The sequence below is a fragment of the Scyliorhinus canicula genome, chromosome 6 (genome assembly GCF_902713615.1).
Source record: "Scyliorhinus canicula chromosome 6, sScyCan1.1, whole genome shotgun sequence".
NCBI classification, from domain to species: Eukaryota; Metazoa; Chordata; class Chondrichthyes; order Carcharhiniformes; family Scyliorhinidae; genus Scyliorhinus; species Scyliorhinus canicula.
Window position 1 is genome coordinate 91456527 of NC_052151.1, and position 72089 is coordinate 91528615.

Below are 72089 nucleotides of genomic sequence, written 5' to 3' on the forward strand. Positions count from 1 at the left end.
TTTGACTTTGTCTATACATATGTTTCTGGAACATACCTCTTCATTCACCTGAGGAAGGAGCAGCGCTCCGAAAGCTGGTATTCTAAACAATCCTTTTGGACTTTAAGCTGGTGTTGGAAGACTTCAAGCCTGTTCATTGGTATGGCGCATTCTCCTCTCTGTCAGCTAGATATCAGATATTTTGCAGAGGATAAGAGGAGTATTGCTCTGTCCTCCGTGCAAGTTATCATCATTCTCCAGCAGCATCTGGCCAATTGCTTTAGCAGCCTGTTGAAAAGCAACCATCACAACTTAGTCTTGGGTCATCACCAAACCGAGAGTCAATGAGGGTGCCTCTGGCTCTGCGCCCTATGCGGCCACAGCTTTCTCCTCTCCTGCAGGTTGTACCTTGTCGCCCTCCTCGACATCCTCCTGATCCAAGATGTGGCGCTCCGCCATGTCCTCCTGATCCAACTGCTCTCTGTGCTGCAATGCCAGATTATGCAGAGTGCAGCAGACCACTATGATGTGGGACACCTTCTGGGGGCTGTATTGGAGAGCTCCCATCTTGAGCAATCCAATCAGCTGTCCGACCAGCGCACACATTGGTGCATGAGCCTTGTTATAAGAAATCTTAAAATGTGTTTGTAGCTTCCACACTGGTGTCATCAGCCACCTCCCTAGAGGATACCCTTTGTCATTGAGAAGCCACCCCTCCAGCCATTGCACTCCCTCAAAAATGGCTGGGGTCTGCTAGCGCTGCGAGTTGTAATCATCATCGACATTCCCTGGGAAGCAGGCAGACACCTTCATGTTGAGTATTGTGTGGTCACAGGTGATCTGCATATTGAGGGATTGGTATCCTTTGCGTTTCACAAAAGGTTCCCATACTATCATGGAAAGCGCAGAGCCATGTGGGTGCAGTCGATGACACCCTGCATCTGGGTCATGACTGCAATGTGGGCGAAGCCCATGGGGCTTGCATCCTGCCTTGCTTGGTCCCAGTCCAAATTGATGTACATATGCGCCCTTGAAAATATCGTTTCTGGGACCTCTCTTATGCACTTGTGTACTGCTGACTGGGAGATGCCGCATAGGTCACCCGTGAAGCCCTGAAATGAACTGGCATGGAAGTTCAGAGCAGCAGTAACTTTAAGGGCCACACGCAACAGATGACCACCCAGCCCATGTGGTGTCAACTCTTGCGACACCTGCTGACACGGGTGGTGCAGGTGACACAGTCTTCTCCGACATTGCACATCTGACATATGGAAGTAGGAAGTTCAATGCCAGGATACATTTGGCCAGTAGTGTCTCCTCTGAGGTTCTGCCAACTGTGGCCCAGCTACCTGAGGAGCAATGGGCCCTGCCTCTCCCTCCTCTGCAGGGCACTGTTCCTCACCACATGCAGCGGTTTGTCAATGTTACTGATGCTGGTTGATCACAATCAAAAGGATTGCCGCCTTGACTGCTGCCATGATTCTCTAGAAGCAAAATTTGAAAGGAAGAGAACATCAAAGTGAGCGATGAGGATTCCTGCCAATTACCTAACCCACAGTTCTCTCAGGATCTGGGACATCCACCCATCTTGTAAGATCTCTTATTCTACCTTCTAATAAGAGAATCGATAATCCGATTGATTTGAGGTGTCCAAAATACAACTTTATTGCTAATTATTCACTTAAATACTCCATAAGAACTAAATCAAAACCTAGAAACTAAATATCAAACAGAATATAAGTTGGTGAAATAAATGGCAAAGAAATGCATTAATCATTAAAGAATAAAGAAATAACTTTAAAATAAACAAATGAAATGATTCAAGAATTCGGGAAGGCAGGACCTCAGGAACGAATCCTTGACCATGAAGTCTTACTCTTAATGGAACCCTTATCTATGGTCTAGTCCCTCATTTACTCTCATCGGTTTCTAATTCTCAGCTGAGACCTCCTGGTTAGTTGAAATAGATGTCTGTTACTTGGAGGGCAATTTATTAATCAAACATTGGCCATTGCTTAAGATTGACTGGTATCAATCAGGAATAATTCAATGTCTCCGTATGTCACCTTACGAGAATGAGATTCTCACTCCACAGCTAGTCATCAACCTTGTTGTAACTAATTATTTGATGCATTCTTATAACTAAATACACTGGAATACAATGGTCTATTCATTTATATGGAACATTCGTCAAAACAATGTCTGAATTTCTGCAGACAGGACCCTATAGTTCAATAGTTTATTCATTATCGGAAACAATGACTGTCTTTTCACAGTCATAGCCTTTTGAATAAGTCCATTCTCTAGCTGTGCACCCAATCAGTACCAAATACATCAAATAAATCAATAACCTACCACATGTGCATCCCCCTCTGTGGGTGCCTTTCCACCGAGTCTCAGTCCCTCCCCTGTCACACAATAGACACTTCCACATGGCTGTCCCTCTCAACTCCATCTGAATGAAGTGCATCGACCCGTGAGAGCCTCATTGGCCCGTGTGCCACCCTTAGGGCGAGGAGTTAGGGCAATTGAATGCATTCAATAGACGTACGTTCTAACCTCTCGGGGGGAAAAGACTCTGCGCCCCGTCATCTCTTGAATGGACTGACTGATGAGAGACTTCCTTGCATTGGGTGCCACATCTGTGTCCCCTTTCTGTTATGCAGACTTAAGAATGAGCCTCAGATTCCGATGCTTGGCAGCTACACTTCCATAGAGTTAGAAAGTGGGCACCAATCAATGACACACTCATGCATTGCAATGCTGACTTTGTCGGCACAATTGGCTCATCAAGGAAGGGTCAAAGAGCCGATCAGGTAACTGGGGCGGGATTCTCCCAATGGGCGCTTATTCCGGGACCCATTTTGTGGCCCACAGGAGGCGAGGACAGCACTGGAGCGGCCTCCGCTGCTCCAGCTGCCGATCCCGGCCTGAACCCAGCGGCGCGGGGTCCACGCATGCGCAGTTGAGCCGGCGGCAACTAGTGCATGCGCAGTGGCCTTCTTTCCCGTGGCGGCCCCGACGCCAAATGGCTCAGGGCGACAGGAGCCAGTGCTATTGGAAAGGAGGCCGGGATGCAGAGAGGCCGGCCCGCCGATTGGTGGGCCCCAATAATGGGCCAGGCCACTACGGAGACCCCCCCCCCCCCGTGTTTGCACCCCCCCTCCTCCCCCACAGGCCACACCTGGACCCTTCAATGCCGAGGTCCCGCTGGCCCACAGCAGGTTAGAACAGCGCCAGCAGGACTCGACTTTTTGCTGAAGGCCGCTCGGCCCATCCGGCCCAAAGAATCAATGCACCAGCCCGGGCCGGCCCGGGCCGGAGAGTCGGCGCATAACCCGAACAGCGCCGGGCCGACCACGCTGACCATTGCGGAGAATTGCCGACCTGGCAAGGGGTCGGAGAATTCCACCCCCAGTTTCCCCTTGTGGCACACCTGATTCATACGAACATTGCAATTAGTATGTTAACTACACCCTTAGGCGGCACCGTTATTACCGCAGATCTCAAGGGCTCCGGATTAAACAAACCTTACAACTCGAAGAGCCAGCCACCCAGACACTAATCTCTGACAGTCTGGCCTCCATAACCAATTGGCCTGGAACTTCCATTCAGCTCATGCCCTTTGGCTTCACAGTGCTGCCTGAATGTGGGGGTTCATTCTGAATGCACACGTCTTACTCCCATGTGAGAGTCTTCAGGCTTCATGAGGCTGGAAAACACCCCTTCTCAGAGTGCCTGGCCTCTTATGGGATCCCATCAAAGGACCTCATAGGCATCCCCAGTGCTGACCGTATGGATTCAGCTGCTCCCACCCACTTTCCAGTTGCCACTCTGGAAGGGCAATCCCTTTGCGGTTATATCACCTCAAGCACAGCAATGAGGACACTGGAAGCGCTGTTTGTATCCCAGCTACCAGACCCCTTTAAAATGAGAGGTTCACTGGCATGAAGGGCCGCTAAGGCCAACGAGCAACCCTATCCCTGAGACGCCAGGATTGACATCCAACTCCCGGCCATAAGTTGAACTTAACTCGGTCCGCCGCATCCACTCCGCCTCCCCCTCTGTGACTGCCACATTGAATGGTAATGTCAATCTGAGTTTTCACCTCTGCTATCTCCTCAGGAGGTGAGGTCACCAGTGTAGCCATCTAGGATGGCCACTTACAAAGGATGCCAGGAAATATGGCTACCTGCAAAGAACGATGGGAATTATGGCCAGGTTTAGGACAGAGGCAAGCTGCAGCTTGTATCTTTGCAAACGGCAGCCCAGAAGTATGCAGGAATTCACACCTGCAAATGGGTCATTCAAGGTGATTAACGTAACAATGGGACCATCAGGTCCATCGCATCATCTTCCAGACGAGGCAGCACCAAGCTCCTGCTCAGAGTCCTCCCAGGATTGGCCACTGATGCCCACCCCAAAAATGATGTGGCAGCCCCTGATTAGATGTGATCAATCAGAGAGTGGAGCCCTGAGGAATTGATTGACAATGACCCAGAAACTGCCCTCAAAAGGGGCGGGGAAAACTCAAGCCAGTTAAAAGACAATGCAGCCATGATTTCTGTCTCTCTTGGTCCCGACCTACGCCTAAAGCCAAGTGCAACATTACGACCAGAAAACAAGTAAAAGACCAACGATCGCTACCAGACGGATGAGCCCAGCAGAAAAGAAGCCACTTTTTGTACCCAGCCATGCAAGATCCGAACAAAGGCCTTGTTCATCTGCAAAAAGCCGGTTGCCCTGAAGTTAAGTACAGGTTATTGTAGTTGTTAGGTGTAGTTTAACTTGTAGTGTTTTATGTTGCATGTTGAAGTAATCCTTGTGTGTAAATAAACTATCTTTGTGTGAATGCGTCTCTAATTCACTTGTCTCTCAGTCCGGAAGAAACAATCTCGAACACGTGCGTACTTCAGAATATTCTTTATTACAATCGGGGCCGCTCTCTAGGTATTCCAGGGAACCACCTCGGAGAGTGCCAAAGTATTGCTCAAAACATCCTTTTTTTATATGTATTATTAGGGGGCTGTCCCTTACATTCACTTGAGCTCGTCCCCATTGTAAAGCATAAATTTGTTATTGCCATAGTTCCAATACATGATTTTACAGACTTTGAGGTTATCTATTGACACATGAGTATGTAGCAGTCTTTGCTTAATTAGCAGGTGTTAGCTATAGTTGCAAGCGGCTCCCACATTGCATATTCTGTCATCCGGCCATGCTCCTTGTTTCTCAAGGCTATTCTGCTTATAGTCATGAGTCCCTTATCTCAACAAGTTCATTCTCCTTCAATGGCTTCAATAACAAGCTCCTCCACTTGTGATTTTCCACTAATGTATCCCATTCATTCTGGCTCTTTCTGGCTCTTAACCCTTGCTTCACATCCTCATTTGAACTTGAACTGACTAACTGTTTGTTTGGTCTTTGATCGATATCTGGTAAAGCCTTGTGGTGGTATCATTTGTTACCTGGCGACTCTGAAAAACAATATTATCCTTAATAACTGCGATATCTAGTTAATTTGGCACATTATTGGTGATGCTGGTGGGATAGTATTCCACTCATTAAAAACAGCATCATTATTAATTGGCAACATCACTCCGGTGCCGATTGGCAACACCACGTCCTGGTTTTCATATAGCTGTTGTAAACCGCGTCGACAAGATGTCACGCCAACAGCCAATGAATATTCAGTGAGTGGAGAAATCCCGGAAGGAGGGTTTGCTAATGATATTATAATGTATTAAAATGAGGCTCTGGAGCTTCTGTGGAGGATTTATCATTACGTTGCCGGTGAGGGGCCTGGAAAATCAGGAATCATGATCTCGCCGCAGAGAATCGCGCTTTCTGATTCTCGCCAAATTTCCTGCCCATGTCGTCATTCTCGTTGACTGCTGTAACGGGCTCAAAATGGCCCCAATGTGTTAAGTCTTTGTTTTCTAATTTCAGGACACAGCAATTTCTAAATTCCTTCATTTTGTGAGTAACCCTCCCACCATTTGAAGGTGTTGATTGGTCGGCATGTGGCGCAGTGGATAGCACTGGGACTACGGCGCTGAGGACCCGTGTTCAAATCCTGGCCCTGGGTCACTGTCCGTGTGGAGTTTGCACATTCTCCCCATGTCTGCATGGGTTTCACCCCCACAACCCAGAGATGTGCAGGTTAGGTGGGTTGGCCACACATGAATTGCCCCTGAACTGAAAAAAAAAATAATTGGGGACAATAAATTTAAAAAAATACATTTTTAAAATTGAAGATGTTTGTTAAGTTCTCTAATTAGTGGCAGGTTAGCAATGGAGCAGGAATACCAAACACCCACACATGTCTGCTGAATATCCCCTGCAATTTCCTCCTGAAGTCATTATTTCCTGTGCAAGGCAGATAGGGAGCTGTGACATTGCTCCCACTAGGATTGTTTCAGAGGAAGGTTGAAAACTCTTTTACTCAGGCAACCATTAAAAAGCTGCAGTCAGCTAAAGGAGGTGACATATTTTCTGGTCGCAGAGACTGCCAGATGTCTCACGGAGCAACACCCTCAGGAGGGTGGGATCTATCAGGAGCAGCAGCAGGAAGAACTAGCAAATTTACTGATTCATCTGAGGAGGTGCCATTGGTTGAATTCAGGAATAGAGGAAAGAGATGTTTTCTAGCTTCTGTAATGTCTGGCCACCTGCTGCTCAGCAGACACAGTGACATGGAGGCTGGGAGCAGGTGCAGATAGAGGGGGCAATGTGCAAACCTGCTACCTCTACAGATAGCAAAATGTTCACGTCAGCATAAATGTTTGATCTGTCTGGTTGAGGCATTTTTCAAAAATAATAAACACACACCCATTGGCAAAAGATCATAGAATCATAGAATCCCTACAGTGCAGTAGAAGGCCAATTGGCCCATTGAGTCTGCACCAACCCTTCAAATGAGCACTCTACCCATATCCACTCACCGAACCACCCCTCCCTACTCCCGTAACCCATAACCTACCCTGGACATCCCTGGACGATAAGGACAATTTAGCATGGCCAATCCACCTAACCCGTACATCTTTGGACTGTGGGAGGAAACAGGAGCACCTGGAGGAAACTCACACAGACACGGGGAGGAAGTGCAAAATCCACACAAACGGTGACCCGAGCCAGAATTAAATCCAGGCCCCTAGTGCTGTGAGGCAGCAGTGCTAACCACTGTGCCACCCTGCCGCCCATGATCGCAACTCCAATTCTCCTTTTTCCTCCTTTCGCAATGCTCTCCCCTGCACTGCAAAAACTTTGCAGGAGTCTGAAAATCAGGTGTGAAGAGGCTGAAGCACGTCATGGTCAGGCAAAAGCATCAATTGGGATCAGTTCAAGATGCTCTGTTTGCCTCATTGACAAAGTAATCCATCAGACATTTCATCGAACTGACAATGTAAGTAGAAATAGCCGCGGATTAGGTGAATCCGGAAGCATCACCTACTGCTGATCCCCTTCAGTTTCAGCTCTCTGTACTAATGTAGTAGCTAGGGGCTGGTTTAGCTCACCAGGCTAAATCGCTGGCTTTTAAAGCAGGCCAGCAGCATGGTTCGATTCCCGTACCAGCCACCCCGGACAGGTGCCGGAATGTGGCGACTAGGGGCTTTTCACAGTAACTTCATTGAAGCCTACTCGTGACAATAAGCGATTTTCATTCATTAATGTGGCTCTTGGACTCCAGGCTTCAGTATTTTACATGCTGTAGATATGCTCTACTTTCATCCGTCTGAGTGGTGCTAAATCATCACGGAGCAATTTACTGCTCTCACCCCACCATGTGTACATGACCAGAATCACATAGTAAGTGTTGCCTGTTGCAAAGCCACCAATTAGAAAGAAGCCCATGTAGGCCTCCCAATTTGTTCGATTTAACTGCTATGACAACATGAGTGCTGACAGAAATCTGTGTCTTTGCAGATCAGAGAATTTGTTCACATACCCCAAATTCTGGGGTGAATTTTGCTCTGGGACTCGGATTTGGCCTGCTGGTATTAAAGTAGTGGAAGCCTGTCTCCGCTTAGCTGGCTCGCCCCAGAGCCATATCACAACTGTTGGGCTATCAATTGGCTTGAGGCGGGTCTTCCAACTCCACCTACGAGTAAGCCCTGCCTCCGATAGCAGCCAGCCATTTGATTGGCTACTCCCAGCAGTACCACCAGAAGCATTGGCTATTGTTGGGACTGCAGCTAGTCCCTGAAGTAAGCAAACTCTGATGGAGCTGGACTTGAAGGTCAGTCAGGGCTCTCTCCAGGGCCAGGCTGACAGGTCCTGGCAAGTGAAGTAGGGGGTGGGGTGGACAGGGCAGGTAGTGAGGGGGAATGCAGAGGAGGAGAATTGGGGTCGTTCTAATTGGGACAGGAAATTCTTGCCTAACCATGGTTTGTCAGATTTTTCTTGCCGGACTGAACACTTGGTGCCGGTCTACGACCCCCGTAGATAAATTCCCAGCGACAGCAGCTGGGAACCCTGAAGAACAAAGAACATAAGAACACAAGAACTAGCAGCAGGAGTAGGCCATCTGGCCCCTCGGGCCTGCTCCGCCATTCAATGAGATCATGGCTGATCTTTTGTGGACTCAGCTCCACTTTCCGGCCTGAACACCATAACCCTTAATCCCTTTATTCTTCAAAAAACAAACTATTTCTATCTTAAAAACATTTAATGAAGGAGCTTCTACTACTGCACTGGGCAAGGAATTCCATAGATTCATAACCCTTTGGAGGAAGAAGTTTCTCCTCAACTCAGTCCTAAATCTACTTTCCCTTATTTTGAGGCTATGCCCCCTAGTTCTGCTTTCACCCGCCAGTGGAAACAACCTGCCTACATCTATCCTATCTACTCCCTTCATAATTTTATATGTTTCTGTAAGATCTCCCCTCATCCTTCTAAATTCCAAAGAGTACAGTCCCAGTCTACTCAACCTCTCTTCGTAATCCAACCCCTTCAGCTCTGGGATTAACCTAGTGAATCTCCTCTGCACACCCTCCAGCGCCAGTACGTCCTTTCTCAGGTAAGGAGACCAAAACTGAATACAATACTCCAGGTGTGGCCTCACTAACTCCTTATACAATTGCAGCATAACCTCCCAAGTCTTAAACTCCATCCCTCTAGCAATGAAGGACAAAATTCCATTTGCCTTCTTAATCACCTGTTGCACCTGTAAACCAACTTTTTAGGACTCATGCACTTTCACACCCAGGTCTCTCTGCACAGCAGCATGTTTTAACATTTTATCATTTAAATAATAATCCCTTTTGCTGTTATTCCTACGAAAATTATAACCTCACATTTGTCAACATTGTATTCCACCTGCCAGACCCTAGCCCATTCACTTAACCTATCCAAATCCACCTGCAGACTTACAGAATCCGCTGCACTTTTTGCTTTACCACTCATCTTAGTGTCGTCTGCAAACTTGGACACATTGCACTTTGTCCCCAACTCCAAATCATCTATGTAAATGGTGAACAATTGTGGGCCCAACACTGATACCTGAGAGACACTACAAGCTACTGATTGCCAACCAGAGAAACACCCATTAATCCCCACTCTTTGCTTTCTAATAATTAACCAGTTCTCTATCAATGCTACTACTTTACCCTTAATGCCAGGAATATTTATCTTACACAGCAACCTTTTGTGTGGCACCTTGTCAAAGGCTTTCTGGAAATCCAGATATACCACATCCATTGGCTCTCCATTATCTACCGCACTGGTAATGTCCCCATAAAATTCCACTAAATTAGTTAGGCATGACTTGCCCTTTATGAACCCATGCTGCGTCTGCCCAATGGGATGATTTCCATACAGATGCCTCGCTATTTCTTCCTTGATGATAGATTCAAGCATCTTCCCTACTAACGAAGTTAAGCTCACTGCCCTATAATTACCTGCTTTCTGCCTATCTCCTTTTTTAAACAGTGGTGTCACGTTTGCCAATTTCCAATCCACTGGGACCACCCCAGAGTCCAGTGAATTTTGGTAAATTATCACTAGTGCATTTGCAATTTCCCTAGCCATCTCTTTTAGCACTCTGGGATGCATTCCATCAGGGCCAGGAGACTTATCCACCTTTAGCCCGATTAGCTTGCCCATCACTACCTCCTTAGTGATAGCAATCATCTCAAGGTCCTCACCTGTCATAGCCTCATTTCTATCAGTCACTGGCATGTTATTTGTGTCTTCCACTGTGAAGACCGACCCAAAAGACCTGTTCAGTTCCTCAGCCATTTCCTCATCTCCCATTATTAAAACTCCCTTCTCATCCTCTAAAGGACCAATATTTACCTTAGCCACTCTTTTTTGTTTTATATATTTGTAGAAACTTTTACTATCTGAGCAAGTTTACTCTCATAATCTATCTTACTCTTTATAGCTTTTTTAGTAGCTTTCTGTTGCCTCCTAAAGATTTCCCAGTCCTCTAGTCTCCCACTAATTTTTGCCACTTTGTATGCTTTTTCCTTCAATTTGATACTCTCCCTTATTTCCTTAGATATCCACGGTCGATTTTCCCTCTTTCTACCGTCCTTCCATTTTGTTGGTATAAACCTTTGCTGAGCACTGTGAAAAATCGCTTGGAAGGTTCTCCACTGTTCCTCAACTGTTTCATCATAAAGTCTTTGCTCCCACTCTACCTTAGCTAGCTCTTCTCTCATCCCATTGCAATCTCCTTTGTTTAAGCACAAAACACTAGTGTTTGATTTTACCTTCTCACCCTCCACCATATTGTGATCGCTCCTTCCGAGAGGATTCCGAGATGATCCCTAACTATGAGATCATTAATGAGCATTGATGAGCACAGGAAAAGGCCCTTCGCCCATCCAAGTCTGCGCCGACTATGGTACCTGCCTAAACTAAAATTGTTTGCACTTACAGAGTCCGTGTCCTTCCATTCCCACCCTATTCATATATTTGCCTGGATGTCCCTTAAATGCCACTATCGTACCTGCTCCCTCCAGCTCCCCAGGCAGTATGTTCCATATATTTCCCACTCAGTATAAAAAACGTGCCTGCCACATCTGTTCTAAACTTTTCTCCACGCGCTTTAAACCTATGTCCCCTAGTACTTGACTCTCCTACCATCGGAAAGAGCATCTGACTATCCACTCTGTATCTTGCCATTCATAATCCTGTAGACCTCTATCAGGTCACCTCTCAACCTTCGTCATTCCAATGAGAACAGACCGAGTTTAACTAACGTCTCCTCATAACTAATGCCCTACATAGCAGGCAACATCCTAGAAAACTGCTTCTGTACCCTCTCCAAAGCATCCACATCCTTCTGGTAGTGTGGCGACCAGAATTGTACACAATATTCAAAATGAGGCCTAACTAAGTTCCTGTACAGCTGCAACTACCTTGTCAATTTTTATATTCAATTCCCGACCGATGAAGGCCAGCATGTCCTATGCCTTCTTGACCACCTTATCCACATGCGTTGCCACATTCAGTGATCGGTGGACATGCACGCCCAGACCTCTCTGCCTGTCAGTACTCGCAAGAGTTCTACCATTTATTGTGTAATTCCTACATACATTGGACCTTCCAAAGTGCATTACCTCACACTTGCCCGGATTAAACTCCATCTGTTATTTCTCTGCCCAAGACTCCAACCAATTTATATCCTGCTGTATCCTCTGACGATCCTCTCCACTATCCGAAACTCCACTAATTTTTGTGTCATCTAACCCACTGGTAAATTGCATCGGGAGGGGACTAGTAAATGGTGGATATGCCATGGCACCCAATTCTATGGCCACTCCTGCATGCCATCCCACACTGGAGGGTGAAAGGATTCTGGCCTCTGTGTTGGACGGTTGAGTAATTCTTTACTTTCTGGTTAACTCAAGTAAAATATTTTACTTTGTATCTTTATCATTTTTTTGCTTTCTGTATTTGATTAATCAGCTGTGGTTAGCCTATGAAACGACTTGTTGCCTTTTTACCCTATATGTGAACCACAAACTGTTTCTTATATTGACCAAATGACAAAATAAATAGTATGTTAACTCAGAAACACAGTTTATTAATAACACAAGACTTGTATCTCCATGCAATAATACATGCGGCTCTATACTAAACTACACCTAACAACTAAGATAACCTTTACTTAACTTTGAGTGACCGGCATTGTGTGAGATAAGGCCTTTATCCGGGACCACATGGTCGGTTGGAAGTTATTGGGTTTGTTTCAGCTGGACTCGTCCTTCAGGAATGGTCACGGGTTCTTGAACTTGGTTGTTCTGCTACAGTTGGTTGAGCACAGGCCAGTCCCAAAAGTGACCAATCTCTAGTGCAAAGGGCTTTTTATCCTTCGTCTCTTTGGTGCCCTTTTGGGCAGTCCTTACTCCAGGTCCAATGGATTGATAGGGTTTTGATCACCCTCATTTTTCTTAGCCAATTATGGGGCAGATACCTCGATGACTGGGCGGGTCCTAGTTATCACTGTCCCAGGCACGTAGGCCTTCCAAATAAGGGGGGGGGGGGGGGGGGGGTGGCGCCGGTTAGTCTGCTATCATTGATGGTCCTTAATGTGAATGCTCTTGTCTTGGGGAAAATGGTAATTGATTCTTAATGGATGCAAGTTTCAGTCAAGTCTGGTTTCTTTGCACAATGCACAGAGGTTGTGTACCTGTCTGTGTCCCAAATTGACCACAATTCCCATGGTCCTTTGCAGGTGGCCATTTTACATGGCCACAGACTGTGCTTCAAAAAAGTTTGGGATGTCTTGAAATCATGAAAAGTGAAATATTACTTCCCATTCCTTCTCACAAGGATTACTTTGTTGGTATATTTGGGGAAACATATTGATAACTGCTTACCAAATTGATTGCTCTGGACAACAAGGCAGCATTTGACTCAGTGTGGCTTTGAGAAAAACTGAAGTCAATGGCAATTGACTGGTTTGTAATAACACAAAGGAAGATGGCTGTGATTGTTGAAAGTCAATCATCTCAGTTCCAGGGTATCACCGCAAGAGTTCCACAACATAGTGTCCTTGGCCCATACATCTTCACCTCTTCTCTCCATCATAAAGTCAGGGGGAGGGATTTTCACTCATGATTGCACAGTATTCAGTACCATTCATGGCTCCTCAGACATAGAAGCAGTCAATATCTAATTATGTAGCAAGATCCAGACTAACATTCAAGCTTGAGTGATAAGTAGCAAGTGGGATTTAAGCCATACACGTGCCGACAATGATGATCTCCAAGAGAGAATCTACACAATGTGCCACATCAACTCCTTCGACAGCGCCTTCTGAACCTGCAACCTTTACCAACTAGAGGAACAAGGACAGCAGATACATAGGAACACCATCACAATTTCCTCTGCAAACCACATAGCATCCTGACTCGGAAGTATATCGTTGTTCTTTCATTGTCTCTGCATCACAATCCTGTCACTCCCTAATGGCACTGTAGGTGTACCTGTAACAGATGGCCTGCAGTAGTTCAAGAAGGTTCATCACCACCATATGCTCAAGGGCAATTAGATATGGGCAACACTGCTGGATTCATATACCAAGAAAGAATTTTTTTAAAGTTTTGGCTTCAAACTTCCTGGGAAGTTTCAGTATAACCTGGATATAAGTGTGCTGGCGCATCTCTGGCACTGTGCGAGAAAGTAGCGACAGAGTAAAATCACCAGCAGAGCAACACAAGACCTCGGAGATTCCTGATCTGCTCCTACGCTGCTGGCATTACTTTAACAATTATGAAGCAGAAATCCTGTTTACAGCCACATCAGAAACTGCACCTAGTTGCAACATTAATCTCAAAAGGTAATTTTGAAAACCATGCTGGATGCTGTCGTGTTGACATATGGTGAAGGTGTGCAAATCAATCTTTGTCACTGGACATTGCAAGGGAACCAGTGCCTTTCTGGTTATGTTGAAATAACAGGTTAAACCAGATGTAATTTCCTCCCCAGAACACCTGCTGGAAAGATGCCAGGCATCCCGATTGGCCGTCATTGGGTGTTCAAACGCAGACTTAACAGAAACTAAATATATGCATTTATATGGCACCTTTCACAAACCTGTCCCAAAGTACTTTACAGCCAATGAAGTAGCTTTGAAGCATGGTCACTATTATAATGTGGGAACCACGGGAACCAATTAGTGCATAGCAAACAGCAATTTAATAATGACACGGTAACCAGCTTTTGTGATTTTGATTAAGGGACAAATATTGTTCTGGATACCAGGGATAACTCCCCTACACTGCTGCAAAAAAATGCCATGTGATATTTTACATCCTGCGAGGATGTAATTATTTTAATGCCTCAGCAAAAGGATAGCATCTCCAACAATCCAGCATTCCCTACCCACTGCACTGGAGTCGCGGTCATGATTTTTGTACTCAAATCCTGGAGTGGGAATGTGCAACCTGCTGACTCAAAGGATGATGTGTGGTTTGAAAATGAAATGAAATGAAAATCGCTTATTGTCACAAGTAGGCTTCAAATGAAGTTACTGTGAAAAGCCCCTAGTCGCCACATTCCGGTGCCTGTTCGGGGAGGCTGGTACGGGTTTGGAGGGGAACCTGAAGGCACTGGTTTGCATCTGCTGTCCTTAATGATTCTTTGAGATGATAGGGTCTGGAAGGTGCTGCAGAATGAGCCTTGGCAAAACAAAAGGGCATCAAAATATGGTGCAACTTTTGCGGGTGTTGTCTGCAATCTATACACGTTGAGGTAAACAGATGAATTTTACAGAAAAGTTTTATGCAATTTCCATCAGCTTCATCAGCATTATAACGAACTCAGATTTTGATGTAATTGCTCCATGCAGGCATTTATCTTCTTCAGTTTGAACATGCGATTGAGATCATTCACCCAAACACTATACATTGCATTTAACTTTGAAAGGAGCCGAGGAAGACAACAGTCAGAAAAAGCACATTGTATGAAGTTTGACCTTTTGAAAATATTTCATGCTCACATAATTTTTCCTCAAAATCTTTTTAAAGATAAATTATTCCATTTATTTGAAAAAAGCCATCTTGTGACAGTGAAAATATGTGAAACATCCAATCTGCTGGTTAAGTGTTAATTGGCCCACAGTGAAAACCTAAGAAGCACATTACTAAATCAGAACAATCAAAAAGAGACTTCCATCTTAATTCAAATAATCCACACTGCAGTTCAACAGGCTGAAGTAATCTTCACATTAAAAAAATCATGACACATTCTACTATTCATTGCATTGAGATTTATCAGCTCACACAGCAATAAATAAATTACATTCCCTAACGCTTAAAAAAAATCCTTCACTTTAAATTCTAATGCAAAGAGATAGTTTATTATCTGAGATTTTTGTTTTTAACGGGGGCAATCACATTGCTGGGAGTGTACTATAGGCCCCCAAACAGTCATAGAGAGAAAGAAGGGCAGACATGTAGACAAATCTCAGAAATGCAAAAATAATAGTGTAATAATAGTGGAGGATTTCTACTTCTCCAATATTAACTCGAATGTTCAAAGAGTGAAAGGCTTAGAGAGGGCAGAATTCTTAAAATGCACCCAGTGGAGCTTTTTATGCCACTGCGTAGAAAGTCCCATAAGAGAGGGGGGCGATGCTGGACCTAGTTTTATGGAATGAAGCTGGACAAGTGGATGAAGTTTCAGTGGGTGAGCATTTTGGAAACAGTGACCATAACTCAATAGGATTTAAGATAGCTATGACCCTCGGGAAGGGTCAAAGATGGACCAGAAATAAAGGTGCTGAACAGGTGGAGGCCAATTTTTATAGGATAAGACTGGATCTGGCCAAAGCCGATTGGAACAGTCACTTGTAGGAAGAGAGTACAGGGCCAACATGTTCTCGGAAGCGTGAAGGTGGAGGCAACAAGTCTAGTGAACACTGATGATATATTGGCTAGTGTAGGCTTGAGAGATGAACAGACACTTCCAACACTGATGAAGGTTCAACACAATTTTATTGACTACTTCTAACTAACTAACACCTGATGACTGTGGGTCTAAATAATGCTAACTTGAACTAGAGACCTTAGCCTTGTCCGAACCAGTTGATTCTCTTATCACATGTTGTGAGTCCATGCTGGGCTGAATAAGTTCCAGTTACACTCAGGGGCAGCACCCAGAATGAACGGGAACCATGGTGCCCTCTGCCTTTATAGTGTGTGTATTCTAACTGGTGATTGGCTGCGGTGTTTGTACATGTTGAATGGTCCCTGTGTGTGCCCATCAGTGTGTGTCTGCACCATGATATATTGGTATATATTATGACATCCCCATTTTATAAAAAATATGTTGATCTAGGCATGTGTTAATAAGTAGTGTGGGTGTGTGGAGAATGTACCTAGCTACGTGTGAGGTGCAAAGACATATGTACACAGCTATATACAGGGAACAAGACTATTTACAGAGGAAGGTGACTACTATGAACTGGAACAACCAACAAATCTATTTACAAATCACTGGATAATGAATGCAACAACAAAGGATATGGGAAAAAGAACATTTCCAAAAGTCCACATGTGTGCAGAGTTCATAAGTTCAGTCTCTGAGGTGGGCGACGAACACTGGTTGACCGCCTCAAGGGTGGGGCAATGGCTGGCGCCTCAGGAGCCGGGAGGGCTGCAGCACTGTCAGGGGCAGGCAGAGCGACCGGAAGCACCACACAGTCCACGGCAGGTTCAGTAGGAGAGTTGGGCGGAGGATCCCGTGACAACCCAGGAACCAGGTGAAGGGCAGGCCTGTTGCGGCGCCGAATGGATCCATCCGATAAGCGGACCAGGAAGGAGCGGGGGGGCACCTGCTTTAGAATGACAGCAGGCGCAGACCAGCCACCATCTGGGAGGTGGATGCGAACCTTGTCGCGTGGATGGATGTCGGGAAGGTCAGCAGCCTGTGAGTCACATGAAGATTTCTGCTGCAGTCGAGACATGTGCATGCGGTGGAGCACGGGGACATAATCGAGGTTGAGAGCAAGAATTGATGGCACTGTCGTTCTGAGGGTGCGGTTCATTATCAGCTGAGCAGGTGACAGTCCGGTGGAGAACTGGCGGAGCGATAGGCCAGCAGAGCAAGATGGAAATCTGAGCTGGCGTCGGCGGCCTTGCTGAGGAGCTGCTTTACAATGTGGACCCCCTTTTCCGCCTTCCCATTGGACTGGGGGTATAGGGGACTGGTCATAACGTGCTCGAAATTGTAGTGTCGGGCATAGACGGCCCATTCCTGGCTCGCAAAACAGGGGCCATTGTCTGGCATGACCGTCAGCGGAATGCCATGTCGGGCAAATGTCTCCTTACATGCCCTGGTCACAGCCGAGGGTGTGAGGTCGTGCAGTCTGATGACCTCCGGGTAACTGGAGATGATGATGATGACGTAGTCCCTGCCCAATGCATGGAACAAGTCGATGCCCACTTTGGTCCAAGACGATGTGACGAGCTCATGGGGCATCAGGGTCTCACGTGGTTGGTTGGGCTGAAAACGCTGGCAGGTAGAGCAGTTGAGCACCACATTGGTGATGTCATCATTGATGCCTGGCCGGTAGATGGCTTCACTGGCCCTGCGGCGGCACTTCTCGATCCCTAAGTACCCTTCATGGAGTTGCTCCAACACTAGCTGGCCCATGCTTTGTGGGATGATGATGCAATCCAATTTCAGGAGCACCACGTCGACAACCGCCAGATCATCGCGGACATTGTAAAATTGCGGGCATTGGCCCTTCAGCCACCCATCTGACATTAGGCGCATCACCCACTGCAGAAGTGGATCAACCGCTGTCTCGCGGCGAATTTGCGCCAGTCGTGCAAATGGGAGGCTGCAAACTGGACGTGAGCGTCTATTTGGCAAATGAAGCCGTCATGATCACATGGAGTTGTGATCGACCTTGAGAGAGCATCGGCACGGCAAGGTCCTTGCCAGGGGTATAGATCAGTTGAAAGTCGTACCTGCGCAGCTAGAGTAAGATACGCTGCAGGCGAGGCGTCATGTCACTCATGTCCTTTTTGATAATATTTACAAGGGGGCGGTGGTCGGTTTCAACCGTGAACTGCGGAAGTCCATAGACGTTGTCGTGGAACTTCACGACTCCAGTGAGAAGGCCGAGACACTCTTTCTCGATTTGCGCATAGCGCTGCTCTGTGGGAGTCATCGCCCGTGACGCATACGCAATGCTGGCCCATGATGAGGCCTCGTCTCGTTGCAGGAGCACGGCACCAATCCCCGACTGACTGGCATCAGTAGAGATTTTGGTCTCTTTGGTGGGGTTGAAAAAGGCCAACACCAGTGCCGTGGAAAGCTTAGCTTTCAGCTCCTGCCATTCACGCTTGTGAGCAGGGAGCCATTGAAAATCTGCGGTTTTGCGAATCAGGTCTCTGAGGGCCGTGGTGTATGAGGCAAGATTTGGGATGAACTTCCCGAGGAAATTCACCATACCCAGGAACCGGAGAACCGCTTTCTTGTCCTCGGGCGTCTTCACGGACGTGATTGCTGCAATCTTGTCCTCGTCCGGACGCACCCCCTGGTGGGAGATGTGATCCCCCAGACACTTGATACTCGACTGGCCTAAGGAGCATTTGGCCCTATTGAGGCAGAGGCCGTATTCGTGGATGCGCCTGAAAACAAGCTGAAGGCGGGCAATGTGTTCCTGCGGGGTGGTTGACCAGATGGTAATGTTGTCGACATATACCCGGACGCCGTCGATCCCCTCCATTATCTGCTCCATGATCCGGTGGAAAATTTCAGACGCAGAGATGATGCCGAATGGTATCCGGTTGTAGCAGAACCTGACAAAGGGTGTGTTGAACGTACACAGCTCCCTGCTTCACTCAACTAGTTGGATCTGCCAGAAACCTTTCGAGGCATCCAGTTTTGAGAATAGTTTGGCGTGGGCCATCTCGGACGTGAGCTCCTCCCGTTTCGGAATCGGGTAGTGCTCCCGCATGATATTCTGATTTAAATCTTTAGGATCAATACAGATCCGCAGCTCGCCGGACGGCTTCTTGAAACAGACCATGGAGCTTACCCAGTCTGTGGGTTGTGTGACCCTAGAGATGACTCCTTGGTCCTGGAGGTCATGGAGCTGTTGCCTGAGGCGGTCCTTGAGGGGCACTGGAACTCTGCGATATGCGTGAACGACAGGCGTGGTGTTGGGCTTCAGTAAGATTTTGTACGTGTAAGGGAGCGTGCCCATGCCTTCGAAAACATCATGGTATTGTTGGATGATGGAGTCAAGTTGTGCCCTGAAGTCTCTGTCAGAGGATGCAAGTACATCGCTTGAAGAGAGAGAGTGTACTCTCTGCACTAAGTGGAGCAGCTTGCATGCCTGCGCACCAAGCAAGGAGGATTTTGAGGCAGCAACAATCTCGAACGGGTGAATGTCTGTGTCAGCACGATGTGTCACCTCACGGCGGCAGGAGCCGCTGGCGGCGATGGCATTGCCATTGTAGTCGAGCAATTTACACACGGATGGCAGGACAGCAGGCTGTACGCAGAACTTGCGGAAATCAGACGACGCAATGAGATTGGCAGAAGCTCCAGTGTCCAGGTGGAACCTGACAGGGGACCGGTTGACCGTAAGGGTGGCACACCACTCATCATCCTGGCTGACGCTGTCGACGTGGACAGGTTCAGTGCCACGGTTGGGGGACATCCTGTTGGTAGTAATGATGCCGATGTAGAACGGGACATGTGGGTCATTGCAGGCATAGTCGGAATCAAGGTGTAGAGTAGGTTCATTGATGGCAGGCTGGATAGCCCTGATGTCTCTGTGGGGCTGGGTGGACCTCCGAAAAGCAGCAGGCATGGAAGATCTGCACATTGTAGCGTAGAGGCCTCGTTTGCCACACTGCAGGCAGCGTCGGGACTTCGCGGGACATTGCCGCTTTAAGTGGACGGAGTCGCAGTTGCCACACGCCGGAGCGTCGGGACGTTCGTTGCGCCACCGTGCATGCGCGGGGTGATCCAGCGTAGCGCACACCTGCAAGAAGCGGTCCATGACGTCAGCACGCTCGCTGCGTGTGGGCGTGGGATGGCGCGAAATGGCCGCCATCGTTCAGGTCCAGAGCCTGAAGAGATTTTGTCATCTGTGTTGGAGAACTTTGGAGAAGGCCAACATAGATATGGAAATCCAGGAGGTGGGGGGGGGGATGTGATGTACTCAAACAAATTAACACTAAGAGGGAGGAGCTATTGACGTTTTCAGTGGCCTTAAAAATGGATAAACTCCCAGGTGCAGATGAGATGTATCCAGGGTTACTGTGGGAGGCAAGGGAAGGGATTACAGAGGCTCTGATAATTTTCAAATCTTCTCTGCCACAGGAGAGGTGCCAGAGGACTAGAGGACAGCTAATGTGGCACTATTATTCAATAAGGGTGATAGGGATGAACCAGGAAACCACCTGCCAGAAAATCTAGCTTCAGTGGTAAGGAAACTATTGGAAAAAATTCTGAGGGACAGAATTAATCTCCACTTGGGGGGACAAGGATTAATCAAGGATAGTCAAAATAGTTTTGTCAAAGGGAGATTTTGTCTTTCAAATGCGATGGAATTTTTTTGAGAGTGACTAGGTGTGTTTATGAGGGTAGTACAGTTGATGTAGTCCACATGGACTTCAGTCTGTCTTTTGACAAGGTATTGCATGGGAGACTGGTCAAGAAGGTAAGAGCCCATGGGAACCAGGGCAATTTGGCAAATTGGATCCAAATTTGGTTAGTGGCAGAGGGTGATGTTCAAAGATTGATTTTGTGACTGGAAGCTGTGTTCAGTGGTGTTCCATAGGGATCGGTGCTGGATCCCTTGTTGTTTGTAGTGTGCATTAATAAACTGGATGTGACTGTAGGAGATGTGATCAGTAAGTTCGCAAAGGCCCCAGAATTGGTGGTGTAATAAATAGTGAGGAGGAAAACCTTAGATCACAGGACAACATAAATTAGCTGGCTAGATGGGCAGAAGAGTGGCAAATGGAATTTGACCCTGAAAAATGTGAGATAATCCACTTTGGGAGGAATAACAAGGCAAGGGAAACTACATTGAATGGTCAGACTCCAGAAAGTAAAGATGATCAGAGGGACTTTGGTGTGTATGTCCATAGATACCTGAAGAAATCAGGACAAGTAGGTAAGGTAATTAAGAAGCATACGGGATACTTGGCTTTATTAGCCGAGGCACAGAATATAAGATCAGGGAGTTGTATAAAATGTTGGTTAGGCCACAGCTGAAGTATTGTGCAGTTGCCACAGGAAGTAAGTGATTTGCACTGGAGATGAGATTCACCAGGATGCTGCCTGCGCTGGAGTGTTTCAGCTATCGAGAGAGACTGGATAGGCTGGGATTGTTTTCCTTGGAGTAGAGAAGGCTGAGAGGGGACCTGATTGAGGTGTACAAGATGGATAGGAAGGAACTTTTCCCCTTAGCGGAGGGGTCAATAACCAGGGGCATAGATTTAAGTTAAGGTCCGGGAGGTTTGGAAGGAATGTGAGAAAAAGCTTTTAACCCAGACGGTGGTTGGAATCTGGAATACATTTCCTGAAAGGGTGGTAGAGGCAGGAACTCTCACAACATTTAAGAAGTATTTAGGTGAGCACTGGAAATGCCACAGCAGACAAGGCTACAGATCAAGTGCTGGAAAATGGGATTCAAGTACAAAGGTGCTAGATGTCAGTGTGGACACAATGGGCTGAAGGGCCTCTTTCCGTGCTGTAAAAACTCTAAGACTAAGTGCACTTGTATGGGGGATGGGTAAAAGAAAAGGGTGGTTTGTTTGCATGTTTGTACTAAATCAGCATAGGGGTATGGGAGAAATGGGGCAGGTTAGGGGGAACTAAGTTTAGATAGCGGGTACAGGACAATGAGGGGGTGAATAGATTAACACTAATTGGGCATGGGAGTATGGGGGCAATGGGGGCGAGTGGGGTATGTGTTGGCATATGGGATGTGAGGGACATGGGTTGGCATGGATGGGGTATAGTGAGTGTGTGGGACTGAGGAATGAGGGCAGGAGAGGTTTTGTTAAACATATTTATTTAAACACAGTACCAGAGGGCAGCATGGTGGTGCAGTGGTTAGCACTGCTGCCTACGGCGCTGAGGATCCTGGTTTGATCCTGGCTTCGGGTCACTGTCTGTGGGGAATTTGCATATTCTCCCCGTGCCTGCGTGGGTTTCACCCCCACAACCCAAAGATGTGCAGGGTAGGTGGATTGGCCATGGTAAAATTGCCCCTTAATTGGGAAAAAAATAATTGGGTACTCTAAATTTTTAAAAATAAAAGAAAGAAAGAAAGAAACACAGTGCCAGAGGACAGAGGCTGGCTAGTCACGGAGCCTACCTCTGCATCCGGCAGCCTCAATGCTCTTTCCAGGGTCGCCCAGCCCAATTGTAACTTCAGCCTGCACCCTGACCAAAAATCTCCCCTGCAAATGGGCATTTGTAAAGGGTGGGTTTGCTGAGCTGCGAAAGCGCCCGATCCTCAGGGGTGGAAATCTAGGTCATAGGGTACAAAGGCAAGAAACATATTCATACATCACGAGTGAAGATTCAGCAGATATATTATGCCTGTTTTTAGGCACCACACGTCAGGAAAGATGTTAAGACCTTGGAGCAGATGATCATATTGCAGGTGATTCACTAGAATCAGGATTGAGGGACTTGAGTTATGTGGGAGACTGCAGGAGCTGGGTTGTTCTCCTTGGAGTTAAGGGGAGATTCAGCAGTACAGTTCCAAATCATGAAGGATTTTAAGTGAAAAGGGTAAAACTGGAAGATCAATAACCAGGGGACACAGATTTAATAATAACTGACAAAAGAATCAGTGGGAAATGAGGAGAATGTTTTTTTTAATCATTGCGAGCCGTTAAGGTCTGTAATGCATTACTTGGAAAGGGCATACAAAGAAAATTCAACAGTAACTTTGAAAGGAAATTTGATAATTACAGGCAAAGGAGAAAGAATTGCTGTGCTATGGAAAAGGTGTATGCGAGCGGTACTAATTGGATGTCTCTTTCAGAGTCAGAAAAGGCAGATGGATTAAATGGCCTACTTCTGTACTGTAATATTCCACGATGCTATAATTATTTTCAATTTGTTTCTCCCAGAATATAATTTTTTACTACCACGTACATGAGCTTATTTTCTTTTTTTAAGATAGGCAGCCTGTCAGGGGCCTTAAATTCCATGGGACTCCTTCCAATTCTCAGGCATACCTCCACAGAAAACCTGGAGTCTTTTTCACAACCACAGAAGTGCCTATCTGTGCCCCTGACTATGGAGTCCCCTAAAGCTATTGCACTTCTGTGATTGACCCTCCCTGCTGATCAAAAGAGCCAGCCGTGGTGCCACTGCCCTGGTCGCTGCTGTTCTCCAGACAGGCCATTTCCCCCCAACAGTATCCAAAATGGTGTACTTGTTAGAGAGGGGGAGAACCACGGGAGATTCCTGCACTGACTGCCTTCCCTTTCTAGCAGCCACCCATCTGTCTGCTCCATCTTGGGTGTAACCACATCTCTATAACTCCTGTCAATGATGCCATCTGCATACTCTTAATTGCTGCTCCAACTGAACCATGCGGTCTGAGAGGAGCTGCCATTGCAGCTGTGGTCATCCGGAATGCTGGAAGTGACACAGACTTCCCACATCTCACAGTTAGAGCACTGCACGCCGCTGACTGACTGATATTGATGAGACAAACTGGGATTGTGATTATTCAGACTTTACAGGCCATGAAGTCAATTATTATAGGAAAGTTCCTGGGGGTTTCTCTCTGACCTATTGGATAGATGTGGTATGCTGTGTAGTGCTGAGCCACATAAACCACAAAACTACCCTAGCATTCCTGAGAAAAAAAATCACCTGCATGAACTAATTGCTTAAGAGCATAGATGAAGAGATTTTAGGTTAAAACAGAATCGGGAATAACTGTAATGCTCTGGTGATTAATTAGTTGCCAACACATTATGATGTCTCAGTTTATTTATGAATAATTTCAAGTATATTGCCTTGAATGTTAGCTATCCATATATCTAATCAGATCTAAAGCTGTTAAATCAGCATGAGAAAGGCCGCATCTCAGCTGCTGTTATATTTAATCCTTGATTTATGCCGGGTCAACCAAGCAGATTTTTGTATCAAGTGATTGTACATTTCTGACTGTGTGCTTTGTGAATCTCCTGTGGTGACAGTGTCATTGGGGGAATGAGTCACTTCCAAAGCGGGTGGTGAAGTTTAGCAATAAGGGAAGGCCGCCAACTAAATGACTTGGCTTGTCCCAATAAAGACAATCATACAATGCATTGGTTCTCGGATTGAGAGATGATACATTTCTGGTTTGCATGAATGTCTCATCGCTGACTTTATACACTAATATTTTATTGAAGCTGGATACTGCCATTGTTCTGGCTAAGAGCAACTTGGTTGCTTTTTCTCTGCCGATCCTTCCATTACCAATGATAGCAATAAATGTCCTGACTGCAGAGCTGCTTAAAGACTAAAACAGTCATAGTTGCTTGCAACACTTACGGTGTGGTTCATTGCTTCAGCTTAAATTTGTTTATGGCATTCTCACCTCTGAATCAGGATGTTGTGGTTTCAAGATTCACTCCAAAGGGGTCACGTGATGTGAGCATGGGAGCAGTTATGTTTCTGCGAGTTCTGTCTCTGCTCATCTTTTAACCCATTATTTTATCCTAGTGCACATTTCATAATTGTCTTTTCTTGGGACATATGCTTGATAATCTGTCCTTGGATGTTCCTGCGATAAGGAGCTGAGCAAAATTGTGAAGATTTGTCATATAGTTGAGGCAGTCGGAGTTGGCTGGGGAGAGGCCCAGTTTGTAGTGATGTTGTTGCTGGTCAGTGGACCTGCGCCTCATTGGTGCAGTGGGCATTGGGATGATGACCTGAGTGTTGTTCTGCACAGTGATCTCGACTATGTGTTGCAGGTCTTTGGAGCTCACCCTGAAGAGCCGCGAGGTATCCTTGGGAGAATGGTGAACACCAAGAAATGAAAATGAAATGAAATGAAAATCGCTTATTGTCACAAGTAGGCTTCAAATTAAGTTACTGTGAAAAGCCTCCAGTCACCACATTCCGGCACCTGTTGGCAGAGGCTGATACGGGAAGTGAACTGTGCTGCTGGCCTACCTTGGTCTGCTTTCAAAGCCAGCGGTTAGCCCTGTGCTAAACCAGCCCAGGAGAGAATCTGCACATTTGATAGAGTGTCAGAATATGCTGGGCTCATCCAGGCCAGGTGCTGTGGTTGATATCCTGCTGACCCTGGAACTTGAGGTGTCCCTTCTCGATGGCACTGATTGGGACATCCTGAGAGGACTCGTCTGTGTGCAGCGACCTGGGGCTGAGCCGTCTTCTGTACTTTCATTGATATCTCGTTGTCGCCCTTGTGGTTGGGATTGTTCTTATTTAATTGAGCAGCTTTTTAATTTTTTTTTCATTAAAGAGGGTAGGCGTGCACTGGGGGAATACGGACCCATAGTTGGGTCCTGACCCCTAGTTATCCTGTGATCCAATACTGGATATTCTCAGTTTTTGCTGGGAAGCGTTCCGAACATGCTGTTGCTGGTTGTCTCTGTATGAATGTATGGAATTATGTTGGTTCTGTACTGGGCCTGAGAGTGGGGTTATGTTGCTGTGTGTGAAATATATGTCACACCCTTTTAGAACTGGGTATCACGTGAATTTTCTTTGTTCTTTTTTTCTTTTTTATGTGCTGGATAATGACTCTGTGATTGAATCCTGCAGGGATATAGATGGGTCTGGTATCCGGGGATGGAGGCTGTGGTGTATCATTTGTGCCTCTAATGCTGCTGGTGTTGAGGGAGACGAATATTAGCACATGCCCAAACATGGCACAAAATATTTAGCCTGATCTCTTATGAGCAATTGCTTCATTGGAAACGTTGCACTATTTTCCCATGTATTCATGGCTTTATCCTGTCTCCCTTAATCTCTGGTGGGGTTTTTAGAGGTTATGTCTAATGATTGTATTGGCCCAGTTGTACTGCTGTTCTGCTGTACCCTTTTTTATTCATGTATATTGAGCCTTTACATTTACTTGTGTTGTACTATTCCTGTTGTGTTATTGCGTTATTTGTTAAAATGTAAATTCTTAATAAAAGTCATTTTCAAAAAGGTTTCACTCCAAGACTTAAGTGTTTAATGTACTTTTAAACAAGTGATGCATTATCAGCAGTGCCCTACTTCAGGTGTCATATTAAAGGCTAACTTGTCTCTTTACTTCAGAGATACTGCCTGACAGTAGGCTCATTGGTCTATAGTTCCGTGTTTACTCTCGACCTCCCTTTTTGAGTAGTGGGCTTATATTAGCGGCCCGCCAACCTGTAGGAACCATTCCAGAGTCCGAAGAATTTTGGAAAATGACTGCCAGATTTTGGAAAATGACCGCCAATTATGTCTTTGTTATGTCTTTGATATGATTAGCCAGAACAGGGTGAAGGAGCACAATGTAATTGTGTCAATTGCGTATCATTTATTTGATTCATTAATGTTAGTGATTGGTTGAGATGAACCATGATGGAAACTAACTCACATGAATTACATTGGATGAACTGGAACTTCAACCTCATATCGGATGTTGTTAGTCAGGAAGAATTGAGAAGCATCATTGAAATTAAGTGCCCCACCAGTGGGAAAACTGGAGTGGTTCTCACTTGTGTTAGGAGCATTTGAGAGGCGAGATTCGTAGCATGGAAACGGGCTATCACTCTGTCCACGTGAATCTTACCCGATTGCCGATTCCCTGAGTGAGTGATTCGCTGAGGTCAGGAATCACCTTATTAGCCTGACAAGCTGGAGCAGTTTCTAAGTGCTGCACTCACGCCAGACAGTCATTCCAGCTGCACAAAGACCAGTTCCAAGCTTTCTGGATGCAGATATTGACAGAATGCTGGAATAGAGAGGGCACCCTCTTCCTCAGAGTGGGAGGATACCCTGTTCCCCAGAGTGGGGTGAAGACACCTTCCAGCACTCACGGGATACATACATAGGCACATAGAAGATAGGAGCAGGAGGAGGCCTTTGGCCCTTCGAGCCTGCTCTGCCATTCATCACGATCATGACTGATTATCCAACTCAAAAGCTAATCCTGCTTTCTCCCCATAGCCTTTGATTCCATTCTCCCCAGTGCTATATCCAGCCGCCTCTTGTGGGGGATGATGTATGTGCTGGCAGCTTCTTCAGGAGGACCAAATGCATTGTGGGAAGAAGATGAACAACTTCCTTAAAGCTGCTAGGGTGAATAACCACCTGTGTAACCCTGTCATCACTCCCATCTTTGACACCAACTATCAGCCCCAGGACCGTTATATGCCTGTAACACTCCAGCATGTCGCTCAGAACCCATGCTCCAGGAATGCCTAACACAAGCCCTACCGCTTTGGCTAGGCACCTTGCCCACATATGCCACTAACTAGAAATCCCCCTAAAACTCGCATGTGCAATGTCCTTTGTGTGTCCTAAAGGCTAAAGCAGGACATAATCAAACGGAACATCAGAAGACGGGTGGGGACATGCTGGAGCTATGTGTCCTCGCCCCCTTTTTAAGAATGGTCGGGGAGAGGGGAGTGGCTGACGTGGATTTCGGCATGCGCTGAAGAACTGAAAGTCCAATGCAACTTTATACAAATGTCCTATCTTAAGTGAGCCTTTAATCTCCCACAGTGGTGTCCTTGCCAAGAGCTGACCCCCATGTCCTTTATATTGGATCCCCACCAGATGAGGACGGGCCATTGGGGTCGCTGTTCCCAATCCAAACCCTAGGAACACTCCTGCGCAGAACCACGGGGTGTCTCGGCACTGCAGTCAGCTGTACCATCCACCAGCACAGAGACAATCACTTCAGTTAGAGGTCAGGCTGCTAGGCCACCCTCTGCTGAGCATACCTGCTGCAGCACATTGTGGAGCCAGGAACTCGCGAAGGACCAGCGTATATCAGAGGGCTGCCCAATTCCAGTCAACAGCTGCTCCCAAGACAGATGTCACACCTCTGGAAAAGGTTACTCCATCACTGGTCCAGATGCAAATTCAGAGCCAGAACTTACAGGAGGGGGTGTCAGAACATTCCAGTGCCTGCACGTCAAACTGGACGAGTCCAATCGTTCTCAGGTGCAGGAGATGTTGCTGGTAATACATGGTATCCAGGCCAACACTGAAAGGCTGGCGTCCACAGTGGAAGGTCTGGGGCAAGAAGTCAGAACCATGTGTGAAGACGTCCAAGGCTTGGGTTACACCGTGAAGTCCACGGCTGAGACACAGGACAGAAGGGCTCAGTCACAGGCGGACATGTCCCAGGTGCATATAGACATTGCTGCGGCGATCCAGAGCTTGACCCACTCAAAGAGTCATGCCTGAGGACATCGAGAACATTGGCCGGGTGCTGATGGACCATAACCAGACATTGAGGGACATGTTCGATGCACTGAGTGGCATGGCACAGTCACAGAGGGACATGACCGAGGCAATGAAGGACATGGCTCACTCACTGAGGCACATGTCACTGAGAGCATCAACACCGTAGTTCAGACATTTGTGGGCCTTCAGGACTGGCAGCACCAATGATGTTGAGGCCTCTTGAGCTCACTCCAGCTTCCCCTCAATGGAGTAGCCCATGGGCCAGTAAGCACCCTAAGGGAGGAGCAACAATGAGGTCCAAATACAAAGGAGGCACTGAAACACTCCAGTCCTTCTGAATCCTCCCCCCTTCTCTCTTGGCACTGGTGCATCTGCTAAACAGGGGGAAGAACAGGCTGACACGCTGTCATTTGTGACCAAAAGGTCGACGGGCCCCATCCATGTCTAGAGGACACACGCCAAGGGCATCACAGGCCAGAGGGCAAGATAAGGCCACCTCTATTCCTGATGTGCAATCTGAGGAACTCCTAGAAGCCGCGGGAAACTACGGAAGACCAGAAAGATAGACAACCCTTAAATTGCCACAGGTGTAGTTGAGCATAATTTGTCAGGAGGAAGTGAACTTTAATTGTAAAATCGCACTTTTAAGCATTTTTGCTGCACCTATCCGAGCTTCCTTTCACTGTATGCCCATGAATGAGATGGCTAGGCTGGGGCTGGATATGTGGCTGTGAAGGATGGGTGGAGGGGTTCATGCACATTGGGCTCAGGCATATCCCACAGACCCTCCACCCTCACCCAGGAGTGACAAGCCATGAGAGGCGCAGTGTGTGACAGTCTGGTACGACAAATCCCCAGTCTATGACCTCAAACATAGCTCCATCTCCCATCGCCCCCTGCCCCCAAAATAATGTGGTCCATGAGGAGTTCCCATTGCACAACCAGGGACCATCCAGGTGGACACTGGCATCTTATCTAAAAGACAGGGGTCAGACTTTGGCAGACAATGAGGAGCACCAGAACTCTTCTCACAGTAAGTCATCATCATCCTCCGTCCCCCAGACTAGACCCACTGACACTGTCAACCAGGCCCAACACCCTGGTGTGAGCCTTGGTGGGGGAAGGGCAGATGTTTTGGTCCTGGGAAGGGGGGAGGTAAAGGTGGACGACGGTGGGGTGACAGAACAAGGTTAGATATAATGAGAGAGGTCACAGGGTGATGGCAGATAGGGTGAAAGGGTAAAGGGAAAGAGGGGTGAAAAAGTCAAAGGCATTGAGGGGAGTGATGGTGGAAAGGGCCATGGGACAGAAGGGCTGAAGGACTAGGGGGATGATGGCGATGGAACCTCCAGACATTAGACCTTCCAGTCGGCTAAGTGGGTTAGCCGGGTTCCGGGTTCCACCTGGATGCCCTCTTTGTCCTCCCCATCCAACAAGGCCTGACATTCCTCCTCCTCCATCATATCACCCTGCTACAACGGCAGATTGTGCAGCATGACGCAGGCCACCACAATGCATGAGAACCTCTGGGAGTTGCATTGGAGAGCCCATCAGAGCCGTCCAGGCAATGAAAATGCATCTTCAGCAGCCCGATGCATCGATCGATGATGTTCCTGACTGTTGAGTGGACTTCATTGCACCTCATCTCCACCTCGCTCTGGGGCCTCTGACTTGGTGTCAGGATGAGACATTGAATCTCATAAGAGGCCTCATTTAAATAGGTTAATTTAAATATATGGTCGCTGGATTCTCCCATGGCCCAGGATTCACCGGCCTTCCCAGCTAGGACTCAACTGGATGCCGTTTGGTACTGGTTCACAAAGTCATGAGCCAGTCTTGATGGCACCTGGGGGGGGGGTCTCTCTCTCTGGGAAGTTCAGGCTCTGGGTGGTCGGGAACAGGACTGGGTGGCACGGGGCGGCATGTGGCGCAGTGGTTAGCATTGGGACTGTGGCACTGAGGACCCGGGTTCAAATCCCGGCCCTGGGTCACCTTCCGTGTGGTGTTTGCACATTCTCCCCGTGTCTGCGTGGGTTTCACCCCCACAACCCAAAGATGTGCAGGGTAGGTGGATTGGCCATGCTAAATTGCCCCTTAATTGAAAAAAAAATAGTTGTACTCTAAATATTAAAAAAAAAGGGCAGGCTGGCACCCTGGCACTCCTCCTGGTATCTGGGTAGCTTGATGCCTTTTCACTGCCACTCAAGCGAGTAGACTTCCTGCACTGGCGCGATTTAAAGAGTGGCCTCGATGGGGTTTTCAATACTGAGGCCAAAAGAAATGGCAAAGGTCTTTCTCGGCGCTGCAAGTTCTGAAAAACATTCTGCTAAAGGTGCCCTTCAGTGTACTTTAAGTCAAGTCCGCTGAATCAGACCCCACGTACTTGACACAACAGCCCCATCAGTGACATACACACGGCCCTAGATGTGCAACGCCTCTATCCTCATAACGCCTCCCTGCCGATTGGGGAGACAGTGGCTACCACAAAAGGTGGTGGTGGTGGGCTATGTGGCCTCTTAGCTGGGTTTCGCAGGAGGCCAAATTTTGGTGTTCTCATTGAGTGAGCCTTGTGCCTTCTTGCCAGAACCAGTGGCAGCTGCTTGTGTGCTTGAGATGTTCATACTGTGCAAGCATGTGGCTCTATGTGGCTCACATCCTACAGATCAGAGTCATTGAGGGATGTGTGCCTTTGGTGGGAGGTTTGCAGCAATGTTGTGCAGAGTCAGGCTTAAGCACAAATGTTGTGTCAAGGAGATGTCCAGATCTCATGCACTCATACTGTGTGATACCAGTGGGGTTCCGTTGACCTGCAGGGCCAGGAGATATCGCATGAGCCTCAGGAGTGGGTCACCAGTGAAGTTTTTACCGTGACACGGGCTGTGTGCCAATGAATATTTCAGCTGTCATTGGTGAGTGTGATGATTGTCTCAAGTAATCTCTGTTAATCCCCTGTTCCATCTGCTGTGGAGCTATGCTTCTAAGGAGTCCAATGAGGTGCCCCAACGCCCAATAATAATAATCCTTATTATTGTCACAAGTAGGCTTACATTAACACAGCAAAGAAGCTACTGTGAAAATCCAGAGGCACCTGTTCGGGTGCACAGAGGAAGAATTCAGAATGCCAATTCACCTAACAGCACGTCTTTCGGGACTTGTGGGAAGAAACCAGAGCACCCGGAGGAAACCCACGCAGACATGGAGAGAACGTGCAGACTCTGCACAGGCTGTGACCTAGGCCGGGAATCAAACCCAGATCCCTGGCGCTGTGAAGCAACTGTGCTGCCAAAGTATGCGGAAAAAAAAGACTATGAGGACTTTTAGTTACAGGACTCTTTCAGATTTTCTGATGCCTCCCTCTCTCGGAGGCCCTTGGGCTACCAGATGCAAATTCAGTTCAATCCAGATGTCACGTATGAAAAAAAAGGTGCTTTAAAAGGTTTTCTGCAACTCCAGTAATTTTCTCTTGAAAGTTTTTTTTAAGGTTGCCAGCACCAAAGTCAAGAACTCCCACCAGTCTCAGTTAATACATTCTAAATCAGCCTTGCTGCAGTGAGAACTCAACTCGTAGCATTGAGAGATCTCATCATTCTTGCTGTTCATATGAATATGTGATTATCAGCTCACAGCAGAATTGGTAGCAAACACCTGGACTAGCCTTGTGTTTGGACAGGAGCTGCCGAGCTCTATAATGGGGCAGGAACCAGGCGGGAATGGGAAGTTATGCACAGAAATTGCTGCAATGCTAATTTTATGACAGAAACTCACCAAAAATGACAATTGAGTTCCCACTTAATTTACGAACACTATAATCACCACTTAACCTTTTCAGCTAACTTCTCAAATTCACCCCTGTTCTTCCACCTGTGAATGACTCATGCAAATAGATTCCCACTATAATTGCAAAATATTGACTACTTTATTAATAATGGCAAAAAACAAAACTTGGATATTTGCTTCTTTGATTTGCAATAAACAGGGACCATATGCCACTCTTCGGGTGGTCTGGTTTTCTCCCACAGTCCAAAGATGCGCAGGTTAGGTGGATTGGCCATGCTAAATTGCCCCTTAGTGTCCAAAGATGTGTAGGTTAGGTAGGGTTACGGGGATAGGTCTGGTTTATTTCAGAGGCTCGGTACAGACTCAATGGGCCGAATGGCCTCTTTATGCACTGTAGCGATCCTATGATTGTAGGAATTAAAACTTTTCTCTGAATAACATTCCGAGTTGCTGATCTGCCCCATTATTTCCACTAAGTATGTGCAAGCTGCTCTCAAACCGATTCCCACTTTGCTTCAATTTTATCGGACATGTCTGTATAAATTATGGGATTGCCTTTATTCAGAAAAATCAACTCAACATAAAGCATCTCCTATTCACACTAGACATGTAACTCCTCCGTTGCTCAGTGACAACCCGCCTTCACTTGAACCACAAAGATGTATGTTCAAGTCCACTTCCAGAATCTAGGCTGGCACTCCTGTGCTGTAACTGAGGGAGTGCTGCGCTACCCTCCCAGAGAACACGGTAAACTGAGGCCCCGTTCTGCTACTTTGAAGAACTGCAGGAGAGTTCTCCTGGTGACCTCTGTTATATTTATTCCTCAGCTAACATAATTAAAATAGATTATCCAGTTATTATCATGTTTCTATTTGTGGCACTTTGCGACCATTTAAAATTATTTAACACGTGGGGGAAGCAGTGGTGCTGTGGTCTTGTCACTGGACTGGTGATCCAGAGACCCAGGGTAATACTCTGGTAGATTGAATCCAATGAACATATGGAATTAAAAGTCCAATGATGACCATAAAAGCATTGTTGATTATTGTAAAAGCCCAACTGTATCACTAATGTTCCTCAGGGTAAGGAAATTTTCAGTCCTTTCCTGGATTGCCTTGCATGTAACTGCAGATCCACAGCAATGTGGTTAACTATTAAATGGACGAGCAAGCTACTGAGTTGTATGAAACTCAGCCAATAGAAAGGAAAGGAACCAGGCAGACCACCCAACATCAACCTCGGCACAACAATGACAAACCCAGTCCAGTCAATCCTGCAATGTCCTCCTTACTAACATCTGTTAGTACTTCACCTGTTACATACTTTACAGAGAATATCCCAGACACCACTATCACCATTCCTGGGGATATTCTGTCTCACCGGCAGGACAGACCCAGCAGAGGTGGCAGCACAGTGCTATACAGTCAGGAGAGAACTGCTCTGGGAGTCCTCAATATTGACTCCAAGCAGCATGAAGTCTCATGGATTCAGGTCAATCATGGGCAAGGAAACCGCCTGCTGATTAGCATGTACCGGCCACCATCAGCTGATGAATCAGTACTCCTCCACGTGCTCCACTTGGAGGAAGGACTGAGGATGGCAAGGGCACAGAATGTACTCCAGGTAGGGGGCTTCAATGTAATCACCAAGAATGGCTTGGTAGTACCAGCACAGACTGAGCTGGCCGGCTCCTAAAGGACATAGCTACTAGTCTGGGACTGCAGCAGGTGGTGAGGACAATAAGAGGGAAAAACATACTTGACCTCATCCGAACCAACCTAAAAATAATAATAATCACTTATTGTCACAAGTAGACTTCAATGAAGTTACTGCGAAAAGCCCCTAGTCGCCACATTCCGCCGCCTGTTCGGGGAGGCCAAAACAGGAATTGAACCCGCGCTGCTGCCTTGTTCTGCACTACAAGCCAGCTGTTAAGCCCACTGTGCTAAGCCAGCCTCTGCCTGCTGCAGATGCATCTGTCCGTGACTGTATCGGTAGGAGTGACCACTGCACAGTCCTTGTGGAGACAAACCCCCGTCTTCACATTCAGGATACCCTCCATCATGTTGTGTGGCACTACCACCATGCTAAATGGGATAGATTCAGAACAGATCTAGCAACTCAAGGCTGGGCACCATGAGGCACTGTGGGCCATCAGCAGCAGCAGAAATGTATTCAGACATAATCTGTAACCACATGACCCATGCTACCATTACCACCAAGCCAGAGGATCAATCCTGGTTCACTGGAGAGTGCAGGAGGGCATGCCAGTAGCAACACCAGGCATACAGAAGAATGAGGTGCCAGCCCAGTGAAGCTAAACACTGGATTACATGCATGCTAAACAACATATGCAGCAAATGATAGACAGAGATCAGCGATCCCACAACCAGCGATCAGAGCTACGTTCTGCAGTCCTGTCACACCCAGTCGTGAATGGTGGTGGATAATTAAACAACTCATGTAAGGAGGAGGAGGCTCCACAAATATTCCCATCCTCAATGATGGAGGGGCCCAGCACAACTATCCAAAAGACAAGGCTGAAGCATTCACAATAATCTTCAGCCAGAAGTGTCGAGTAAATGATCTATCTCGGTCTCCTCCGGAGGTCCCCAGCATCACAGAAGTCAGTCTTCAGTCAATTCGATTCACCGCACTTGAAATCAAGAAATGGTTGAAGTCACTGGATACTGCAAAGGATTTGGGCCCTGACAATATTCTGCAATGGTACTAAGGATTTGTACTCCAGAACTTTCTACGCCCAAGCCAAACTGTTCCAGTGCAGCTACAACACTGGCATCTACCCGGCAATGTGGAAAATTACCCAGGTATGTCCTGTACACAAAAACAGGACAAATCCAACCCGGTAAATTACTGCCCTATCAGTCTATTCTCAATCATCAGTAAAGTAATGGAAGGGATCATCAACACTGCAATCAAGTGTTACTTAATTAGCATTAACCTGCTCACTGCAGTTGAAACACTTGTCAAGAGGAAGAAGGAGGCTTATGTGAAGATGAGACATGATGGTTCAGTTGGGTCGCTTGAGAGTTACAAGTTAGCTAGGAAGGCTCTAAAGAGAGAGCTAAGAAGAGCCAAGCGAGGACATGAGAAGTCTTTGGCAGGTAGGATCAAGGATAACCCTAAAGCTTTCTATAAGTATGTCAGGAATAAAAGAATGACTAAGGTAAGAGTAGGGCCAGTCAAGGACAGTAGTGGGAAGTTGTGCGTGGAGTCCGAGGAGATAGGGGAGGTGCTAAATGAGTATTTTTTGTCTGTATTCACACAGGAAAAAGACAAAGTTGTCGAGGAGAATACTGAGATACAGGCTACTAGACTAGAAGGGCTTGAGGTTCATAAGGAGGAGGTGTTAGCGATTCTGGAAAGTGTAAAAATAGATAAGTCCCCTGAGCCAGATGGGATTTATCCTAGGATACTCTGGGAAGCTAGGGAGGAGATTGCTGAGCCTTTGGCTTTGATCTTTAAGTCATCTTTGTCTACAGGAATAGTGCCAGAGGACTGGAGTATAGAAAATGTTGTCCCCTTGTTCAAGAAGGGGAGCAGAGATAACCCCGGTAACTATAGACCAGTGAGCCTTACTTCTGTTGTGGGAAAAGTCTTAGAAAGGTTTATAAGAGATAGGATGTATAATCATCTGGAAAGGAATAATTTGATTAGAGATTGTCAACATGGTTTTGTGAAGGGTAGGTCGTGCCTCACAAACCTCATTGAGTTCTTCGAGAAAGTGACCAAACAGGTGGATGAGGGTAAAGCAGTTGATGTGGTGTATATGGATTTCAGTAAAGCATTTGATCAGGTTCCCCATGGTAGGCTATTGCAGAAAATACAGAGGCATGGGATTCAGGGTGATTTAGCAGTTTGGATCAGAAATTGGCTAGCTGATAGAAGACAAAGGGTGGTGGTTGATGGGAAATGTTCTGACTGGTGTCCAGTTACTAGTGGTGTACCACAAGGACCTGTTTTGGGGCCGCTGCTGTTTGTCATTTTTATAAATGACATGGAGGAGGGCGTAGAAGGATGGGTGAGTAAATTTGCAGATGACACTAAAGTCGGTGGAGTTGTGGACAGTGCAGAAGGATGTTACAAATTACAGAGGGACATAGATAAGCTGCAGAGCTGGGCTGACAGGTGGTAAATGGAGCTTAATGCAGAAAAGTGTGAGGTGATTCATTTTGGAAGGAATAACAGGAAGACAGAGTACTGGGTTAATGGTAAGATTCTTGGTAGTGTTGACGAGCAGAGAGATCTCGGTGTCCATGTCCATAGATCCCTGAAAGTTGCCACCCAGGTTGCGAGGGTTGTTAAGAACGCGTACGGTGTGTTAGCTTTTATTGGTAGAGGAATTGAGTTCTGGAGCCATGAGGTCATGTTGCAGTTGTACAAAACTCTGGTGCGGCCGCATTTGGAGTATTGTGTGCAGTTCTGGTCGCCACATTATAGGAAGGATGTGGAAGCATTGGAAAGGGTACAGAAGAGATTTACAAGGATGTTGCCTGGTATGGAGGAAGATCATATGAGGAAAGGCTGAAGGACTTTAGGCTGTTTTCATTCGAGAGAAGAAGGTTAAGAGTTGACTTAATTGAGGCATACAAGATGATCAGAGGATTAGATAGGATGGACAGTGAGAGCCTTTTTCCTCAGATGGTGATGTCCAGCACGAGGGGACATAGCTTTAAATTGAGGGGAGATAGATATAGGACAGATGTCAGAGGTAGGTTCTTTACTCAGAGAGTAGTAAGGGCGTGGAATGCCCTGCCTGCAACAGTAGTGGACTCGCCAACACTAAACGCATTCAAATGGTCATTGGATAGGCATATGGATGATAAGGGAATAGTGTAGAGGGACTTTAGAGGGGTCTCACAGGACGGCGCAACATTGAGGGCTGAAGGGCCTGTACTGCGCTGTAATGTTCTATGTTCTATGTTCTATGATGATGTGCCAGGGTCACTCAGCTCCTGACCTCATTACAGCCTTGATTCAAACATGGTCGAAAGAGTTGAATGCCAGAGCTGAGGTGAGAGTGACTGCCCTTGACATCAAGTCAACATTTGATCGCGTATGGCATCAAGGAGCCCGAGCAAAACTGGATTCAATGGGAATAGGGGGAAAACTCTCCTCTGGTTGGAGTCATACCTGGTGTAATGTACTTGTCGGATGGCCTGATTTATTAAAGACCCTTGTAGTTAAGCTATAAACAATTTATTAACATTAACGGTGGGTAATCTATATACAAGAAGGCTGTGGAGGTCAAATTATTGAGTGTCTTTAAGACAGAGTTAGATAGGTTCTTGATTAATAAGAGGATCAGGGGTTATGGGGAAAAGGCAGGAGAATATATCTCCTGCGGATCTCCTAGGAGGATGAGAAAATATCAGCCATGATTGAAATGCGGAGCAGACTCGATGGGCCGAGTGGCCTAATTCTGCTCCTATGTCTTATGGTCTTATGGTCAAAGATAACAGCTGAAAAACAGTAAAATTATGCCATGCAACCTCTCTCTTGAACTTCTTCCAGCCAGCCTGAGGTCAGCTGACTTTAGTGTTCACTTACTAGTGAGACTCCTAGTGTTCAGTTGGCGAATTATAACACAACTATTATATTACTACATCCCCTTTCCTTTGAAAGAATAAATTAATACATTATCATCAGTATATTTACATGTGATAGCATGAGCCTGTGAGTCTAAGAGTATTATTTTTAAAAATTTTTTAAAAACTAGTTAAACAAATGTACATATATAATCTACAAATTGAGTCGATCAGGTTTTCTTCTGATCTAGTTGATCTTCACAAAGTTTAACCTTGCTGCTCAGAACTTGTAGATTCTATGTTCTCCATGTCATTCTCATGCTCAGGAACTGCTGAACTATCTGACGCTGAAACTTGCGTTGATTCTGATGTAGAATCATCCATCACGTTGTTGCAAAAGTCTTCTCTGGTTTTTAAGAGTGCACAAAACTTTCTTCTTAAAACCAACCCATCCTCTGTCTGTACATTGTAGGAACGAGATGCTATTTCTTCAAGGACAAAAGCTTTTTTGATCAATTGCATGAATCTTCTACTTTTACAATATCATCACTACTCAGAGGTGGTAAAGTTTCATAGATTATCATAGAATTTTCAGTGCAGAAGGAGGCCATTCGGCCCATCGAGTCTGCTTGGAAAGAGCACCCTACCCAAGGTCAACACCTCCACCCTATCCCCATAACCCAGTAACCCCACCCAACACTAAGGGCAATTTTGGACACTAAGGGCAATTTATCATGGCCAATCCACCTAACCTGCACATCTTTGTGACTGTGGGAGGAAACCGGAGCACCCGGTGGAAACCCACGCACACACGGGGAGGATGTGCAGACTCCGCACAGACAGTGACCCAAGCCGGAATCGAACCTAGGACCCTGGAGCTGTGAAGCGATTGTGCTATCCACAATGCTACCGTGCTGCCCCAAGTTCTGGACACTTTATCATAGAACTGCTTTTGCTTTGCTTTAATGTTTTGCATTTCCTACAGTACCACTGCATTCTCCTCTGTTGCCAAGTATAGAAGTGTGGTACGCAACCTTCAATTCATGAGTAACTCTGCTGGCAATCTACCATGTGACAATGGTGACGCTCTATAACTCAATGGCGCGTGATGTGGATCAGATTGGCTGTCTATTGCTTTCTTCAACAATCGCTTAACAACATGTACACCTTTTTCGGCTTTTCCATTGGCTTGAGAGTATAGTGGACACGACATGACATGATTGAAATCACACGTGACTGTGAAGTGTTGCTAGTCTTTACAGCTAAAACAAAGAACGTTGTCACTCACGACGACTTGCGGAATTCTGTGTCTAGCAAAAATTGACTCAGTATGCAGCATTACATTGCTTGCCGTTATGCTTGACAGTAGAGCCATTTCGGGATAGATTGAAAAATAGACCATGATCATGAAATAATCTTTCCCTTGTAAGCGAAGGAAATTGATCGCTACTTTCTGCCATGGTGCCTTAAGTAAATCAGATATGTGCACAGGTTCTCTTGTTTGCTTGCAACGATGCGTTTGGCATGTATCACAACAACTGACCATCCTTTCAAAATCCTGGTTTACACCGGTCCAGGAAACAGAGTCACGTGCTCTCTGATTACATTTTTCAATCCCAAGATGTCCTTCATGTAATATCTTTAATACATCCTTACGAAGATATTGTGGTATGACTCTCATGTTCAAATGAAGTACCACACCATTGATGATACTGAGTTCAGATCTTGTATTGCAGAACTCCATACATTGACCTCTGGGCCAGTGTGAGTTGATGTTCCTCATCACCTCTTGAAGAGTTTGATCCTTCCTAGCCTCTTCTTGGATCTCATGAAGTTTCTCATCTGATACTGGTAGTAGTGTGGAAATAAGATTGACATGCAGATCTACATCCTTAGCAATGTCACCACCAATACTTAATAATAATCTTTATTGACACAAGCAGGCTTATATTAACACTGCAATGAAGGTACTGTGATAAGCCCCTAGTCGCCACAATCCGGCGCTTGTTCGGGTTAACAGAGGGAGAATTCAGAATGTTCAAACCACCTCTCAGCACATCTATTGGGACTTGTGGGAGGAAACCAGAGCACCCGGTGGAAACTCACGCAGGCACGGGGAGAACGTGTAGACTCCACACAGACAGTGACTCAAGCCGTGAATCAAACCAGTGACCCTGGAGCTGTTAAGCAACAGTGCTACCCACTGTGCTAACACTCTCGATAATGCATCTGCTAAGAACAAACATTTGCCTGGAGTGTAGGTGAGATTGACGTCATAGCATTGTAACTTCATCACCAACCTCTGAATGCACGGAGACATCTAGTTGAGAATTGTTTTGATGATGTTAACCAAAGGACAATGATCTGTCTCAACTGTGAAAGTTGGAAGCCCATAGACGTAGTCGTGGAATTTCTCCAAGCCTACAGCTAAACCCAGGCATTCATTTTCGATTTGAGCATACCTCTGCTCTGTTGTCATCATGGATCGTGATGTATGCGCAAATGGTTTCCAATCGCCATGCTCGAGTTGCAGAAGAACTGCTCCCAGACCATCTTTGGACCCATCTATTGACACTTTAATCTGCTTCAATGGGTCAGAAAATGTGAGAACTGGCGTGGTGGTTCGTGAAGTCTTGAGCTTCTTCCAGTCTTGCTCATGTTGCTCAGTCCATGTGAAATCCGTTGTTTTGTGCAGGAGATCACGTAGATGTGTTGTTTTTGCTGACAGGCTTGGAATGAATTTTCCTATAAAATTGGATCGTACCCATCACTCTTAAGATGGCTCCCTTGTCGTGTGGTTTTGGCATGTTGAGAATTGCTTGGATTTTGGCCTTGTCTGGTTCAATGCAATGCGATGAGAGCTTGTCACCTAGGAATGTGATCTCAGTTACTTCAAATTACCACTTTTCCTTGTTGAGCTTCAGCCCATTTCTCCTGATGATCATTAGAACTTTAAGCAACCTCGTATTGTGCCCCTATGGTTGAGCCCCAAGCGATGATATCCTCCACGCACACACGTACACCTTTGATGCCTTTGATTCTGTGCTCCATGGCATAGTGAAAAATTTCTGATACCGAAATTATGCTAAAAGGCATTCTCAGAAAGCTGTATCATCCAAATGACGTCTTAAAAGTGCAGTATTTTGTACTTTGTTCCTCTAGCTTTAGTTGCCAGAAACCCTGAGATGCGTCAAGTTTCGTAAAGAGCTGTGCACCAACCATCTCAGATATAATTTCCTCACACTTTGGTATTTGGTAATGTTCTCTTTTGATATTCTTGTTAAGGTTGTTCGGATCCATGTATATGCGAATATTGGCATTCTTTTTCTTCAGAAAAGCCATGGAGTTTACCCAGTCGGTAGGTTCTTCTATTTTTCTGATTACTTTTAATTTTGTCATTCTGTCTAGCTCCTTTTTGAGGCTATCCCAAAGAGGTGCAGGTACTCTTCTTGGTGCCTGTATCACAGATTTTGCATCCTCTTTGAGTTGTAACTTGTGGGTGAATGGTAGTGTTCCAAAAACTGCGAACAAATCGCTGGATTTGCTGATAATGTTCTCAGAATCGTTGGAGTGTTAATCCAATCCGCTGAGGATGCGAGACACCAACTGCAATAGACCTTATTCTTCATAGGGCAGATCATCTAATGATGAACCCAAGCCCTCAGATACAATATAGAATGGGATGGAATAAACTGTGTTCTTCACCACCACACACAGGTCACAAGCACCATAACAATTAATGCTTGAACCATTATAATTTCTCAGAGATATTTTGTGATTTCGTCTAATAGACTGAGTTTTTAGATGTTTTCAATCAGTCATGCTGATTGAATTGGCTATCGCACCAGTGCCTAACTTCAATTTGACCACTGTACCGTTCAGTTCAAGTGGTAGCAGCGATTTGTCCTAATCAACCTAAATTATTTTAAATTGAGTAACAGTTTGAATTTTTTTAATGCTGGAGAATGTTTTGATGTCTCCAAAGAATCATTCTTCTGTGTTATTACTCCAACAAGCAATGGTGTTTCCTCAGTGCAGACAGTTGTCTTCCACTGTGCTGACTGGTCTGGGGTTGAGCTTAGAGTAACAATTCTGAGCAAAGTGATTTTTTCCTTTGCATCTGGAACAAAACTTGCCAAACACTGGACACTGCCTTAATTTGTGCCTTTGACCACATCTTTTACACAGAAATACTTTGTCCTGATCTTTAACCTATTTGTTGGTGTGCAAGGAGCTTCAGGAACTTTCCCGCCTTTTTTCAGAAGCTTCCCACCTGATTGGAAAAAGTGCGGCAACCGGAGTTTTCTCCTCCAAGAAGACCCCTCCATTGCTGAGAAACATTTCAGAATACTGTGCTGCTAGCTCGTGAGCCTGACAAATCTTAGCTATTTGTTCTAAAGACAGCTCCGATTCCCTCAGCAACCATTTCCTCAGCTTATTTTTACTCACACCAAACATAACCTGGTTCCGAATCATGGAAGTTTCCACAGCAGAAACATTACAGATTTTAGCTTTGATGCACCATCAATTGGACTTGAGTCATGAAGAAGTTCCAAATAACAGGCTTTAATATACTAGATGTGTGCCCGGCAGTCGACTTACAGAAAAAGGCTAACTGCTGCATGGTAAGAGTTCTTATACCCCGCCTCATAGGCGGAGCTACCGGCCTCTCGGCCAATCGGTGAGCAGTCACATGACTAGCCTCAGCCAATTGTCAGAGAGGCACATGACCTGCCTGAGCCAATGGGCAGCGAGTCTTCTGTACCAATGGCAGCACTGCTCCGAGATACCGTAATTACCCTAGCCATACTACCACAAGCTTTTAAGTTTAAATCAGTGATGAACTGATCAATGGACTCTCCTGTCTTCTGTAAATGTGATCTAAACACATAGCGTTCATAAATTTCATTCTTTCTGGGGCTGCAATATGCATCAAATCTTCAAGTTACTTTTACATTCACTTATATACTAGTGATATTCGTGGTGGTCAGTCGGTGAATTACAACACAACCATGATATCACTGCACCTGGCACAGGAAGGCAATTGTGGTGGCTGGAGGTCAGTCATCTCAGTCCTGGAACATCACTGCAGATGTTCCTCAGGTTAGTGTCCTAGGCCCAACCATCTTCAGCTGCTTCATCTATGACCTTCCTTCCAACATAAGGTCAGAAGTGGGGATGTTTGTGGATGACTGCACAATGTTCAGCACCATTTGCGACTCCTTAGAGACTGAAGCAGTCCACATGCAGATGCAGCAAGACCTGGACAATATCCAGGCTTGGACTGACAAGTGGCAACAACATTGGTGCCACGCAAGTGCCAGGCAATTCCCTTCTCCAATAAGAGAGAATCAAACCACCGCCCCTTGACAGTCAATAGCATTACTATCACTGAATTCCGCACTGTCAACATCCTGGTGTTCCCATTGGCCACAAACTAAACTGGACTAGCCATATTAATATTGTGCCTACAAGAGTAGGTCAGAGGTTAGGAATGCTGTGGCAAGTAAGTCACCTCCTGGCTTCCCAAAGCCTGCAAGGCACGTCAGGAGTGTAATGGAACACCCTTCCTTTGCCTGGATGAGTGCAGCTCCAACGGCACTCAAGAAGCTTGATACCATCCAGGACGAAGCAGCCCGCTTCCTTCCAGCCACTTCTACAAACATTCACTCCCTCCACCACCGACACAAATTATCACCTGTGTGTTCCATCTACAAGATCCACTGCATGAACTCACTAAGGCTCCTTAGGCAGCACCTTCCTAACACCCACATCAACTACCATCTAGAAGCACAAGAGCGGCAGATAGATGGGAACCCCACCACCTGGAGGTTCCCCCCCAAGTCACTCACCACCCTGACTTGGAAATATATTGGATTTGGATTTGTTTTATTGTCACTGAACCGAGGTACAGTGAAAAGTATTATTCTGCTTACAGCTCAGATTATTCCATACATGAAAATAAAATGCATAGGGCAAACAGAAAATACACAATGTAAATACATAGAACAGAAAAGAGAAAGGTTAATGATAGTGTTAGTGTTAGAATTAAGTTTTAAGAGATTAGTAGGGTTGTGGTGGCTGGAGGTCAGTCATCTCAGTCCTGGAACATCACCAGAGCACAGAAAAGACTCTTTGGCCCATCGCATCTGTGACAAAAGTGATCAAAGTCACAACCATATGCCTGCAGCATGACAAGCCCATCTCGCACTACACTTTCTAACTCCTTATCATTGAGATTCCTGATCTCCTGCCATAACTTTGATGGGACGATGTCACAACGCCCAGACAATGGCAAAAAAAAAAGGTTGAAAAAGGCTGAAGCTCTTGCAAGAAATCAGGACAATCAAACAAAAATTTAGGGCCATTATCTATTGTTTCACAAGCTCTATGGCAGGATTGCTTTTCAGGTCTCTGCTTTTTGGGATCTGGTAGGGTGCAAGGGTGGGCACGAACAGCTTTTTTCTATGTTTTAGATTGGCATGCTTTCTCCTCCTCATTCTCCCACATCAACCCAAGGGTCAGCCGTTCTGGATTCCAGGTAACCGTTAACACATCATTGTCTGGGCAACACGGTGGCACAGTGGTAGCACTGCAGTCTCACGGCGCTGAGGTCCCAGGTTCGATCCTGGCTCTGGGTCACTGTCCGTGTGGAGTTTGCACATTCTCCCCGTGTTTGCGTGGGTTTCGCCCCCACAACACAAAGATGTGCAAGGTAGGTGGATTGAACACGCTAAATTGCCCCTTAATTGGAAAAAATGAATTGGGTACTCTAAATTTATAAAAAAAAACACATCATTGTCATCCTGGGTCCGTCAATGAAGTCACACCAGATGCTTTTTAAAAAGTAATACAAATGTACATGCATTTCCTAATATTCTGCATTTGAACAGACTCAGGACAGGATTCTCAGGTCCCCCAGCCGAGTGTTTCTCAGCTGTGCATCGCTCGCTGGTGGTGAAATATTATCTTTCCGCCACTTGTCAATGGGATTTCCCATTGAAACCACCCCATGCTGCTGGGGAACCGGGTGGGGGTGCACTGCCAGCTGGAGAAAACAGTATCCCATTGGTCGGACGATTCTGGGCTCTGTTTAAGCCAATTGGATGCATGCGCTGAGTGCCAGAGGAGAAGTGAGACTAATTGCTTTCAATATGAAGATAGCATTTGACAAAGTCTAATATGAAGGCAAGAGGCAATCCAGAATGAAAAATCATTAAAACGGGGAAATAAGAACAATGGTCCGAACTGTATCGCATTCTGGAATAACTAAGGCGAAATAAGATTAAAGGGAAAATCCTTCATTTGGGTGAAGTCACGCAAGACAAAAAGGAAGATGGTCATTTTGATCCATTGCTGGAATTCCCCACCTGCTAACATCGTGAGAGCACCATTTAATGAAGGGCACCAGCGGGCAGGAAAAAGGATTGGGTCCTCCCTTCTTATAGCAACTAGAAATTAACACTGAGGGCACGATTCTCCGAAAGTATTTCTGAGTGCAGTAGCAAACAGGAATTTCCGTGAGCTTCCCGCGCTTAGCCCAGGAAGGCCGGCAACACTATTCAACGTTAATTGGTCCACGTAACGAGGCCTCACGATCTCGCAAGATGTTGTGATGTCAATCCCGCCCATTGTAGGCGGGATCACTATTTGGCAAATGCATTTAAAGCGAGACAGCTAGTCTCACATTAATGTGCAGATTCCCGAGGTACCGGAGGCCTTGGAATCTATCCCCCCTCACCTTGGAGACTTTGGGAAAGTGCAGTTCAGTATGGAGGATAAAGCGGTTCTCGGCCTTTTGGCTAAGATCAAGTGTAGAGCACTTGATCGGGGGAAGCTAAGGATTTCGATGTCGATCGTGGATTGGACAACACGGAGAGACTGGAGACTTTGAAGAAGAAACGTTTGAGCTTGGCTGCTATTGGTGGATCTTCATGCTGGTCTAAGCCTTTGGTTTAGGCCTAACGCCGGTACAGTCAAGAGTCAACGTCTGAGCTATGACTACAGCTGCATCCCGACCACCAGGCTGGGGAGTGCGAAACACTGTCCGAGTCACAGTGAGGAAGTCGGAAGGGAAGTCGCCTGTGGATCGAAATTTCTTCGTGAAGCAGGTACTGCTCGACTGCTGCGGGTTTCAAGCAACAGATGTCTTCTGCTTGCAAGATTTTCCCAACAATGGTTATTTCGATGTCACCTTCAAGAGTGTTGCTGCTTGCATCAAGTTCTTGAATGTGTTTAAAGAAAAAGGCAACCAGAGCCCCCTGTCTATCCTGACTGCGGAGCCTCTGTTCACGCTACCGTTGCAGAGAAACCGGGTTGTTACACTGCACACGTACAACCCCCACGTCCCCGTGTCTGATGTGCTTACATTCCTCGCCAGGTACGTCGAGCTGAAAAGTGACAGCGTGCAACTAAAGGACACCTTTGGCATCTGGACAAGCGAGCACCAGGTCAAGGTGACCCTGAGAACGGACGGCAATGGAACCATCCTACATCCACCCTCCAGCTTCGCCATTGGAGGAAATCGAGGCTACCTCTACTACGGGGGGCAGCCACGAGTATGTCACACCTGTGGCAAAACGGGGCACATGGCCGCCAACTGCAACGTCACCTTCTGCAAAAACTGCAAGCAGGAGGGACACATGACAAAGGACTGTAAGGAAGACAAGTACTGCAACCTGTGTGGGGAGGCCGGCCATCTTTACAGGGCCTGCCCAAAACGTGGGGCAACCTATGCGCAAATCGTCAGCGGTGGAGTCAAAAAGGCAACCACAGAGGAGGTTCAGGCACCCTCCATCGACAAAGACACCACACCACAGAATGCTGAAATTCAACAGAAAGACCCTCAACAGAAAGCGGGGGCCCCAGCAGAGCCTGACAAACCAACCCCACCCTCATCTGACGGGGAACACGCGACGGACGAGGATGGAACAAAGATTGAACGGCGCTGGGAAAAGCCGAGCAGAAACAAAGGAAAGAGGAAACTGAAAAATAAAACAAAGAAACCCCTGACGGTGAATGGTAAAAAGCGGCAACTCACTAGCGCCGACACCTCCTGCAATGAGGGCGAACCATCTAAGAATAGGCCTCAATTAAAGAGGCAAAGCACCAACGTGGAATGGGACGCACAGAACCCCAGACCACAGACAGGAACAAAAATAAAACTCGCCCAAAGCACCAACCTCTGGACGATGGGAACCGGCCTACAACCCCAATACCCACTGACTGCCACGACGGACACAACGGCTACCCCCCCCCCCCCCCCCCCCCCCCCCCCCCCCCCCACCCCGTCAATGCACATCCATCAGGTTCAAGGCCACGCTGCGGACAAGGGCAGCTTCCTTAACCCTGCAACTGTGAAACATTTTGAGAACACCACCGGCATGCTGGGGAACTTTGAACAGCTGGAACAACCAACTGCAATAGACTCTGGAATCTGAGGCTGGTAAATCTACTCTTTTTAAAATGAGATTTAAAATTGCATCTGTTAATGTGCGAAGTATTAAAGACACTTCGCGGTGTGTAGCCACACTCGGCTACTTAGCAAATGTGAGAGCCGACCTACTGTTCCTGCAGGAGTGTGGAATCCCACACCTCAGCAACTACAGGCGCTGGTCAAGCTGGTGGCCCCACGGGCCATCCATCTGGTCAGGAGGAAATGACTGTCATTCCTCCGGCCTGGGTATTCTGCTACGGGGAGGCAATTTCACCATCTCCAACGTTAAGGAGGTGGTGGGTGGACGCCTCCTTGTAGCAGACGTCAAATACAAAAACACCCCTCTCAGACTTATTAACGTGTATGCCCCGGCCGTAAAAACTGAGCGGCTGGCAGTCCTTCAGCAACTACCACTGCTGTTGGCCACCTCCAAGCCGGTCATTCTGGGCGGTGACTTCAACTGCATCATCGATGCGGCTGGACGATCCGGCAGAGCCGACAGCAAACTAGACGCTACGTCCAGACTCCTGATGGAAACGGTAAAAGACGCCAAGCTGCTCGACATCTTCAGCAACCCTGCAGGTGGAGCGCAACGTAGATACACATGGTCACGGCCAGATGGGTCCGTCCGCTCCAGAATAGACTTCTTCTTTGAGTCCCGTGCTTTCACGGTCAGGCATACCGACGTTAAGCCGGTGTTCTTCTCTGACCACTGCCTCCTACTGGCTGACTGCCACCTGCAGGAAAACCAGGGAGTGGGCAGGGGGACATGGAAGCTGAATGTAAAACTGTTGACCCCAGAGAACCTCCAGGAACTCAAAAGGAATTACAAAGGTTGGAGAACCGTGAAACCCCTCTTTGAGTCTCAACATCTCTGGTGGGAAGCAATCAAGGGGAACATCAAAAGGTTCTTCATCCTCAAAGGTGTCCAAAAGGTGAGAGAGAGACGAAGGGTCATGTCCAGGCTCCAGAAAAGCATGCAGAATTTGCTCCAGCTGCAGTTGATGGGGGTTGATGTCAAGGAGGATCTCCAAGAGGTGAAGGATCAGCAAGCCTCGCTCTACACCTCAGAGGCCTCCAAGGTTATCTTCCGGTCCAGAGTCCGCTCCGTGGAGCAGGATGAAAAGTGCTCACGCTTCTTCTTCCAGAAGGAACACAGAGAGACCTCTGTGATCAGCAGCCTGAAGGAAGAAGATGGCTCTGTAAAGACATCGCAGTCTGGCATCCTGAGGATCAGTCAATCCTTTTATGCCAGACTGTATGATCTGAAGCCAACAGACAGTACTGTTACCCAGACCTTCCTGTCGTCTATCACGGAGGTCTTGGACGACAACGAGGGGGAAAACCTGGACAAACCACTAACTCTGGACGAGCTGACAAAGGCCGTCAAGTCCTTTGAGACGAGTAAAACTCCCGGAAGCGACAGCTTACCGGCTGAGTTGTATTTGGCTCTGTGGGACTGGATGGGCCCAGACCTGCTGGAAGTGTACGAGAGTATGCTTCTGGATGGCAGCATGTCAGAATCCATGAGGAAAGGCATCATCACCCTCATCTACAAGCAGAAGGGGGAAAGGGAAGAAATTCGAAATTGGCGACCTATTTCACTGTTAAATGTGGATTACAAAATCTTAGACAAGGTCATCGCCAATCGGGTCAAGTCTGCTCTGGAGTCGGTGATCCACCCCGACCAGACCTGTGCTGTACCCGGCAGGAAGATCTCTGACAGCCTCGCGCTACTCAGGGATACGATCGCCTACGTGCAGGACAGGAGGGTGGACACCTGCCTCATCAGCCTTGACCAGGAGAAGGCTTTTGACAGAATATCGCACACCTACATGATGGATGTGCTCTTGAAAATGGGGTTTGGGGAGGGAATTCGCAATTGGATCAAACTGCTCTACACAAACATCTATAGCGCAACTCAATCAATGGTGGGAATCAGAAAAGTTCCAGATCAAATCTGGAGTCAGGCAGGGCTGCCCTCTCTCCTCGGCCCTGTTTGTGTGCTGCATAGAACCTTTTGCCGAGTCCATCAGGAAGGATCCGGGTATGAGAGGAGTGATGATCCCAGGCAGCGGAGGCGTGCAAGTCAAAGCCTCCTTGTACATGGATGATGTCGCCGTCTTCTGCTCGGATCCCGCATCTGTACGCAGGCTCTTGGACACCTGCGACCAGTTTGAACTGGCCTCAGGAGCCAAGGTAAACCACGGCACGAGCGAGGCCATGTTCTTTGGGAACTGGGCCGACCGGTCCTTTGTCCCCTACACGGTCAGGTCAGATTACCTGAAGGTGCTGGGGATATGGTTCGGAGCGGCTGGGGCGTGCACCAAAAACTGGGAGGAACGCATTGCTAAAGTAAAACAGAAACTGGGCTGGTGGGAGCAACGCTCCCTCTCCATTGCAGACAAAACCCTGGTCATCAGGTGTGAGGTACTCTCGGTGTTACTGTACGTGGCGCAGGTCTGGCCCATCACTCGGACCTACGCCGCAGCAGTCACCCGGGCCATCTTCAAATTCATTTGGAGATCCAAGATGGACCGGGTCCCAAGAGACATAATGTACAAGCCTCTAGATAAAGGAGGGAGGAACGTACCCAATGCCGCCCTCATCCTGATGGCCACCTTTGTGTGCAGCTGCATCAAGCTGTGCGTAGACCAAGAGTATGCAAGCACCAAGTGTCGCTACATACTAAGGTTCTACCTGTCCCCGGTGTTACGAAGGATGGGCCTGGCCTCATTGCCGCGTTGCACCGTTGCACGCTGCCCTCGGAGTGGCTGTGGGGGAAATGAGACAGTCACACACCTCCTTGTGGAATGTGCCTTTGCAAAGAAGGTTTGGAAAAAGATGCAGTGGTATTTGTCAAGGTTCATCCCGAGCAGCTTTGTGACACAGGACTCTGTGCTCTACGGACTGTTTCCAGGGACACAAAACACTGAGACAGATATCAACTGCTGCTGGAAGGTCATCAACTTGGTGAAAGACGCTCTTTGGTCTGCCCGAAACTTGCTGATCTTCCAGTGCAAAGAATTGTCCTCGACCGAGTGTTGCAGACTGGCATATTCCAAGGTCCAGGACTACGTGCTGAGGGACGCACTCAAGCTTGGGGCAGCTGCTGCCAAGACGCAATGGGGAAAGACCACTGTGTAAGGTCTTACCAGCAAATGTACACCGAGGGGTTGGTAACAGTGTAAAGCCCCTCGATCCGGGTCTTCAATACCACAATGTATGAAAGAAACAAAGCAATGTAAATATTTAAGAAACAACTGTAACTTAAAGTAGGATACGTGTGTAACGTTATTCCAATTGAATTGAAGAAAGACAAATGAATGTAACTTAGATGGGAATGTACAGTCAAGACAATTTGAAATGTTCTGTAAAGTTTATTATAAATTTTATGAATAAAGTATATGTTTTTGAAAAAAAAAGATAAAGCGGTTCTGCTGGAGCAGGTAAGTTATAGAGTTTTTGGTGGGCCCTTGGAGGTCGTTGGGCGAGTGGGCTCCGATCTTCGTGCGGTCACTGGGTGGGCAGGCTCTGGTCTCCAGGCGGTCACTGGGTGGGAGAGCTCAAGTTGCCGGGCAGTTGCTCAGTGGGTGCGCTCTGGTCTCCGGCGGTTGCTGGGCAAGCGGGCTCCGGTTGTTGGGCGGGAGGGCTCCAGTCGTCGGGCGCTCATTGGGCGGGCGGGGTCTGATAGTCAAGCGGTCGCTGGGCGGGAGGACTCTGGTCATCGGGCAGGTGGGCTCCAGTTGTCGGGTGGCGCTGGACGGGAGCACGGGTCCGGCAGTAGCGCGTTTAGGATGTTGGTGGAGTCATGCCGGGCCATGTCGGGTCATCAGGTCGGTTCTCGAGATTCGGAGGATCCTCAAACCTGGAAGAAAACGCAAAAGAGTAATAATATTACTTATATATCAAGGTATGGGGGCACAGTATAACAGTGGTTAGCACAGTTGCTTCACAGCTCCAGGGTCCCAGGATCGATTCCCGGTTTGGGTCACTGTCTGTGCGGAGTTTATACTTTCTCCCGGTGTCTGCGTGGGTTTCCTCCGGGTGCTTCGGTTTCCTCCCACAGTCCAAAGATGTGCAGGTTAGGTGGATTGGCCATGATAAATTGTCCTTAGTGTACAAAAAGGTTGGGTGGAGTTACTGGGTTGCGGGGATGGGGTTGAGGTTTGTGCTTAGGTAGGGTGCTCTTTCCAAGGGCAGACTTGACGGGCCGAATGGCCTCTTTCTGTACTGTAATTTCTATGATTCTATGATAAGAGTTTTAGTAAGTCAGAACGGTGATAAGAGATAAAAGAAAAGTGTCAGGGTTAGTGAGCTCACAGAGAGTCGCCATGCTCTGGCGCCATCTTGGATTTTTTTTCATAGTGTAGGTACAGTCTAAAAGTTAGAACCAAACCATTCAGGACTGATTTGGAACCATTTCTACAAGAGGTGATGGACATTTACAACTCGCTTCACAATTTACCTAATAATAATAATCTTTATTATTGTCACAAGTAGGCTTACACTAACACTGCTGTGAAGTTACTGTGAAAAGCCCCAAGTTGCCACACTCCCGCACCTATTCCCTCGGGGGAATTCAGTATGTCCAATTAACCTAACAAGCACGTCTTTTGGTACTTGTGGGGGGAAGCCGGAGCACATGGAGGAAACCCACACAGTCAAGGGAAGAACGTGCAAACTCCACACAGATAGTGACCCAAGCAGGGAATCGAACCTAGGACCCTGCCGCTGTGAATCAACAGTGCTAACCACTGTGCTTCCGTGCCACCCTATTTTCTAATTTTCTGGACAAAGGAGGTAGATTGACAGTCATGACGTATTATTAATGCTGTCAACAAGGTAGCTGAGCTGTTATGTCTTAGATTTAACATTCAATGGAAAATTTTATGAGCAATTGTAGTGCCAATGCAACAAATTCATGAAACTCATCGGTAGGTTGAGGTTGAAATGCCATGAAGCTAACAGCGAACAAATCATCTGGCAATGTGTGACTTCACAATTCACAGGGTATCTCTTCCTCGCTACAACTTGAGAGTTGAAGTGTGCAGTAATGCTGGGTGGGATTCTTCGTTGCCCGTCGCCAAAATCATGTTTGCCGATCGGGCGTAGAATGGGCTCCAATGCCGAAATTGGGGCCGCCGCCGGGTTAACGCCGGTCAGCCATGCTCCACCCCCTCCAAAATGGCGTAATCGTGATGTGTGCCACGTGCAGTCGCAATGCCATTGGCACCTCATCAGCTGGCTCACCCACGGTGCTCCGCCCCCAATGGGCCAAGTTTCCGACTGCCCGGACCATGTGGTCCCACAAATCGTGAACCTGGCTGGACTATGTTCAGCGCCACCACACTCGGCCGGGATCCATGCCGCTGGTCGGGGGTCTTCTGTGAGGGTTGCGGACTCTAGCGTGTGGTGGCCAAGGGGTGGGTGTGGGGTCGTGAATGGCGGGTTGTGTTCGCGCACAGCCGGCGCCATGTTGTACGGCGCGACCGCTGCAGATCGTTAGCTCTTCGCTGCATGGCCCCTGTTCCCGGCCATTCTCTGGCTGTTTTTGGCGCGGGAGGCAGGTGTTTCAGTCAGCGCCGGTGCTAGCCTCTCACCAGTTGCAAAATTGGTGCGGGGTTCGCGCCGATTCTTCTCATGTGAACTTCCCGAGGATTCTCTGTTTGAGCCGGCACTTAGCTGCAGAATCGAAGATTCCAGCTTGTTACTTTTTTTCAGAAAATGACAGCCAATTAATGAAAAAATTGAGGCAACCCTCAATGAGGGTCAATAGGGGTTGGTTTAGCACAGTGGGCTAAATTGTTGGCTTGTAATGCAGAATAAGGCCAGCAGCGCGGGTTCAATTCCTGCACTGGCCTCCCCGAACAGATGCCGGAATGTGGCGACTCGGGGCTTTTCACAGTAACTTCATTGAAACCTACTTGTGACAAGAAACGATTATTATTATTCCCCTCGGTTGATTGGCAGTCATTTTGTCAAATCTGAAATTTTCTAAAGTTGGACCTAGTTGTGATGTTTGCAATTAGACTGAAAAAAAGAAAAACGGGGCCAATTTAGGCTTTTGGGTAACCTTGATCCTCATTATTGTTAGTAATCTTGCAGCATCGTAAATGTATGTGTTAATAACTACAAGCAATAGATGAACACATTCTGCTTTAGCATTTAACACTGGTGCTAAATGGTAGTGGACCAGTAGAGTGAATCCTTCTCTTTGTAGGTGAACATTGATACTTAGCAATAAAAACATATAAATATCAGCACAGTAATAGATATTGACCTACTAATATCTAGAAAAATAAATAATGCAATGAAAAATGCAACATAGCACCATTTTAGCAAGCACTGTGACTGGAGTATACTGCTCATCAAGCTGAGCCATCTGTGAGCGCTGATTCCGGAAAGGCTAAATAGTATCCAGGTTGCCTTGGTAACATACTTCTATTAAATGAATGGATACTACTCAAATGAATCCTGTTCAGCAATGGGACTGAATCCTTAAGGAGACAAATTTGAACAGACATAAAGAATAGGGACTATGTAGGTGTCCAGAATTGTGTGCTGTTTTGCAAGAGATAAAACAGAAATGCCAAGCTCAGAGAATTCCAGCTATTTGGGATGATGGCTGTCATTGGATCTCACTGACATCAGAATATTTCAATTATTCAGGAACTAAATGGGACGCAAACACTTCACATTAAATTGTTTAAGATGAAAATGGAAAATAAGCCATAATTGGAAATTCAATGTGAATAGCGCTCTTCTCTCTGGCTGGACGCACTGTTGAACTTCAGGCTGAACCCGTGACCCTCGCTTTATCAGGACACAATGGGCTTTGCTATTAGATGGTGGGAAACAGAGTCAGAGACTCATTTCACATTCAGCTACAATTCATCAGCTTGGCGAGATTGTCCAGTGGTTTTAATGGCTGTGCAATTGATGTTTAAATCAATTTGTGATGGTGACAGCATGGCAGGCCTCTGGACTGTTACAATTGTGAATTACAAATAGGATATGGATCCGTTGTTCTGCTGTGCATGTTTGCAGTGCCGTGCAGTTTGGGCCAATAATAGGAAGAATTATTTCACAAAAGGGGCACAGGAGAATGGGCACATTCATCACAACTGAGTGCATGGTGTCATTTCTTCATTGTGAATTGCTGAAGGGAAGAATTGTTGCACTGTTCTGCTATACAGTATGGATTTGCAAAACCTTGCTCTACGCTCAAATGCAAATGTGCAAGAATTTCAGTAGTTTTGTAGGTTAGTAATTTTACCCCCAATGCTGAGTGGGTGGTCTATACAACAAGCATTGTGCTACAGCATAGCAAATTGGTTAGGGGTAGGTACAGGAAAGGGGATAAAAAATGTAGTTACAGCGCAGTCCGCAGGATGAATCAATTGTTCGTTCTCTAGGGAATGTTGCTTTCACATCATCATTTAAGGATATAATTGTTTCAGGACAAGTCCTTTTCCAGTGGCTATGAAAATTCTATAAATGAAGATTTTGACATAAAATAAATCTTTCCAGAGACTTATAAATGAAGCATTTTGTGTCCTGGGGAACGGTAACTGAGTGGGTCGTTAAATTTCCATGGCAACAACATTGGTCTGCAGCAGCCATGAATGCGAACATACTGACTGTGCGAAAAAGCAATCCCTGGAGGTCTGAATTCAAAATAGATTCAAGATGGCAGGATGTGAATACAATAAGAAAGCAAACCTCAAATTACAGTCCTCCTGTTAGACGCTGCCTGAAACAGAACACCAGTGTCTTGAAGGATTGCTCAGATATTATCTTTTAAGTTGTGAAAAGGAAAGTCGTGGCTTTTCAACTAAATTCTTAAAACAGAAATATGTTCAATATTAGAAATTATCAGAGTAACCATGGCATGCAGACCCTTGCATGTAGATTATGGAAACCCTGTGAGATTTTTTTCACTACAATTAACATTTTTACATTCCGTGCATAATCCTCCTGTGTTTGTTAAATGTGCTGACATAGCAACTGATAGGTAATGCAGGTGGGTATGTGCATTTTCACATATATCCTTTTGAGGGTAATACCCAGGACAGGGAAGAAAAGATACAATACTGGTAACTTGACATTTTTCTCGAGCAGTATACTATTACTCGATTTCTATGAAGTTAGACATCAGCGAGACTCTTTATCATGCCAAAAATGTATAATATATTTGACAATTTCTCATGGAACACCACTGATAAGATAACATTGGCATAAAAAATTCCAAATCAGTATCTTTTTAAGGGTAAATTTAAATGCATACAAAATCATTAATGCTGAGAAGTGAACAAACTCTATGCTTAATTCCTGATATGCGATTCCATCGCAATGAGAGTAATCCCCAACTTTAAGTGTTCCAGCAACAAAGGCAAATGTTGACTCCCACATAATGCTAAACAATTTCAAGGGTAGCCAATGATCACTCAGCTTGTTTGTTATACTTGTCTTTGAATTGGACCAGGGATTGTCAAAGTTCCACGTAAGTTGGTATGATCTTAGTTTCACATGTCAATTGGAATTCAAGGGTTGCATTTTATAGGGTGAGTTGACACCCTCATATCAAAGGCAAAGGCAGCTCGGAGGCCTCAGTACCCGACAGGGAGAGGCAGTCTTGCTAAGGTACATGGTGTATTGATATGCATCACTGTAGATACACAAGGGGTTAATTTAAATACACTACAACTAAGTAACCACTAGAGGGAGCACCAGAGATGTATATAATAGATAAACAGGAATGGCAGCTGGTGAGCAGGACACAGAGAGACAGCTCAGATGTAACATATAGTATAAACACTGGAGAGAGAACAAACTCACACAATAAAGCATCTACTTCAACTGTAAGACTATGAGCTTTATTCATACACAAGGAATAATACATACGGGAGACATTGACAGTTAGGTAAAACTGAGAAATCCCCTATGGGGAAACTGTGAGGACCTGGGGGTATCCTTCCCTGCCCACAGCTTGTGCTTTGGGCTTTGGAACCTATCCCCATCCTCACCGGTGGCTCCATAAAATTGTCCCTAATTGCATTCTCATGGGATTGGGAAGCTTCTCTCTTCAGGTCCCATATCAATTAAATGACTTGGTGGCGGGACCACATCCAGTAGCTAATCCAAAACAGATCCTGGCAATATTACCGGCCCAATCCTTGATGGCATGAAAAATTACAGACCTTGGGCTGGATTCTCCCAAAATCGGACTATGTACCCACGCTGCGTAAAAACGTTGGCGTTTCACTCTGGAGTTTCCTCAATAAAAGATAAGCCAATTCCCTCACCAGCAGGGGGCTAGCAGGGACCCAGAGTGATTCACGCAGCTTTAGCTGCGGAAATAGGCCCCTGCACTTCCAGTTTCGAGTCCACGCATGAGCATGGCAGCGGCTTCTAGCGGTCGCGCTGAGCACCAAGGCGGACTCGGACCACGGAGGCAGCTGGAAAATGTAAGCCCTTGCGATCGGCCGCACGCCCGAAGATGTGATCAGCCTGATCTGTCCCCCGGCCACCCATAAGGCCCCCCCCCCCCCCCCCCCCCCCCCCGGTGCACGATCACCCTGCCCCCCACAAGGATGGCTGCCATGTGAGGTCCTGGACAGTAATAAGTGGTTAGAACTACGCCTTCAGGAATTTGGCCGGTTGGGAGCGGAGGATCATTGGGCGGGCCTCTGGCAATGGTCCCCCAGCCGCATGGAGTACTCCACGAACACGCCGATTCTCGAGTCCTGGAGAATCGGCAGACCGGCGCCGGGACCAATTTCATTGTGAAAGTTGATTCTCTGGTCCGGCGCCAAACGCAATTTCGCCGCAGGACTGCGGAGAATCCAGCTCCAAATCTGTGAACCGATTCCCAAGAATATTGAAGCCATTTTTGATCAATATAAAGAAGGTAATATATGAATACTGTATGTTGTAAAAAGCACCAGAGCAGCTATTAGTACCACCTTTGAATTTCTATAAAACACATAGCTAACAATTCCATTAGCTTTTAACTAATATTAACAATATAGCCAGAAGTCAGAGGTCACAGAATAATGCTCTGAAAAGCATTTCAGTGCAGAAAAGTCGTGCCAGTTATACAGAGCTCTGCATTGCACTTACAATACTCTTAATGCTGCATTGCCTGGTGGAATTTAAAAGGGACATAAAATATCTTATTACATTTTTAACTGCCCTGTATTATTTTTCCGGACATCTTTCAATGTCAATGTTTCATCAAGTTATTTTCCGTCTACAAAATATCAATGCATATTGCCAACACACCACAACAACTTACACTTACACCTGTAATTAAGTAAAATGTCCCAGGGAACATCACAGGAGCATTATTAAGCAAAATCTGACACGGCAATGTAAGATGAAAAATATACATTTTAAGGGGAAACGTAAAGGGGAACAGAGATACTTAGGGAGTCAATTGGACCTCGGTGGCTGAAGATACAGACACCAATGATTTAGCAATTTATACTGAGGATCTGCAGGAGACCACAAATGGGGAAATACATTTGTCATCGAGGATTGTAGGCCTGGAGTATCCAGTATCCCTACAGAGATAGGGAAGGGAGAGGCCATAGAGCATTTGAAAACAAGAATGAACATTTTTGAAATAAGTGTTGCTAGTTGGTCACCAGTGTAGGCCTGTGAGCAGAATGAATGGGACTTGGTGCTTTTAAAAATTCATTCAAGGGATATGGGTGTCGCTGGCTCGGCTACCATTTATTGCCGTCCCTAATTGCCCTTTGGAAGCCAGTGGTGAGCTTCCTTCTTGAACCGCTGCAAACACAGTGCTGTTAGGGGCATTTAGGATATAGGCAGAAGAGTTTTGAAAATGAAATGAAATGAAAATCGCTTCTTGTCACAAATAGGCTTCAAATGAAGTTACTGTGAAAAGCCCCTAGACACCACATGTTGGCGCCTGTTCGGGGAGGCTGGCACGGGAATTGAACCGTGCTGCTGGCCTGTCTTGCTCTGCTTTAAAAGCCAGCTATTTAACCCGAGTTGTGAATGAGTTCGAATTTGAATGAGTTTGAATTTGATCATACAGCGGGAAAACTGTACCAACTGCACCAGTTCCATGCAGGATCTACAATAGAAAACCCATTCAATAGAAAACTGACCTCACAGTTCAAGCAAAGTCTGTCTATTTCAACAGACTAATGGGTGGCTGGATACTCAGCAAGTCTCATTATGTATTGTTGGCTAAGAGCCCAGAAAAATACATTAGAATCACCTGAGCCCAAGAGAAAGCAATGCGTTATTGACATCACTGTGTCTCTGATCTGTCAATTGTACAATGTTTATTTACACAGGATCAAGAGGTTTCAAGTGCTTCTGGTTTCAGCTATTGATATTTTAAAGAGTATGGATGATTGACCCTTTTATTGGGCTGCAGTGAAAAGGAGTTTCATCAGTGGAAAGTTATCATTGTACTGCCTTTGTAAAGCTTTTCTTCACTATCAGCAAGAGGTTTATTTGCTCTATATGGTGTATCGTGGATGATTGGGCATGGAAGTACTATGGCTTGGCATGGGGGCATGAGGGGCCATGGAAGCTGGGTGGGGCATGTGGAGTGTATGAGGTGTGAGGGGTGAAGGCTGGAGGCCCCACTATTTTTATTATCCAGAGATGGGCAGGTTAGATGGTTTGGCCCTGCTAAATTGCCTCTTAGTATCCAAAGGCATGCATGCAGGTGATGTGGATTGGCCAAGAACAATGCAAAGTGTTATGCACAGGGCGGGAGTAGTGGTCCCAGATAGGATTCTCTTTCAGAGGGTCAGTGCAGACTTGACGGGCCAGATGGCCTGCTTCTACATTGTAGGGATTCTATGGATTCTATTAATTTCTTAAAAATTTGTTCATGGGATGTGAGTATCGCTGGCTGGGTCAGAATTGATTGCGCATCCCTGAGGGCATTTAACTGGGATGAAGTCCCACCGTTCTGAGGCAGGTCTTTTAAACAAATATCCTCTGAACCTGGCAGCTCCTGTGTTTGTCCATTAACTCTTTCCCAGGTCAGTTGTCCCAACTGCAGTCTGAAACCAGTCCAACCTGCCACCTGTAAAGTAGAATATCAATGATAGGTGGGAGCAAGGAGAACTTGCAATAAAGATGTATCGGTCACAAGACAGTCATTGACCTTGAACTCCACCTGTTCCACTCCCTCTTGTACAGTATAAGATCCATCACATTTCCTCCCATTCCTTAGCTCTGAAGAAGTCACCCAGACCTAAAATGTGGGCCAGAATTGTCCAATTGCCGACTCCAAAATCGCAAAACGCGGTTAGGCGCAGAATAACTTCTGACACCGAAATCACGATAGGCGCTAGTTTGTCACCAAATCGAGATTCTCCGGCACCCCGAAAATGGCATAAATGCGTTGCTTGCCGTGCGGGGTAAAAGTACAGCAGGCATATTATTAGCGGGCCTCACACCCTGGGAAGGATTCTCTGAGCCGAAACCGTGATCGGTGTTGAGGTGGAGAATGGGCATTGACGCCGAAAACCAGCACGATGCAGCTCCCAAGATTCTCCGGTCACCATGTGGTCTACGCGGCACGGGTAGGGGTCCATTGACAGAAGCCCCCCCCCCCCGATTCACCAATGAAAAATGGCCGAGTTCCCGACGGCATGGTTCTAACCACGTTTTGCCTGTTGGGAATGGTCGGCGTTGGCTGCAGACTCGGCGGCCCTGGTGGGGAGCAGGAGGATCCTTCTGCGGGGAGGGCCTCAGGGACAGCCAGGCTAGCGATCGGGGGCCACCCATCCACGGGCGTGTGTGATCTCGGGGGGGGGGTGGTCCTATATAGTCGGGGCTGCTCCGCATTGTGAGTCCGCCATGTCGCGCTGGGTGGCTGGAGAAGACTGCCGCCGTGTGCATGCGTGGACTCCCGACCTGAAGTGCAGGGCACCGTTTCTGCAGGCAGAGCTGCGTGGAGTACTCCGGGGCCCTGCTAGCCCCCTTCAGCTAGGAGAATCACTCTGGCCTTTCTTCACGAAAGTCCAGAGTGAAACTCCCACATTTTGACACTGGAGTGGGGACATAGCCCATTATTGGAGAATCCCGTGCCCTATTTTCCAGAGGCTTCGGGATTCACCACCGCCGATGGGCTGAGTTCCCGACGCCGTGGTTCACTTCTGCTCTCAAAGGTCCGGCAGCATGCCTGCTGAGTGAGAGAAAGGAGGTAGGAAAAGGCGTGGAGTGACTGCAGGCTGCTGGCCTGGACACCGGCTATGCTAGCTGTGGCAGACGGGCCCCTGCCAGGGTCGGTGGAAGGGAGGAGGGGAACAGGCTGGGCAACCAGGGTCCCCCCACAGGACTGGGGTGGTGCCCAGGCATCGACCGCCATTACAGTGGCCAGCTTGCTGACCACCCACCTTGGCCCCTGGTTCTACACAGTGACGCCGGCCGTATGGGTGCGCCCACCCCTGCACCCCATCACCCGCCACAGCGTGCGCCCCCCCCCACCCCGAACAACCCACCCAACTGGCCACCATCCACCAGCTGACCACCCAGGGCAACACCCAAGGTGGCCCCCAGTGAGAGCAGTGCCAGCCAACGGTACGCCTGGCAGCAGGAGCGGGCGCCAGAACCGGGGGCACTGACGGCGCCGGATACCGATGGGGCAGGGGTGCGGGGATGGGGGCGGAACATGCATGTGGCCCATGGAACCTGGCTAGGCATGGGACCATGCGCCATGCTAACATGTTGGCCTTTTACCCTCTGCAGACAATGGCGTTTGCCGTTCAACCTGTAATGCTGGCCACCACGGCGATGATTTCAGCCCTGCGAGATGACCTGCGGTTTCGTTTTGGATAGCCAAATGATATATACATCTTGTCCACAGCTCTCAGACCTGGTCCTTGGGACCCTGAGTTTCCTCCACACAACTATGCCTTCTATTGTACAGGTGACTGTATGGAGCAGATGGTAGTTTTGCTCAAAGCCAAGGAAAATACATTAGCAGCACAGTGCAGGATTCCCGTGAACCCAATTTGCACCCTAATCTGTGTGCTTTCTGCTACACTGCTACATCTGGTGAAAGTGCCCTGGACGATCCTCAAATTTCAGGGCCTTAATTTCTAGTTTTGTTAAATTTTGTGACTACAGATATCAATGTTCTTCATACTTCTTAAAGTAATTTGACATATCTCTCAGAAAGGAAAATGTAATCTGCATCAAGCTAGTATGGATTCAAAACCAGAAATGTGAAACTGGCAATATACTAATCATTGTACCCCCTATAGTCTATCAAGCAGTTTTTTTAACGATTAGTTTTGAAATGACAGACTAAAAAATGACATTGTTCACATTCCAATTCTTTTTGGCATTATGGCGTGACATTTAATGGATTGCATACTCAGTCTTCTTTCTGCATTTAATTATTCTGCACTTTGAAAGAACTTGCCTGATGTTTTTTCAGCATGCTTATATTTGATTTGTTAGACTAGTTTTGCTATCTTTTCATTAAACATTGCCCTTTTCCCACGTATGAACACACCATTCACTATCCTACTCGTCTTGAAGCTTTAACATAGTTGTAACTGAGACATCTGCTTGCTGTTAACATCTGTCGAAGCATTCAACCTCAAAGACATCGCCAGTCTTGGTTCAACAAGTACTTTGATTGTATTCAGTAATGCATTCACTGGTTTTGCTTGGTAAATTTTACTTTCCCAGAAAATTAATGGGCTGGATTTTCCGTTGGTGGGATCTTCAATTTCACCGGCAGTGCCCGCGGATTTCCCGACAGCATGGGGGTGCCCACATTGGAACCCCATTGGCGGCTACCAGGACAGTGGATCCTGCTGCCGGCAGGGGCGCCGAACCAGAAAAATGGGTGGGACTGGATGGAGAATCCCGCCCCATATTTCCCCTTTAAAAACTCTAACCACTCTGGTCTACCATAAATGTTTTCACAATGGGACTATCCTAAATGTTTAGGACAATAACCAACTTTTTTATAAAAACTGGCCTTTGTCAATCTGACCACAAACATTTCAACTGTAAGTGGTGAGGGAGTAAGGTGAGTTCTGAAGTTTGAAATATATTGTACTTGGCGCTTCACTCTCCATTTAGGTACACTTGCGCTAAATCATTCAACTATCCTGGGAGTGCTTGACACGGAGAGCAATTGGATAATCTTTCTGCTCCCAGAAAAGAGCTTCTTCACGTTCTGGAGACACAAATTTGAGATCACCCCTTCCAGTGCCTACAGGCACATGAGGCTAACAAAGCACATACTCATGTCTGTTGCCAAAGCTAGAATTTCCTGGGACAGGTTGCTAACCAGTTTCCACTCTACCTTGTTCATCAAGCCCTGGGGTGGCACTCGAACCTGGAGTCACCGCTTTAGAAGCTACTCACTGTGCCACTGGATAGCCTAAATTTTGGGTTCATGTAGCACACAATTTTTCCAACCATTAATTAGGATTAAACAATTCAAATATGCAAAGAAGTGTGCTTTGCCTGTTCCAAGGCCATCCTGCAAAAGTTATGAAAAACTGGATGAAACATGCATTATGCAAGCTCAGAATATGTTTTTCAGTTCTACAGCAGCCAAAGCCCATAGTACTGCATGGGACTGCTGGTGCCACGAAGAAATGGTCAAACAGATCTTTTTAAAATCATTCCCTCTTGTTTCAAGTTACCTTTCTGTAAACATGTTTTTTTAAGTGGAAGGTTTCTTAGTTGTACTCATGCATCAAGATCATATAATCGCTATTTGTCTTCCGTTTTGATCCTGTTTTTGGAGTGCATTGCTCCTTCTCCAAGGTCAGGACTCTTTTTTTGATCATAACAAAGAAACATGCAGCTGACAGCGATGGTCTTGGAGACGCTGGGGAAAAGATACCTTTGATTTATACAGACACTGCTCCAATTGATACTAATGGTATGTTCAACAGTGGTCTGAATCATTGCCTGAGCTTCTTTGAGGGCAGTGTTAAACACCCAAGAATGGGTGGCTTTAGATCGGGGTGAGAAGTTAACATTTTTGAAAACTTGACCCCAAGGTTTAACTGAGGTGTGCCGGCGTGGACAACCAATCCACTGTCCAGAGATGGATCATTCAGTAGCAGCTTTTAAAGTGGCTGTGTGCCTTCAGTTTAAAAACCTTTTAATTCACAACCAACTTTGGCCAGATTTACAGGGCCTCAGAAAGCTTGGCAGGTAAAAGAACGCGAGAAAGCCAGAATTCATTAAGTGAGTGTCTTTACAGCATTGTTTGATGGCCAGGAGATGCAGAATTGCTTCCATTGCCAGTCTAACAACTTTGCTTGCTCCCAGATCCATAGTTGAAAACTCTCCATCTGTGCCCTCTCCCCTACCTCCCCCAAGATCTTTCACCCTCAACATGCATCTGCAACTCCAGCTAACATCTTTCCAATTGCCCTCCTTGGCCATTGTCTCCCACCTCCAATCATCATCTGCCTCTCTGTCACACTCTTCCATCTCCCCAATTTCTTCCCCAACCCCAATACAAGAGCATCTCCCTCACCGTAATACTTCGCTGACTCCGTACCTGCTCCTCAGCTCCATCTTTGCAGACTCCCCTGCCTGAGGAGCATACATTCCATCAATCAACCGGCTGCTGGGCAGGAAACCTGCTGAAAATGGTCAAAAGGCTTTGGGGTGAATTCTCTGCCAGCAGGATTCTCTGTTACGCCATCAGCATGGTCCCACCGTGGGTTTCCTGGTGGTGTGCAGATCCTACAATGGGAAATCCCATTGGTCAGTGGAGAATCCCACTGGCAGAGTGGCATGCCGCTGAGAAACATGTGGCGGGGGAGGCAGAGAATTCACTCCCTTATGTTCAGCATCACCGTAAATAGGTACGCGGGCCCAAACTCACGCAACAGTTGAAAAATGAGAACCTAGCCGGCGAGATCTCATTTTCCGATTTTCCACAACCCTTGCTGGTGGGAAAGGATGGAAACATTATTTCAATGAATTTAAATATGTTGAAATGACTTTTTTCCGCCACTAAATATGCATAGATCACCGACATGGCGTCACGTCGGCGAGGTTTACAACAGGCTTCTGAAGGGAATCCACTGGGGGACAAAGGTAAGTATGGCCCTCGGGAGAAGAGGCACATACCCAGGTGGAGCTCAGGCATTTCGCCTCTGGCACCCTGACACTGCCCCCTGGCAGGCACAACCGCCTCAACCCTTGTTGTCAGTGGGGTGGGGGGGGGTGGCGGTTGGCCCAAAGCCTGTGTGGTGGTGGGGGTGGGTGGGGGGACTGGAAGTTTCCCTAATGCCTAGGGGTGGTGAGATGGGGAGCAGTCCCCCTTGTCTATGGAGTGTGAGGGAGTTATGTTTCTAATGCTGATCGCCCTCTAAAGATAGCGCCCCGATCTCTGTGGAACCGGATCTTCCTGTCCTGTCACTGTCAACTGATTTTCCCATCTTTCGCACAATCCCGCCGCTGGGTTCACCGGAAAATCCTGTCAGCAGGAACGGACAGAAAATTACAGTCACAGGGCTGAATTTTACGTTGGTGGGATTTCCACATCTTGAAATCAACAGATGTTTGAACAGATCATTTTATGGCCCTGCAGCCACCATGACGTGTCTGTAAAATTCCACCCACCCACTGTAAATATCTGCATGTGCAGGCAACCTATGCCCCCAGCTTCCCATTTATGGTACAGTTACAGCACTGGCATCTATCTACCCAGCTACGACCTGTCTCCAGAATGCAGGACAAATTCAATCTGGCCTATTATCACCCAATCAGTACCTTCTCCACCATCAGTAAAATGATGGAAGTTTTTGTCAACAGTGCTGATAATAGCCACTTATTCAGCAAAAACCTGCTCATCAATGCTTAGCTTGGGTTCAATCAGGATCACTCAGCACCAGACCTTAATTAATGCCTTGGTCCAAACACGGACAAAACAATTGAACTCCAGAGGTGAGGTTTGAATGACTGAACAGTCCCCACATTCCTAATTCCTGGTGCCAGTGCCCCACAAACCAGAACCCACTTATTCCACACCAGGCGTTGAGCCACACATTCATCTCTCCAATCCTATCTGCCCTATGTTAATTTTCACATGGCTCAAGGATCATTACCTTTAGGTTCTGCTTCTTAATTTGGTAAATTGCTCCTCATACTGACTATGCATAACCACTTTCCTTGTTCTGCCAATGATGATAGTACCTACATGGACCATTGTGACTGGATCTGCCCCCTCCTACTGCATGTTTCTCCTGACCCCTGAGCAGATGTCCCAGACTCTGGTACTGAAGCCTCTAGACCCTTGCTCTTAACTGCAGAGAACAGTGTCAATCCCCTTCACAGCACTGCCCCCTACTGCCACTACATTCCTTTCCTGTACCATGGCGCCATGGCCCACCTGCTCTTCCAACTTGCTGACTTTGTTTTCATTCACATAGGTTGTGAGCACCTCAATCTTGCTTGACAACCGTAAAGTCTGAAGCTCTCCCACTACTCTCTGCTTGATCCCTATACCTGCCTCACTCAGAGTCACATCCTCCAGTCCCTCACTGCTGACCAAAACAGATGACTCTAGTCTAAGACACATTACCATCTTCTGGAACAAAGTATCCAAGTATTTTCCCCGTCTGTTATGTTACGCAGGATCTGCTGTTCAACTTGCAGATTAATGATCTTGATCCAGAATTCCTTACACTTTCTGCAGGCATGTTTGTCCTGGATCACTGCCTTGTCCAAAAGCTCCCAGCTACAGCATAACACCAGTCTTGTCATTGTTATTTAAGTTAAGTTAATTTAATTACTTACTTAATTAACTTAGAATAATTCTTATGTGTAACACACCTCTTTGCCAGTGCACTGAATTCCCACATGAACCTAATTCGCTATTCACTCGGCTTTCGTCTCACTCTGACAGTCGCCTGTCTCCTCGCGTGCATCATACTGATTGTGCCTGTCTCTTCTATAGATCCACTGTTGAGTCGCTAGCTGGTTTATTTTCAGACTGCAGTAATTAATACCAACTGTTTTCACATGAGTGACAGAAAACTATCACTTCAGGAAGTTCCCTGTTTAATGATCTAGCCTAACTTATTTGAAGATTAGTAGTATGCCAGATCTAGATTCTTTTCTAACCAAAAAGGTTGCACTTAGCATCATTTCCTACACTGAGGAGCTCTGACAAGGGGCAAGGTGTTGGGGGAGATGGGATGTTGACACGTCGCAACGAAGCGAGGTCTCACTTCCTTGCTCCCGGCCAAACTCCACCTCGGTGACCTACCTTTCCTCTGGGCCGCTGACAACAATGGCGGTTGTGTGCAGCCTTCACCTCTTACCCTGTGGTAGGGGCGGGGGGGGGGGGGGGGGGGGGGGGGGGTGGGAGGAGGGGGGGTAGGGAAGAACAGATAATGACAGTGTTAGACAGTCTGATGCATGCAGCCCACTGGGTGGGTAGCTGGTGGCTGCAGTCCCAGGGCACCCAGCCATGGCGGCTGATATGGGTGCTGGAATGTGGTGTAGGGTGGAGTTCACCTGCCCTTCAGGTGGGGGGGGGGGGTTCAGGTTACAGGTGTATGGGATGTGGGTTGGTGCCAGGGGCAGTGCTGGCTACTCACCCTGGCAGCCCTGAGGAGGTCATACAGCTTTTTTACGGCACTGCTGGCCGGTCCGGGCGAAGGTGGCCACGTCGCGAACAGCCTCTGCCACCTGCGCCCAGGCATGACAAACAATACCGGGTTATCATCCTCTCCTCCACGGTGTCCAAGGGGGTCTCAAACTCTACGCCCACGAACCTTGGTGCCGTTCTCCTTACTGCTATCTTGTTGACTGGGATGGTGTGTGTGGGGAGTGAAGTGTGTATGAGCAGCTGCAGCTTATCAGCCTCCTGAGTGTCAATCACAAAACTGGGCAATCCAGCACCGTTTCTCATTGGAATCGATTGTGTTCCACCTGGTGCTGGTGCTGGCCCCCTAACAGTAGCAGAATCGGTCCAGGTGCGACGCCAGTTTTGTTGCCGTGTAATTCCGTGAATTCTGTGTTGGCGTGTTTGAAACGGAGAATCCCGCCCTATATTTGGTTCCATCTGACATCTCTTACAACCTTTCTCTGCCCCTGCTCATCCTGTACCATTGTGTCAAGTGATAATGCTGAGAGTCATCCCCACTGCAGTGAACTTTATGTCTGCACAAACCGTGAAATTGAGAAAGTTCCTTTTTAAGTTTTGACATGCTAGAATTTGTCTCAGCTAATACCTTCTTCACGTCAGCAGAATTTTCTTGGCAACACTACCACACACTGCAACTTCAACAGTGTAATCCCATGACATGAAACCTGTGTGTGAATTTCACAAAACAATGGATTCCCCAAATTGATTGCCAGAAACCTTGACACCAGCACCATTTTTAGGTTTATATTGGCAAACACACTCCTTGAGCCCATACAGATATTTGCTGCTCCCTTGAGGCCACTGAAGCATATTGTTGAGACTGAATAGAGGAAGCATTTGATTCTGACAAGACTATGCTTGACTAGTTCAGGATGATTAACTTTGTGGACAGAGCTTGGGATGTTCAGGAGTTTTCTCAGAAAGAGGAGTCAGTGAGGCAATATTACGGAACCATTCATGGGATATCTCCTGTGTGGCCAATTCATCTCATTCAGGCACGGTAGCACAGTGGTTATCACAGTTGCTTCACAGCTCCAGGGTCCCAGGTTCGATTCCCAGCTTGGGTCACTGTCTGCAGAATCTCCCCATGTCTCCGTGGGTTTCCTCCGTGTGCTCCGGTTTCCTCCCACAGTCCAAAGATGTGGTGGATTGACCTTGCTAAATTGCCTTTCGTATCCAAAACGTTTAGGTGGGGTTATTGGGTTGCGGGTATAGGGTGGAGATGCGGGCTTACGTAGGTGGCTCTTTCCAAGGGCTGGTGCACACGATGAGCCAAATGGCCTCCTTCTGCACTGTAAATTCTATGGTTCTATGATTCTAGCTGGGCGTGAACCTGATCGCGTCACAGGCGGGGGGTCTCATTCTGAGATCTCCCCGATACAAATCCCATTACGTCCTGCTCGAAGGAGTTAGTGGCCATTACTGGACTTGCACCGTCCGCGAATGGCATATTATTTTTGAATCGTCATGTTTTCTGGAGACCAAATGTTGGGCGAGATTCTCCCAAACAGGGAGAAATCGTAAGGCTGGCGTCAAAACCGGGCGGGTTTGACGCCAGCCTCCCCCTCCCCGACCGGGAACCGATTCTGGTCCCCGGTCGGGGCTAGCATGCCGCGGCCGTGAACTCCGGCATCGCGGGCTTAACGAATTTCGTTAAGCCCGCTTGCCAGAGTTTGCGACGGCTGACGCGTCGCATGACGTCAGCCGCGCATGCGCGGATTGGAAGACTCCAACCCGCGCATGCGCGGATGACGTCATCGCGCATTTGCGCGAAACCCGCGCATGCGCGGGCCGGGATGCCCCTCAGCCGCCCCGCGAATTTATACAGCGGGGCGGCGGAAGGACAAAGAGTGCGCAGGAATCGGACCCGCTGCCCGCGATCGGTGCCCACCGATCGTGGGCCCATGGCACCCTTGGCACGGCCATGGTACTGCCGTGCCAATCGTGCCATGGTTGCCAAGATCCGGACTTTACGGCCGTTTTTACGAACGGCCAGACCAGGTGTGTTTGCCGTTCGTAAAAACGGCCGTAAAGAGCTTGGAATTCGGCCCATCGGCCAGCTGAGAATTGCTGCTCGCCGTAAAAAAACAGCGGCAGCGATTCGTGTCGGGAGTCGGGCGTGGGGGGGGGGGGGAGAATAGCGGGAGGGCGTCGGACTAGCGTGGCCGTAAAAATTTACGACCCCCGCCATTCTCCGCACCGTCGTGAGTGCGGAGAATTGCGCCCATATATTTTCTGAATTGTTGATTGTTCTTCCTAGTTTTCTAGCTATGCATTCAAGTCATCCACTAGACCGTTCAATCCTTTACATTCTTGGAAATTTGAAGTGATCCCTTGCTTCAGTGGACAACACTATTGAATTAAATATTTCTCAATGAGTTATTTTGTTCAAATCCCTGATCCTGTAAAATTTTAAATCCCCTCCTTCATTGCTTATAATGTTGGATGTCAGCGACAAACAGGTATCCTGGTGTCCAATATTTCCACAAAGCAAATGATGATGAACATGTATTTTTCAAATTTCAAGTTTGTCTTAGTTTTTCAAGTTAGCATCATTGATCACACTAACAAGCAAACCTGCATCTCTCATGGTCAGGAGTTTGCCCTCTTTATCCGCTATCAGGATGCACAATGGCATAATTCAGAGGGTGTAACAGTGAGGCCTGCTTGTTGCATGATTTTGATATTGTATTTGTGTTCAAGACACTTCTCAAATCTTCTGAAGGCCGACTTTAGGACAAAAGAGCAATTATAAATTGTCAAGCTGATTTATTTTGGACAGCAAATTAATGTACCAGCCTCCCCGAACAGGCACCAGAATGTGGCGACTGGGGGCTTTTCACAGTAACTTCATTTGAAGCCTATTTGTGACAAGAAGCGATTTTCATTTTCAAAACTCTTCTGCCTATATCCTAAATGCCCCTAACAGCACTGTGTTTGCAGCGGTTCAAGAAGGAAGCTCACCACTGGCTTCCAAAGGGCAATTAGGGACGGCAATAAATGGTAGCCAAGCCAGCGACACCCACGTCCCTTGAATGAATTTTTAAAAGCACCAAGTCCCATTCATTCTGCTCACAGGCCTATACTGGTGACCAACTAAATCACACTTAATTCAAAAATGCTCATTCTTGTTTTCAAATGCTCTATGGCCTCTCCCTTCCCTATCTCTGTAATCTCCAGGCCGACAATCCTCGATGACAAATGTATTTCCCCATTTGTGGTCTCCTGCAGATCCTCAGTTTAAATTGCTACATCATTGGTGTCTGTATCTTCAGCCACCGAGGTCCAATTGACTCCCTAAATCTCTGTTCCCCTTTACGTTTCAAATAGCAACAGAAAAGGCAGTTTTCAACAACTTAATTTCAATAAATCCTTATAAATGATATAGGTTCACTGATTCATTTCTGGCCTAAAATATTACCTTTTTTGGATGTTTTTATCAGCTCTGTAACCTAACCAGCGGACTAAGCTTAGGTCTGCATTTTTGTCTTTGCTGAGACAAACCTGCTCACTGTCTTACTCTGCAGCTTTTGTTCAAATGGTGCCCAAGTATATGTTTCACCCTTTCTTTGCTCCAAGCTAGAACTCTGATTCCTCCCATGCCCAGGGATTGGTAAGCAAAGCTGACACTCAAATAAGCAGCCCATGCTCTACCCTGTAAAAGCCAAGCTTCTAAACGACCGCCCGGGGTTTCTTTAAGAAGTCAGTTCAATCTGTTCATCAATGTAACTGAACAAATTCGGCAACAAATTCCGTATTGTACTAGATCACTGTGGGTAACAGTGCCAATGGCTGCTCTTGAACTCTTAAAATTGTAAACCTCAGTCAGCTCAAAGTATTTCATAACATCAAACACAATCCTTTCGTGGACAAAGAGCCAATGCAACCCAACCCCTCAGTTAACACATACTGTCATTTGCATAGAATTTCCAATTTGGTCATCTGAATTTGGACAAGCAACTTCTGTGCATTTTTTCATTTCTAGTGGGAAGCACCTGATGGTGTTGAGAAGCAATGGGAGCGAGCAAAGAACCAACCTAGCCATTACTGATCCATGTCCACTAGAGTTTTGCTAAAGATTCAATATGGCTAGTGGAATGGCCGTTAAATATATTCGATTGAGCATCCAGGATGCATGTCAGACTGATTCAACAAACTCAAAATTACAATGCTATCTTGTGCAGTCAAATTAATGTGTTTTCTAATGGTCTGCTGAAGTGCCTGGCGAGCCACATGATCACCCAGCAACTTATTATGTATTCACTAGCTTGGTGTACATCTTATTTATCTCAGAGCAAGTAGATGACTTCAATCATAAATCCAAACAGTTTAATTACAGAACTTTAAAATATCTCAGAACTTACAGGATCTTCTACAGATGGCAATCAGTAGCTAGTGGTGTCCCTCAGGGATCCGTGTTGGGCCCACAATTGTTCACAATTTACATAGATGATTTGGAGTTGGGGACCAAGGGCAATGTGTCCAAGTTTGCAGATGATACTAAGATGAGTGGTAAAGCGAAAAGTGCAGAGGATACTGGAAGTCTGCAGAGGGATTTTGATACATTAAGTGAATGGGCTAGGGTGTGGCAGATGGAATACAATGCTGACAAATGTGAGGTTATCCACTTTGGTAGGAATAACAGCAAACGGGATTATTATTTAAATGATAAAATATTAAAGCATGCTGCTGTGCAGAGAGACCTGGGTGTGCTAGTGCATGAGTCACAGAAAGTTGGTTTACAGGTGCAACAGGTGATTAAGAAGGCAAATTATATTTTGTCCTTCATTGCTAGAGGTTTAAGACTAGGGAGGTTATGCTGCAATTGTATAAGGTGTTAGTGAGGCCATACCTGGAGTATTGTGTTCAGTTTTGGTCTCCTTACTTGAGAAAGGATGTACTGGCACTGGAGGGTGTGCAGAGGAGATTCACTAGGTTAATCCCAGAGCTGAAGGGGTTGGATTACGAGAGATTGAGTAGACTGGGACTGTACTTGTTGGAATTTAGAAGGATGAGGGGGGATCTTATAGAAACATATAAAATTATGAAGGGAATAGATAGGATAGATGCTGGCAGGTTGTTTCCACTGGCAGGTGAAAGCAGAACTAGGGGGCATGGCCTCAAAATAAGGGGAAGTAGATTTAGGACTGAGTTTAGGAGGAACTTCTTCACCCAAAGGGTTGTGAATCTATGGAATTCCTTGCCCAGTGAAGCAGTTGAGGCTCCTTCATTAAATGTTTTTAAGGAAAGATAGATAGTTTTTTGAAGAATAAAGGGATTAAGAGTTATGATGTTTGGGCGGGAAAGTGGAGCTGAGTCCACAAAAGATCAGCCATGA